At 39.6% G+C, this 72,089-nt stretch overlaps 1 protein-coding gene across 1 annotated transcript in view; it reads right to left on the bottom strand.

Moving 5' to 3' along the window:
• The window catches only part of FAM78A (family with sequence similarity 78 member A), a 344,683-nt gene extending 343,972 nt beyond the window's left edge, over nt 1-711 (bottom strand). Inside the window, exon 1 of the mRNA XM_044057928.1 lies at nt 3-711. Coding sequence (XP_043913863.1) covers nt 3-325 — 323 coding nt within the window. The 5' untranslated portion in view covers nt 326-711. The remainder of the gene's footprint in view (nt 1-2) is intronic.
• Between the last annotated feature and the right edge of the window lie 71,378 nt (nt 712-72,089).

A 72,089-nucleotide genomic window follows, 5' to 3' on the forward strand; every position in this document is an offset into this window, starting at 1 on the left:
ACTTTCCCTGTTCTCCGTACTGGTTATAGAACTCCATGTGGTTACATGCCTGAATCCATCCCACCACCCAAGTCTCTCTGCAGCTTATAGGGGGCACCAGAACCTGGGCTGATGCGCGGAAGTGAGGGGTCCGGTACCGGAGGACCACATTGGAGGTCTCATCAATGCTGGTAGGGCTGGTGTCTATTGACGCCTTGACTTCAGTCACCAGAATGTTTTCTCGAAACACTTTGGATTTGCATCCAATACTTTGAATACATCCCATTTCAGTCAGAGTTGAAGCAATGAAAAGACAATTGTAGCAGGTCTGTAAAAAATAATGCATTGAAACAAGAGCGTCGTTTCATTTATGTAAGTAATTGGTAATTCCTGGACATGCAGAAAGATGAAGGCAGCAGCAGCACTCAGCGTATGCAGACTCTGAGACGCACGCGCGGGAGATGTGCATGTGCGGCCGCGCGCGCCGCCGGGCGAGCCTCTTTTGCAACTTTTTGTAGCAGTACGAAAGTCTGGCTTCGAGCACTGAAGCTGCTAAATCAGGAATGAAGTCTCTCTACCCGTGGTGGATTATTTTATTGGCTGTGCATTTCAACAGCTTGTGTCTTACCGAACATACAGAGAACAAAACCAGCCGATGTGTGCAGGCAAGTTCTGGAGGAAAAAGCTAAAAATGGAAAAAAAGGAAATAAAATCAAATACGAAGTTGCAGCTGGCGAGGTGACATGAAACATATTTTTGCCACTCACACGGAAGTTTGCTGCTGCCTAAGCACGCTGTAATACTTATTGCCTTTGCAAGATGTTTTTTGTCTGTTTTAAAGGGTCCCTTTAGTAATTGTAGCATAGTGAGAAACAGTTTGGTGTGTGTGTGCGTGTGTGTGTACACTACACGTATGCGTAGTTCACGCCTTGTACCTTCTTTTTCCAAGTGTCAGCTACGTGCATATTTATTTATTTTTTATTTTATTTTTAGCGTTGCGCAGTGGACCTCAAACATCCATTTCAGCGACGCCGGATTTTATAAATTACAGAGTAAATGATAGAAGAATGGCATAAATTCAATACTATTAGGGTATAAGATTAACAACATGGATTAGATAGTAAATACGATATCAGCCATTCTGCATATTATTATTTATTTACATTTGTACTTAACCGGGTAGTGTCCGACTGGGTTGGAAGCCTGTCTTCAGCGGAGACCTCGAGTGGGGGGTGGGGGCTCCAGTACTGTTGCACTTTGTAAAAAGTACTAGTAGTTAGTTATGCATTGTTTTTACAAGGATACGTTTAGCAAATATTTACATGGTATACAAAGTATAAACCAGAAATTATACAAGGTGTACAGTTAAACAAGCGTACATATTAAAACATACAGAGAGTAAGTCAACAAGAAAATCTCACAGTAAAATAAGCAGTTCGTTTGGAGAAAGCAGTGAGGTTATAAGCAACTGCAGCAATATATTTGTAAATAGAAATGTGCAGTAAGGGGTAAGGAAACTAGCCAGGATCAGTACAGGGGCAGAGCCAGTTACTACTGAGATAATCTTTCAGGGTTGATTTGAATGAGGGCAAGGTAGAATTTTTTTTTGGATGTACAGGGGAAGATTATTCTAGGCCTTGGCTATTATCTAGGAATAGAGGGAATTGCCATAACTGTTGTGAGACTGGGTTACTTTTAGTATTAGTTTGTTGGATGACTTAAGGGGCCTACTGTTGATGTTAGGTTGGACTAGGTTTGATAGTGCAGGGCAGTCAGTGGGGTTATAAATGACTTTATGGGCAGTTGAAAGTTGGTTTAGTGCTAACAGGTAGCTGAGTTGTTGAAGTACTGAGCAGTGATGAGTTTTATGGGGTTGATTGGTTGCAAACTTAGCAATTTTATTGTAACAAGATTAAAGATTGTTAAGGCCTGCCCTGTGTAGGTTGGTGAAGATCTGTGAGCAGTAGAGGGTATGTAGCAGATGAGATCTTGCAGTGGCTAGTCTAGCTTGATGTGTAAGGAAAGGTTTGACGGTTTTTGTATTAGAACATTACCCCACCAGATGCACAGTAGCAAGGACCACCCAAAACCCCACCCACTACTCTGAGCATAACGTTTAAAGTGCTTTGAATAAACATCGGAAGACCATAATTGGAAAAATGAATATGCAAAGCATTGCAATTATTTCAATTAAAACCCTTTTCACCCTTATTTCCTGGTACCAGGATTGTTATCTCCTGGTACCAGGATTGTGACACAACAGCAGTCCCAATTTCCAGTGATCAAAAACTTTTATGTATTCTATTACCTATTCAAACAAACACAGAAAATGTAAGAAAAAGCAGAAGTAGCAAACAGATGACCAACTGCAACCAAGCCAGCATATATCAACTCTTTCAGTATTCTTCAAAAACAAAGTCCAAGTCATAGGTCTGAAGAAGACATTCCGTTGAAAGCGCTAACCTGTCTCAATAAATAGTTTATATTATTTCAACTTGGACTTTGTTTTTGAAGAATACTGAAAGAGTTGATATATGCTGGCTTGGTTGCAGTTGGTCATCTGTTTGCTACTTCTGCTTTATCTTACATTATTGACTGGCTTGTTTTATTGCAGAGTAGCATTTACTCCGTCGGTGCACTTATTGGATTATTCAAACACAGAAAATGCTGGATTTATAAAAAGCAGTACACTATTACACTTAAAATTACAATTCTTTAAAGGGTGAGAGATGCGAACGCATAATATGCTGCATGTATACAAACTATTACACTACTAAACAGACTTAAAATTACAGTTCTGTAAAGGTGCGGGGTGTGGGTGGCGACCTTTCTGGGAGGTCTTTCTTACTGCATTTATTTAATGTATTTATTGTCCCACTGCCCCAGATTATTGCTTGTTGCTTTATCTCCAGAAATATGTTTACAGAAAGGTGGGGGGTGCCCCCTCGCTAAAGCAATTACTGGATGCCGGGGTTATGGTACGGGTTTTGGCATTTCTTGAAGTAATTCACTGTTGCAGTTACCTGAAAATAGTGTTTTTCATCCTCCACAAATTCATTTCCTCCGCAGAAACCTTGTTGGGGTGATGTTCCAATACAAAACCGTGTTTCATACCAACTGTAGATTAGGAATTACATTTGCAAAGTGTGCCACTGTAAATTACTTCATGTTCATCTTGTGGGCAACAATGAATATTCACCATGTCAGTGGGTAATCTGCATGCCCTGTCAATCATGTAGGCCATGCCCATACCTGCAAGAAAATCGCGGTGGGGTAATGTTCTAATACAAAACCAGTTTGACCCTGTAGAGAGCTCCAAGTTTTGAGTGGACTTTTTTGGGGAGATGTGCTTGTCAAATTTTAACCTATCATCTACAGTAACTTCAAGCAGCTTGGAATGATTTGTGGGTTCAATTGTTGTACCATTTGAGGAGTGTATATAGAGAGGGAGGTCGTGAGCTGGGGTTGGATGAATTGTTAGTGAAGATCATTAGCTTGGTCTTATTAGGACTGAGGATGAATCTATGGCTGGTGAGGTAATTTTCGATGTCTTGGAAAGCTGTTTGCATTTTTTGTTGAAGTTCTTGGGGAGAACTGAGCTGAACAGATAAGAGAGGAATTGTCTGCATATTGGATGATAGTGGCATGTTGGGTGGCAGAATATAGGTTTTTGGTGAATATGACAAAAAGGAGGGGCCCAAGTATGGATCCTTGGGGTACTGCTGTGGTGACTGGTAATAGTGGGAAGAGGTGGTTCTCCCATTTTGTAACCTTTGTCAGTTAGTTAGCTAACTGTGGAACCATGTCAGGGATGAAGTATTAAAGTTATAAGTGACAAATTTGTTGAGTAGCAGCTGATGGGATACAGTATCAAAAGCTTTTGACATCTCCAGGAAAATAGATGAGAGTAGCTGTCCATCATTATTTAAGTGGTGAATAGTATCTGTAAAGGTTATTAAAGCTGTGTTAGTACCATGTTTCAGTTTAAACCGCACTGAGAGCTGGTTAGTAGGTTATTGGAAGTGAGATGATTCATGAGTTGTTGGTGAATACATTTCTCTAAGATTTTAGCTAAGGGAGAGAGGACGGCAATAGGATGGACTGTAGTGTGCAATATCTCTAGAGGGGCCACCCTTATGGAGGAGTATGATGTGGGAAATCCTCCAAAGGATGGGTATATATTGTTCTGAGATAAAGCGATTTATTAGTACGGATATGGGGTATGCGATGGATGGAGCAGCTAGTGTTAGAAATGTGTTGGGTGGACAGTCTGCTGTCAGACAGCAGGGTTTTTGTTTATTTTGGAGTTTCGTAGTGTAAGTAGTTGGAATGGGTTTAAAGGAGAAAGAGCTAGTGTTTTCAGTGGTTGGGGACTGAGAGTGGTAGGTTTTCTTTGCCATCTAAGAGTGAAGTGATAAAATTGATGAAGTGTGAGTTGAACTGTGGTGCTATGGGCTCAGCGGTATTCGTAGTGAGAGGAATAGTAGTGAAGGCTTTACCTGGCTTAAGAAGGTGGTCGATATTTTGCCTGAACTTTTGTGGGTTGTGCTGGTATTTTTGTTGGCAGGTTAGGAAGTAGTTTTGTTTATCATGTACGACTTTTTCCTTAGCTTGATTTCTCAGTTGCTGATACAAGGTGTAATCCGTTTTGTCTTTGATCACGTGGTATAGTGACCAGGCTCTAGCCCTTTGTTTCAGTATAGTCTTAGTCTTGTTACATAATCATGGTAGTTGTTTGGATTTGTGCCGTATTTTCCTGGAGGCGGTAAGGTTATCTAATATGGCCAGAAATTGGCTGTTGACGTATTCTACTGTATAATCTAGTTGTAGGTTTTTTAATAGAGAGCAATCACTGTGTTGTAGAAGTGTATTGAATGTATCAGGGGAAAAATTATTTTTGCTGCGGGTATATTTGAAAGGGATATTGGTTTGAATTTGTATTCTTTTTCTGACTAGAAATGTAGAGGCATGGTCACTTAGTGTGGCTGGTAGGAAGCCAGATTGGTACCCCAGGTTTGGCTTATCGGTCAATATCTAGTCCGGTAATGATTTTTATTGGAGTGTTTGTCGGTGCAGGTGGGATAGTTTATTGTTTGGGTGAAGTTGTATAAGTTAATAATGTTGGAGGAGCAGGTGAGCCCGTCAAGGTTGAAATCACCCATGATGAAGGTTTCATGGTTTAGAGAGAAGGATGACCAGGACAGGAGGGATTCTATACTAGAAAGGTTGTTGCCAGGAGGGAGGTAGATGGCAATGATAATAACTTTGTGAGAATTAATTTGGAAGTGTGTAGTTAGAGTTTCAGCAGTTGGAAAGTCAGGTGGATTACAATTTAGGTTTTCAAGTTTAACAGAGTCTTTAAACATAATAGCTACACCCCACCACATTTGTTTAGTCTATCCTGTCTTATAATATTGTTGTAATTTCAGAGTCCCTGATGTGGGGCTTTAACCAGGTTTCTATTATGACTGCAATGTCTGGTAAGTAGGTGGCCAAGGTAGCATGAAATTCAGAGATTTTATTTGCAAAACGTCTGAGATTGAAATTGATTAAAAGAAGATCTGAGTCACTGGTGACAGGTAAGAAACTATATGTAGTAGTATCAGTGTGGTGTTGGATTGATGAAGAACAGGAGTCGGGAGGGAACTGTTTGTTAGGAGGGGATGTTATGGTTAGGGCCTGGGTTAGGGTGAATATCACATTGGAGTTTTTAGTTTAGTTATTTTAGTTTAAGTCTTTTAAACATACAGCGATTAAAAAGGAAACTGAAAACGATAGTTGCATGCACTTTGGAATTAAGCTGGCACATTTGTTGGAACTTGGATAATGTGTAAAGATATGATGATTCATTGTGGTGATGCTGGTGTCTAGTGATGTGATATCAGACAGTTGTAAGTACCTGAAGTATTTGACCCTGTTCAAGTTTGAGTTTATTATTCGTGTGCCTGTGATCAAACACTGTCCCAATAAATAAATAAAGCACAATACATTGAGAAACAACAAACATTTCAACAATTACAGTTATGGAATTTGTTTGATAAATGAGAATAACTGTTTAACAGTTGCAGAGAGGTGATTGTGTAAAATCATCCAGTATTTGTGGAATTTATAGACCTATTGCATATTGGTTAAAATTGTGCAAATGATAACTAAAGGGATTCTGATTTTAAAAAGCTTCTCTGCTCAGCAATCTCACATGGTGCAGATGGATAAAGCTCTGACTATGACCCACATGGCCCAAATTCAGCTAGTCGCGTGGGCACTTGCTGGAGCTGGTAGGAGGTGAGGAAAGAATGATGATGGTGATGCTAAACTTGCTTGCTTGCCTTCTGCAAGTGAGGTTTTGTATGCAAAGGCATTTTATGTGGGTAGAGCTAAGTCACTCCTGTTTCATGGACATTGGATCAGAGAACAGCAGTTAGCTTGTGCAAGCAAGCAGGTCTGAGAGCAGGTCAATGTAAACTCCACGCCTCGCCAGTACGGTATGCCCGGCCAAACCACAATCGAAAAAAACACTAGAGGCCAGCAATTGCAGCTATAAACTATTTAATAGAAATTAACTATAATTCAGGCATGAAATGCCACTAAATACATAGTAATCCTGTTCAAACTGGTTTCGGCTTTACAGCCTTCCTCAGTGAAAAAGCATTTCTCTTACACAAAAAACTCATGAATATTTATACATACCACCAACCAATGGAAAGATGGTATAGTGCAACCCTAAGGCTGCTGTTTTAATCCTAATAATATATAATGTATATACATAAGTATCATCATCAAAGTTATGTAAACCACCATTGACCATATATATTAACATATATGGTGAATAATATATATGAAACATAAATCAAAATGAGCAAGACTATACATAAATAGTAACTCACAAATATAAAAATAAAAATGAGCTATAAATATTGTACTGTACTGGGGACATGCTGAGACAAACCATAAAGTCCCCAGTAACATAGAAATGAGTATGATATAATACCAATAATAAGTAATTCACAAAAACAGGAATGTAATACATAAAGTTGGTCTACAGAATATAATAATGTAATCTTGCAGAATATTGTAAACAAATGTGCTGTGGGCAGCACAAAATCCTGAATAATATAATTGGGATAATGAATATGTATCCTAATCTTGACGCACCATATACCTTCTAAATAGTGTATATGAATACAAGGACTATAACTGACTTCCACTAGATTTGAACACACAATTATTCTAATAAACTGGAATATGAACCCGTTTTGATAAAATAATATATATGAATAAACACCTGTACTGGCAATGATATGATGATAAACAAAAAAACAAAAAAAGGGGTTAATGATATGTAACTGGACAATGTAGCCTATGGTAATATAAAAGTGCATAGCTTGGGCTATTAATTTATTTAGATTCATAGTTCATAAACCAATGTAATCCCCACATCTATAGGCTGGTTCCAGTATTTACAGTCAATCCCAATTATAAATGGTCGTTAAGGCCAGTACTTCGGGGGAGGAATCCTCCTACACCGATAGTGAAAATGCCCAGTTCCAAGAGTCACCAATGTGAAAAAGGTCCAACTCTGCACACCCTTTAGAAGGGGAAAAAGGCGGCGGGGTGGCCACAAACATCGACATGGGAAGCAGAACAGATTCGGTAGAGGGATTGATAGAAACCCTCTTGAGACAATAGAACCCAAATACAAAAATGTGTTAAATTTGTCTGATGTAATTTTGACTAACGAACGACAGGAGTTTCTGAATAAAGGTTTGGGATTTGTACCAAGTTTTTTTTGTGATGAATGTAACATTGTGTCTGATGTTATGAATTTCTGTCGTAACCTTAATCTGAAAAATTTTTTTCAGATCAAACTTCACAAATATCTCAAAGATCTAATGATTTCAAATTTCATAAATCTCAATTCCAACCCCCAATGAACAAACATGTGTCCATTTTTCAACAATCTGTTTTAAGGGATTTACATTTCCCACATTTTGAATCACAAATCATAGGCCAGGACATCTCTTCATCTGAAAAAATGGCTTTAGCAGAATTAAGGAATAATCATAATATAGCAATACTACCGGCCGACAAAGGAGGGGTGGTTGTGATTTTGAACATGAGTTATTATCTTAAAGAAGGTTTGGAACAATTATCAGATACCAGATGTTATATGCACGTGTCAATAGATCCCACTACCAATTTCAAAAAAGAAATTGACACATTTTTGAATCTGGCGGAGGAAGAAGGCATTATTACTCAAAACACGGTTAAACATCTAACTGTGATGGACCCCCAAAAACAAATTCTGTACCTGCTTCCCAAAATACACAAATCTATTTTAAAACCACTTGGTAGACCAATTGTGTCAGGTATTGGTTCTCTCACAGAACCACTTTCTATGTTTTTGACACAACATCTTAAACCGTTATTAAAAGTGGTTAGGGCCAGATTACAGGACACCACTCAGTTTTTACAAATCATACAAGATACTCAACTTGAACCACATTGGCTTATGTGCACGTTGGATGTTAAATCATTATATACCAGCATACCCCATTGGGCAGGGTTACAGGCGCTACAATATTGGTTAGAACATTCTAACCTATATCTGCCAGGTCTTAACACACTGATCATTTGCATGGCTGAACATCTGCTTAATAAGAATGTTTTTTTACTTTCAAGGAGAATGCTATTGGCAACTTCAAGGTACTGCTATGGGGGCATCCTTTGCCCCCATATACGCCAATCTATTTATGACATACTTTGAAGAATGCTTGATATACAATTCACTTCATAATATATATATGGTGGAAATTGATATATGGCACAGATACCTAGATGATTGTTGGATGGTGTGGCGTGCTGATTCTACATATTTGAAGGAGTTTGTGGAATATCTCAATGGCAATATCTGGGGTATACAATTTACCATAACATACAATTCCAACACCATTGACTTTTTGGATGTAACAGCCTATAGGAATAATGACCACACATTGAGTACTAAAACCTATAGGAAATATCCACAATATAACACTTTACTCCATGCATCCAGTATGCATCCGCGCCACACCATCCGCAACATACCTAAATCCCAATTTCTGAGGATTAAACGTATCAGCTCTTCTAAGAGGGATTTTGAGGAAGCCAAATTGGATCTCCAAAACAGATTTTTGGAAAGGGGATATCACCGATTCGATATCATGTCAGCCAGCACATGGTCAGATAAGCAGGACAGAAACACGTTACTGGAGTATAAGAAATGCCAGCTGACAGAGCAGGAGTCTTCATTAAGGTTTGTTACTACATATGGTAGAAACCACAAAGTTATCAGAAGCATTCTTGATGCTAATTGGAACATACTATTAGCTAACGATCACCTCAGGAATCTTCTGGGCCCCAAATGCCAGTTTTTCTATAGACGGGGCAAAACCTTAGGAGCCTTGTTTTCACATTATAAGCACAAAGAAAGTGGGGGTGCCATCTATAAACAGATGACTATTTCTGGAGACCAACTTTTGGGCACTTTTCCATGTGGCCATTGTGCATCTTGTAATCAAGTAAGTAAATTAAAACAATTTACCAGTGCAAATACAAGTAGAGTGTATGACCTTAGAGTTTTTGGTAATTGCAGTAGCAGTTGGGTTATATATTTGGCAACATGTCAATGTTCAGCATTCTATGTAGGGCAAACATCATGCTCACTTAGAGTCAGGATGGGGGAATATAAAAGTGACATCAGGAACAACAAAGAGACTAATGCTATGTACCGACACATGCTTAAACACCATAATGCCAAATTCATGTTCATGATTATAGATAAAATCACTGGAGACAGGAGTAACCAACAGGGGTGGCACAGTATTTTGAACCACAAAGAGAAATATTGGATTATTCACCTTGGGGCTCTTTTTCCCCCTGGCCTTAATGACCATTTATAATTGGGATTGACTGTAAATATTGGAACCAGCCTACAGATGTGGGGATTACATTGGTTTATGAACTATGAATCTAAATAAATAGCCCAAGCTATGCACTTTTATATTACCATAGGCTACATTTTCCAGTTACATATCATTCACCCCTTTTTTTGTTTTTTCGTTTATCAACATATCATTTCCAGTATAGGTGTTTATTCATATATATTTTTTTTATAAAAACGGGTTCATATCCCAGTTTATTAGAATAATTGTGTGTTCAAATCTAGTGGAAGTTAGTTATAGTCCTTGTATTCATATACACTATTTAGAAGGTATATGGTGCATCAAGATTAGGATACATATTCATTATCCCAATTATATTATTCAGGATTTTGTGTTGCCCACAGCACATTTGTTTACAATATTCTGCAAGATTACATTATTATATTCTGTAGACCAACTTTATGTATTACATTCCTGTTTTTGTGAATTACTGATTATTGGTATTATATCACACTCATTTCTATGTTACTGGGGACTTCATGGTTTGTCTCAGCATGTCCCCAGTACAGTACAATATTTATAGCTCATTTTTATTTTTATATTTGTGAGTTACTATTTATGTATAGTCTTGCTCATTTTGATTTATGTTTCATGTATATTATTCACCATATATGTTTATATATATGGTCATTGAAGGTTTACATAACTTTGATGATGATACTTATGTATATATATTATATATTATTAGGATTAAAACAGCAGCCTTAGCGTTGGACTATACCATCTTTCCATTGGTTGGTGGTATGTATAAATATTCATGAGTTTTTTGTGTAAGAGAAATGCTTTTTCACTGAGGAAGGCTATAAAGCCGAAACCAGTTTGAACAGGATTACTATGTATTTAGTGGTATTTCATGCCTGAATTATAGTTAATTTCTATTAAATAGTTTATAGCTGCAATTGCTGGCCTCTGGTGTTTTTTTCTGAGAGCAGGTCAATCCTTGAACTCAGGGTAGAGGCACTCCAAGTAGCCCACCTAATTGCTGTACCTCAACCCAGTGATGACCCCTGTATGCTGAGGGTTGAACAGGTTCAGAGCAAGTTCATTTTTCACTGTCTGCAGCCGTGGTTGCTGTTCTTCAAAATCCTATGCTTTCCATATCTGGCATTTTGCCATTTCAGAGGAAGGACTGAAGAAACTTTGGAAGGGATACAATTGCTCTAGAGATTTTTTCTGGTTTTTAAGGTTAAATTCATAGATCAGTGAACCTCCACAGACAAAGTTATGTGACAAGAGGATAAACTCTGAAGTGTGCACAAAAATAAATAAGTAAAAGCCTCATGATTTAGAAGTGTGGCACTGCTCTGTGAGCATCAAGGCAGCCGCATGTAAATGTGGCAGATTGTGGGCATGAGCAATGGAACCTAGATCTGTCTGCTTTCCAGTACACTGCTGTGCAAGGACGCAATGGAACCCAGGCCTGTCTGCTTTCCAGTACACTGCTGTGCAAGGATTCTCATGCATTATACCAATTCATAAATATTTTTACTCGACTAGATCAGTGCAGAACAGTACAGAAAAGGTGGCTCACAGATAGAACCCACAGTGTGAAAGTAGCTGACTCCAAGTCAGACTGCCAACCAATCACAAGTGGAGTCCCACAGGGTTCGGTCCTGGGTCCTCTCCTGTTTGGTATTTACTTCTCTGAAGTCCAAGCCAACATGAAAGAACTCTGGCTGACAAAGTTCGCAGACAATTGCAAGTTGGGAGCCATTATTAACTCCCCAAGTGATGTTGATATCCTACAGAAAGGCATCACTGAGACTGACGACTGGTGTCAGAATCATGGCCTTAAGCTCAATGCCAAAAAAATATGTTGTCATCCCCTTTGAAAAAAACCCTTTTCCCATGAATTATCACATCGATGGTAGTTCACTGAACACATCAAGCGTTATAAGAGATCTGGGAACACAGGTTGACAGCAACCTCTCTTTTGACCACCACATTGCCACTGTGGTCAGGAAGTCCTTCTATGTGGCACATCTCATTACTAAGGGTTTTGTATCCAGAAAGAAAGAGGCCATTGTCTCCCTCTACTCTTCCCTCATTAGACCAATCATTGAATACCTCACTAAACACCTGCAGCAACTGGAGAGGCTGCAAAATTACCTCACAAAGAGGATCCTAGGCTTTAAACTGTTGTCTTATATGGACAGACTAAAAAACTCCAACTATTCTCTGTCTCATATTGCCTAGTTAGAGGTGATCTCTGCTTGACTTACAAAGCCATGTCTGACACAGCTCTGTTAGAAATGATACAGTTTCTTAATAACTGGCTTCCAACAGCACTAAATCTTCCTAAAGCCCTTTCCTTCGGTATAGAGAGGGCTCACCGGTCACTAGCAAAACCTGCTTCAACAACAGTTTCTCCTAACCTCAGATCCATCATTGTTAAATTTTTGAAGAAATCCCAATCCCTCCACACCACACCCTCCAGAGACCTGAACCTCATTACCACAATCAACAGAACATGCTGGAGGGACAGGTTCATAACCCAGAGACTGCACATGCTGTGAAATAGACTTCCCATACATGTCAAGCAGAGCACCTCACTGGCCCTCTTCAAGAGAAATCTTGATGAGTGGATGGGAAATAGAAAATTCACCCCGGGGATAACTCCGGTGGCTCTACACGACAGAGGCAGTGGGAACTAAGGTCGGGTGGCACGATGCCAGGGTAATCCTATGGGCTAGGCTTGTAAAGGCTCCAGGGCCATTAGCCTAGTACACACCTATGAACATATGGAAGTGTGAGGACTTTCACTATTATTGTAATAGAATGGCCACAGTGTACCGAAAGAGTGGAACTTTATTGTGAAGTTAATACTGAAGATGCAAAGAAGGCATCACTGCAATATAACACAGTAGTATGGGTTATTGCACAGTTTGATAGGCACTAAAGAAAGTAAAATCAAAATCAGTTGAACATATTGAACAGACATTGCAAAAATATTTAAGTATATAACATTAATGGCCATAGAGTTATAAAGGTTTTAAAAAAGAAAGATGGAAATTAAAAGATGGCTGTCTGTGTGGCCCTTCTGTGAAGACCAGGTGGGTAATTTTAAAAGGCAGTGGCTGACCTATTAAGACAGACTTGTCTGTCTGGTATATATGATGAAATAGCTACAAGGAGTCACTGGCTTTGAAACAGTGTGTTTCTTGCTCTTGAGACTGGAGTGCCTATAGTAAATCCATGAAATACACCAAAATAGTCACTATCAAAGCAAGATTTGCCATTAGATGAAGCACTGAAGATTGAAATGTCCATTCAAGCAGCTGCAAAGGATGCTAGGGCTGTAGCAACAAGTAGTTCACTGTAGTATTAATAATAATCATAATAATAATAATAATAGTAATAATAATAATAATAATAATAATGTTAATAATAATATTGCAACTAGGAAGCATATCTGAAACCGAACAAAATTTCACAAAATGCCAATGGGTAGAGACCATAGGAAATACTACAAGAGAGTAAACAATGAATGTGTATATAAATTAACAGGGTTGTCACATTTTCAGATGCCCAAAGTGGGACTTTTTATGTAACTGTGCAATTTTACCGTACAAACCATACCTGCAAACAATGCAAAGGCCTGGACTTCACTTTGTTGCCAAAATAAAATCTAATTTTTATAGAATTTGGGTTGTTTATGTTGTCATTCCATGTTAAGGTGTTTCAGATGCAAAATACCTGTTGGAGATGGTGTAGCAGAACTTATGTACATACAACTAAGGTGCAGATGGAGTACCATAATTTGTGAATGAAGAGCAAAGGTGGAGATGGAGTAGCAGAATTTGTACACGTACAGCAAAGGTGGAGATGGAGTAGCAGAATCTGTATATGTACAGCTAAGGTGAAGATGGAGTAGCAGAATCTGTATATGTACAGCTAAGGTGGAAATGGAGTAACAGAATTTGCGCACATAGAGCAAATGTGGAGATGGAGTAGCAGAATTTGTATACATATAGCTAAGGTGGAGATGGAGTAGCAGAATTTGTGCACATAGTGCAAGTGTGGAGATGGAGTAGCAGAATTTGTGAATACAGAGCAAAGGTGGAGATGGAGTAGCAGAATTTCTGCACATGGAACAAAAGTGGAGATGGAGTAACAGAGTTTGTATATGTACAGCTAAGTTGGTGATGGAGTAGCAGAATTTGTGCACATAGTGCAAGTGTGGAGATAGAGTAGCAGAATTTGTGAACACGGAGCAAAGGTGGAGATGGAGTAACAGAATTTCTGCACATGGAACAAAAGTGGAGATGGAGTAGCAGAGTTTGTATATGTACAGCTAAGGTGGAGATGGAGTAGTAGAATTTGTGCACATGGAAAAAAAGTGGAGATGGAGTAGCAGAGTTTGTATATGTACAGCTAAGGTGGAGATGGAGTAGCAGAGTTTGTATATATACAGCTAAGGTGGAGATGGAGTAGCAGAATTTTCATATGTTCAGCTAAGATGGAGATGGAGTAGCAGAATTTGTATATGTACAGCTAAGGTGGTGATGGAGTAGCAGAATCTGTATACGTACAGCTAAGTTGGAGATGGAGTAGCAGAATCTGTATATGTACAGCTAAGTTGGAGATGGAGTACCAGAATCTGTATATGTACAGTTAAGGTGGAGATGGAGTATCAGAATCTGTATATGTACAGTTAAGGTGGAGATGGAGTAACAGAATCTGTATATGTACAGCTAAGGTGGAGATGGAGTAGCAGAATTTGTGCACATAGAGCAAGTGTGGAGATAGAGTAGCAGAATTTATGAACAGAGAGCAAAGGTGGAGATGGATTAGCAGAAGTTGAGGACACAGAGCAAAAGTGGAGATAGAGTAGCAGAATTTGTATACGTAGAGCCAATGTGGAGATGGAGTAGCAGAATTTGTGCACATGGAGATAAGGTTGCGATGGATAAGTAGAATTTGTGCACATGGAGCAAAAGTGAAGATTGAGTAGCAGAATTTATATATGTACAGTTAAGGTGGAGATGGAGTAGCAGAATTTGTATATATACAGCAGAATGTGTGCACATAGAGCAAATAGGTTCATAGGTTGGTACTAGGCTAGGGCCTATACAAGCTTAGCCATCACAATTCTCTGGCTATTTCTTCCCACAGTATTTACTTCCTTGAACCCCTGTGTAGCAGGGTGACTGATGTGATCCCCCAGGGTGAATTTCCTATCTCCCATCCAATCATCAAGGTTCCTTTTGAAGAGGGCCAAAGAGGCACTCTGCTTGACATGTATGGGCAGTCAGTCTATTCCAGAGTCTGGGGAGTCTCTGGGTCAGGAATCTATCCCTCCAGCATGTTTTGTTCATTGTGATGACAAGGTTTAGATCCCTGGAGCATGTGTCTCTGAGAGATTGGGATTTCTTTAAGTGTAGCATGTCCAACAGCTCTGGGTTTGACATGACCTTGTATGTTAAGCAGAGATTGCCTCTGAGTAGACGATTTGTGACAGAGTATAGGTGGAGTTTTTTTTAGATGGTCAGCATAGGGCATCTGCTTTAGGCCTGCAATTTTTTAGTGAGGTATTTCTGCAGCTTTTCTTGTTGTTGCAGATGTCTTCAGAGGTACATACCAAACAGGGCATTGTATTCTATAATGGGTCTAATGAGGGATGAGTATAGTGGGACAATGACCTCCTTTTTTCTGGATGAAAAGCCCTTAGTGATGAGGTGTGCCACACAGAAGGATTTCATGACTGTTATGGCGATGTGGTTATTGAAGGTGAGACCACTGTCCACCTGTGTCCCTACGTCTCTTATCACACTTTCAATGTTTAGTGTATGGCCACCTATGTAGTAATTCACGGGTGCATGTTTTTTCCCAAAAGGGATAACTGTACATTTCTTGGCATTGAGCTTGAGCCCATGGATCTGGCACCAAGCATCTGTTTTTGTAAGGCCCTTTTGTAGAATATCCACATCATTTGGGGATTCAATAATGGCTCCCAGCTTTCAGTCATCTGTGAACTTTGTTAGCCAGAGTCCCTTAGTGTTGGCCAGTACTTCAGAGAAGTAGATGCCAAACAAGAGCAGTCCCAAGACCGAACCCTGAGGTACTCCACTCGTCACTTGTGTGGAGCTGGATTTGGAGTTGGCTACTTGTACAGTCTGGGTTCTGTCAGTAAGCCAGTTGGCAACCCATCGAGTGACATAGGGATTAGTGCCCAGCTTAGTAAGTTTATCTATGATTCCAGAGTGGATGGTGGTGTTGAAGCCTTGGCAAGGTCCTGATAAGCTGTGTGGACCACCTTACCCATGTCCACGGCTCTGGAGACTGATTCGAAGAAGTCAATCAGGTTTAGGAGACAAGATCGGCCATTCATGAACCCAAACTGTCTGGGATTTAGTGTTTGAAGGTTGCCAATGTTTTTGTTTACAAGTTCTATGATAATACGTTCCATGGCCTTGCTGATCAGGCTCATTAGACTGATGAGGCGGTAGTTCCCAGGATCCAAGCTGGATTCCCACTTGTGGACTGGGATAAATGTAGCTGTGCACCACTCAGTGGTTACGAAGCCTGAGGTGAGGCTATGATTAAACATGATACTTAGGTGAGGTGCCAGTTCATTTTGTAGTTCATGTAGTACACAGTCTGGGTTGTCATCTGGTCTCATGGATGCTGTATTCTTAGCTTTGGAGAGTGCATTTTTTACATATGTGGCCATTATTGCCAGAATTTGGCAGTCTTTCGGTATTGTGATGGGCCCTTTAGGGGGTGAGAGGGGGGTGAAGTTTGCACTGAATCGATCTGCCAGGATATTGGCAATATCCTTGGGATCAGTATAGTTAATGCCATTCTGTTGTAGCTCAGAGCAGGTCTGAGCATTGCCATTTAGATTCTTGACATAGCTATAGAATGCCTTGTGGTTGTCTTTTGGAATCTTTGGCAATTTTATTTTCATAACTAGCTTTGGAGGATTTTATGAGTGATCTCAGCTTCTTACTGAGACTGGTAAGGGAGTTTTTTTGCATCCTGGGATTTTCCTCTTTTCTGCAACTGTTTCTTCCTTTTGTTGTAAAGTTTGTTTATGGCAAGGGACCACCAGATTGGCTTCCTTTTTTTGGAGGAGTGCATCTTGGTTCTATTGGGGATGGCACGATTCATGCACGAGTGGATGTGCTCGTACAGTGCCTTAGTGTAGGATTCAGAAGCCGAACTTTCAGTTCCCGTCTACATGGGTGTCATGAAGTTTGTCACTTCTGACTTGAGTAGCATGAAGTTGGCTTTGGAGAAGTTTTTTACGGAGGTTTCCTTACTGGGGGTTGGGGTGAGATGTGGATGTCAAGGGTGATTAGCTTATGGTCAGATCTGACCAATGAGGGGTTGACCATAGGTGTGGAACATCGATTTTCCATGTTGGTAATGACCAGGTCTAGGATATTGGAGCCTCTGGTGGGACTAAGGATCCAGGGTGTTGGAATTTATGAATTCCAAGAACCGTTGGGCAAAGGTGTTGGTACATAAGTAGTTTTCCCAGTTAATAGCAGGGTAGTTGAAATCACCCAGTATTAGGGTGTTTGGTTGTATCGTAATATTTTCCAGTATGTTTAGAAAGGTGTAGTGAGAATCTTGGGGCATGGTGGGGGAACTGCAACAAGCTACAATTTGGATTGCAGTCCTACCTAGTGTTAGTTGTACCTGGAGAATTTCAGATGCATTGTGTTGGGCAACTAGCCTGGTGTTGTGAATATCCTTGGTGAATATGGACACTCCTCCACCTTTAGTGTTTTGGTCCTGGTTTGGTGGTCGAAAAGTGTGGTAAGAGTTGTAGCCTGGTATTGCAGGGGTGCTCTCTGGATCTTTGAACAAGGTCTCAGTTACTGCACAGATATCAGTGTTCTCCATTTTTAGGAGTGCCTCGAGAGAGTGCTGTGGGTTTAGAAGGGCTATGTGTTGCTTGAAGTGTAGTGCGGGTGTTAACCTTCTCTTCTTGACTGTCTAGCACAATCCTGGGTGGAGAGAGCTTTGCTTCCAGTTTGGCTATGTAAGTGCGTCTCTCGCAGGTTGTAGTGTTGGGTGGTAGGAGGAGAGAGTTGTCTGTGTACATGAGGCAATTGCTGCATTGCCCCAGTATGTTCAGATTCACCAGGTGGACAGGAGAAATCGCTGGAAGCTGACCCTTGGACATTTTGTAAAGTACAAGAGCTGTTTTCCCTTACCTTAGCAAGGTACTTTGCAATTACAGGCTGTTTAGTGCCTACGATTAATTTCTCCTTATTAACATATTTATCTCCTTATTAAATGTGGAGATGGAGTATCAGAATTTGTGCAGATGGAGATAAGGTGGAGATGGAGAAGAAGAATTTGAAAGGTGGTAAAATATCATCCAACAATGAATCCAGTAATATATAAAGTGAGAGAATCACATTCATATTTTCTTTACAAAACACAAAACTGTACAGCCATGGTGATTATAAAGTTCCCATCATCCCATTCAGATGTATTGTGCAGTACCATTACCATCATTTAGGGATAGTTTTGCATCACTGATGGTGGAAATGCCTTAAAAAGATTGACTTGGCATGCACAGATCTGCAAGTGGGAAGGGATTCAGTTCCACATTTTAACTAGTTCCTGTCCATTCTCATACAGGACTGCTTCACTCTAGCTCTCCTAAATTTGAAGTGATATCTGTGTCAGCTATTTATTTATTTTTTTGTGGATGATTTAAAATCATATAGTTCAGCAGATAACGATGTGAAACCACAGCTACAAATGGTTAAAACTTTCTCATGTAGTACAATAATTAAATTTGGTCTTCATAAATGTACAAAAGCAACAGTTATTAAGGGAAACTGCAGCACTAAGAAAATATCAATATAAAGAAACTTAAGCAATAGGGAGTGTATACATATTTGGGAATAGATGAAGGGCTGGCAATTAAATATGGACCAGTGAGACGAAAACCTGAGTAAGGAATACTTCAGAAGATAAAAATAATATTGACATCTAGGAATAAAGTATAAGACAAGAAAAAAAATTGGAAAGTCTATGCTGTATTAGATGTGTCATAGATATATACTATGCTGTAGTAAATGTATCATAGGTATACACTATGCTGTATTAGATGTATCATAGGTATACAGTACGCAGTATTAAATGTATCATAGGTATACACTACGCTGTGTTAGATGTATCATAGGTATAGACTACGCTGTTTTAGATGTATCATAGGTATACAGTACGCAGTATTAAATGTATCATAGGTATACACTAGGCTGTATTAGATGCATCATAGGTATACACTATGCTGTATTAGATGTATCATAGGTATACACTAGGCTGTATTAGATGCATCATAGGTATACACTAGGCTGTATTAGATGCATCATAGGTTCATAGGTCATAGTTTAGTACTAAGCTAACCGCCCTTGCGAGCCATTTTAAGCCTAGCCAATTATCCCTTGTGAGACTCAAACCCTGCACCTTGTGTTTGTAATGCAAACACCTTAGCCATTAAGCCACCCTCCCAACCTATATACACTATGCTGTATTAGATGTATCATAGGTATACACTAGGCTGTATTAGATGCATCATAGGTATACACTATGCTGTATTAAATGTATCATAGGTATACACTATGCTGTATTAGATGTCTCATAGGTATACAAAATGCTGTATTAGATGTATCAAAGGTATACAGTGCGCAGTATTAAATGTATCATAGGTATACACTACGCTGTATTAGATGTATCATAGGTATACACTATGCTGTATTAAATGTATCATAGGTATATACAATGTTGTATTAGATGTATCATAGGTATACACTTGCTGTATTAGATGTATCATAGGTATACACTTGCTGTATTAGATGTATCATAGGAATACACTATGCTGTATTAGATGTATCATAGGTATATGCTGCGCTGTATTAAATGTATCATAGGTATACGCTACGCTGTATTAAATGTATCATAGGTATACACTATGCTGTATTAGATGTATCATAGGTACACACTATGCTGTATTAGATGTATCATATTATATGTATCATAAATATAAACTATGCTGTATTAGATGTATCATAGGTATACACTATGGTGTATGAGATGTATCATAGGTATACACTACGCTGTATTAGATATATCATAGGTATACACTACGCTGTATTAAATGTATCATAAGTATATACTACGCTGTATTAAATGCATCATAGGTATTCACTACTCTGTATTAGATGTATCATAGGTATACAGTATGCTGTATTAAATGTATCATAGGTATACACTACGCTGTATTAGATGTATCATAGGTATACGCTACGCTGTATTAGATGTATTGTAGGTATACAGTATGCTGAATTAGATGTATCATAGGTATACACTATGCTGTATTAGATGTATCATAGGTATACACTAATACACTATGCTCTATTAGATGTATCATAGGTATACACTATGCTGTATTGAATGTATCATAGGTATACACTATGCTGTATGAGATGTATCATAGGTATATGCTATGCTGTATTAAATGTATCATAGGTATACACTACTCTGTATTAAATGTATCATAGTTATACACTATGCTGTATTAGATGTATCATAGGTACACACTATGCTGTATTAGATGTATCATATTATATGTATCATAAGTATAAACTATGCTGTATTAGATGTATCATAGGTATACACTATGCTGTATTAGATGTATCATAGGTATACACTATGGTGTATTAGATGTATCATAGGGATACACTATGGTGTATTAGATGTATCATAGGTATACACTATGCTGTATTAAATGCATAATAGGTATACACTATGCTGCATCAGATGTATCATAGGTATACACTATGCTGTATTAGATGTATCAGGTATACACTACGCTGTATTAGATGTATCATAGGTATATACTATGCTGTATTAGATGTATCATAGGTATACAGTATGCTGTATTAGATGTATAATAGGTATACACTACACTGTATTAGATGTATCATAGGTATACACTATGCTGTATTAGATGTATCATAGGTATATACTACGCTGTATTAGATGTTTCATAGGTATACACTAAGCTGTATTAGGTGTATCATAGGTATACACTACGCTGTATTAGATGTATCATAGGTATATACTATGCTGTATTAGATGTATCATAGGTATACAGTATGCTGTATTAGATGTATAATAGGTATACACTACACTGTATTAGATGTATCATAGGTATACACTATGCTGTATTAGATGTATCATAGGTATATACTACGCTGTATTAGATGTTTCATAGGTATACACTAAGCTGTATTAGGTGTATCATAGGTATACACTACGCTGTATTAGATGTATCATAGGTATATACTATGCTGTATTAGATGTATCATAGGTATACAGTATGCTGTATTAGATGTATAATAGGTATACACTACGCTGTATTAGATGTATCACTGGTATACACTATGCTGTATTAGATGTATCATAGGTATATACTATGCTGTATTAGATGCATCATAGGTATACACTAGGCTAATGGCCACTATGGCTTTCATAAGCCTTACAGTGCAACTTAAATGTGTCCATCGAGTTACTGTATTTTAGATATTTATATAAGGGCTGTATGTTAGTTAGGACATGATTTACAGCCTTCATCTGTCCATCAGAGACATGGGCACCAGACCAGGAGTGAATTTCCAATTTCCCATCCTCTAGTCCAAGTTATGCTTGAATAGAGTTAGGGAGGAACTCTTTTTCACATGAATGGGGAGCCTATTCCAGAGAATGGGAATTATCTGAGGTACATATCTGTCTCTCCAATATGTCCTATTTATGTCACAAGCAAAAATTAGTTCCTTAGATCTAGTAATTCTGATGCTGTTTGTTTTGTGGATATGTAAAAGGTATATCATAGGTTCATAGGTGTGTACTAGGCTAATGGTCCTGGAGCCTTTACAAGCCTAGCTGATAGAAGTGCCCTGGCATCATTTCGCCTGACAGTAGTTCTCAGTGCCTCTATCAAGTACAGCCACTGGAGTGATCTCTTGGGGGGACCTTTCTATTTCCCATCCACTCATCAAGATTTTTCTTGAAGAGGGCCAGTGAGGTGCTCTGCTTGTCATGTATGGAAAGTCTATTCCAGAGTATGGGCAGTCTCTGGGTTATGAACCTGTCCCTCCACCATGTCCTGTTGATTGTGGTAATGATGTTGAGGTCTGTGGAGCATGTGGTGTGGAGGGATTGGTATTTCTTTACATGTAGCATTTCTAACTGAGCTGAGTCAGGCATGGCTTTTTAAGTCAAGCAGTGATCGCCTCTAAGTAGATGATATGACTCAGAGAATAGCTGGAGTTTTTTGAGTCTGTCCATATAGGACATGTGTTTAAGGCCTAGGATCCACTTCGTGAGGTACTTTTGTGGCCTTTCCAGCTGTTGCATGTGTCTAGGGAGGTACACGCCAAATGGGGCATTATACTCGATGATTGGTCTAATTAGGGAAGAGTAGAGATAGATGACGACCTCCTTCTTCCTGGATGCAAAACCCTTGGTAATGAGATGTGCTACATAGAAGGACTTTCTGACCACAATGGCAATGTGGTGGTTGAAGGAGAGGTTGCTGTCAATCTGTGTCCCCAGATCTCTTATAACGCCTTCAGTGTTCATTGGGCTTCCACTGATGTGGTAAATAGTGGTAACTGAGTTTTTCCCAAAAGGGATGACGATGCATTTTTTGGCATTAAGCTTAAGGCCATGGTTTTGACACCAGTCATTGGTGTCAGTGAGGCCTTTCTGTAGGATGTCTACATCACTTGGTGAGTTAATAATGGCTCCCAGCATGCAGTCATCTGCGAATTTGGTCAGCCAGAGTCCCTCTGTGTTGGCCTGGACCTCTGAGAAGTAGATGCCAAACTGGAGAGGACCCAGGACTGATCCCTGTGTGACTCCACTTGTGACTGGTCAGCAGTCTGACTTGGAGTCCGCTTTCACACTATGGGTTCTGTCTGTGAACCAATTTGCAACCCACCTAGTGGTATAAGGGCTGATGCTTAGTTTAGTGAGTTTATCAATAATTCCTGAGTGGGGAGTGGTATCAAAGGCCTTGGCCAGATCGAGGTAGGCTGTAGTTTGCCTTGCCCTCATCTACATCTCTGGTGACTGATTCCATGAAGTCAACCAGGTTGAGCAGGCATGATCTACATTTCACAAAACCAAATTGTGTGGGATCTAGAGTTTGGAGGTTCCCTGTATCCTTGTTAATTAGGTCCATGATGATGCGTTCCATAGCCTTACATATAAGACTCGTCAGGCTATTGGGGCGATAATTCCCAGAATCTGTAGTTACTCCTCCTTTATGGAGTGCGATGATTGTAGCAGTGTGCCATTCGGTAGGGACAAAGCCAGAGGTGAGGCTGTGATTGTACAGGGCACACAGATGTGGTGCCAGTTCACTTTGTAGTTCATGTAGAACACATCCAGGGATATTGTTGGGTCCCATGGAAGCTGTATTCTTGGCCTTGGACAATGCAGCTTTAACCTGTGCTGCAGTAATGCAGGGTGCCTGACATTCCTCTAGTATTATGATTGGTCCTTTGGGGTGGCAGAGAGGGGTAAAGTTGGCACTGAATCTGTTGGCCAGTATGTTGGAAATACCTGTTGGCTCAGTATAGGAGGTACCCTTGTGCAGTAACTCAGAGCAAATCTGGGTATTGCCGCAAAGATTCTTGATATAATTATAGAAGGCATTCTGGTTGTTTTTAGTGTCTGCCACAATTCTGCCTTCATAGCTGGCTTTATTGATTTTGATGAAGGATCTGAACTTTTTGTTGAGGCTAATACAGTTTTTTTTCCAGTCTTGGGACTTTACCTTTTCCTGCAGCAGTTTCTTTCTTTCTTCTGTGGTAGAGTTTATTAATGGCAGGGGACCACCAGATTGGTTTTCTTTTTTTGGAGGAGAGCGTCTTGGTTCTGTTGGGTATGGCTAGTTGCATGCATTTATATACGTGTTCGTACAGTGCATTGGTGTATGATTCGGCAGCCATGCAGCTATTTTCCATTGACATGGGTGCCGTGAAGTTAGCCATCTGTGGTTTTAGGAGCTCAGAGTCAGCTTTGGAGAAGTTTTTCATGGTGTTACCTTTGTGGGGAGTGTGTGTGAGAAGTGGATTTCCATGATGATTAGTTTGTGGTCGTATCTAACTAGGGATTAATTGACTATTGGTATAGAACAACGGTTGCCCATGTTACTGATAATCAGCTCAAGGATGTTGCTTCCTCTAGTGGGGGTAAGAATGAGCTGGTCCAGGGCATTGGAATTGATGACTTCCACGAAACGTTGGGCCAATGTATTGGTGCATGAGTAGTTTTCCCAGTTGATGGAGGGGTAGTTGAAGTCACCTAGTATGACAATGTTGGGTTGGGCCATAATAGTTTACGAGGTGCTTAGGAACATGGAGTGAGAGTCTTAGGACATGGTTAGGGACCTATAGCAGGCTACGACCTGACTCGCCATCTTACCTGAAGTATCTCAGATGCGTTATGCTGGGATACTAGTCTGAAGGTGTGCATATCCTTTATGAATATGGAGACACCACCACCTTTGGAGCTTCGGTCCATGTTCTTGAGCCAAAAGGTGTGGAATGAGTTATAGCCTGATGGTGCAGGGGTGCTTTCTGTTGCTTTAAACCAGGTCTCCATTACAGCCCAAATGCTGATGTTCTTTATTTTGAGGTGTGCTTTGAGCAAGTGCATCTTGAGATTTAGACTTCTAGCATTGAGCAGAATGACCCTCAGATTGCATTTATTTATAGATGTTACAGTGGTAATTTGGTCTTTGGAATATCGCCTAAAAAGGCACTATAGGGATGGCAAGAGCCATAGCCAGTATCCGGAAACCCAGATGTGACAGATGCAGGCCATCTCTGGCAAAGCATTGAGGTCTGTCAATCATGTCTTCCCAAGCAGACAGATACTGGATCCCCTTAGAATGACACCAGAAACTTAGCCAATTGTTGAAGTCAGTAATTTTCTGCTTGTACTACGGTATCATTCTGGGCGACGATAGGATGCTGCTCAGAGCTAGGGTCATACCTGCCTGGGCTACATAATCCAAGAGCTCCTCCATGTCTCTTTTCATTTAGTCCAGAGAAATGCGTCTCAGGTCATTCACACTCCTCACGTGGACAGTGACAGAGTCATACTTGTACGTGTTGTGGAGTGACCTGAGTGCGTGTGTTATTTGTCAGATTCTGGGACCTGACAGACCACTGACTGTTACCTTCGCCTTATTCAAACTAGTGAGTGGAACATCAGTGTTCCTCACTATTGAGTCACCTATGATTAGTGTATTGGCAAGCTGTTTTGCCTTAGGGGCTTAGGTCACTGTATAGGTGAGCTATGTGCCTTGTGGTTTGTGCTGTGTTGTGGTGGTCAAGTGCATTTCTGCCTTGGAGGTCTCTGCTGTTTGGGTAGAATTATATTGAGAGCCTCCGCAAAGGTGGGTGTGTGATTTGTGTTTTTATGTGAGAGCTGTGACGGTGGGTGTTCTGGTGGGCTATGTGTCACATGTGGTGTGGTGTAGATGTTGACCAGCTATTCCGGTCGTGGCTTGAGAGTGCATGGCACTCCCACATGGCATCAGAGTGGGATCTAAGGATTTGTTATATGCCAGACAGCTATCACCTCTCAGTAGTTTGAAGGAGATCGAGTATAGAGATAGGGCTTTGAGGCGATCGACACAGGACATTGTGTTTATAGCCTGTATTCTTTTTGTAAGGAATCTTTGTGGATATTTTAGTTGCTGCATGTGTCTGGTCAGGTAGATACCAAAGGGAACACTATACTCAATGACAGGTCTGATGATGGCTGAATAAAGTGGCGCTATGACTTCCCTGGACCTAGTTACCATGCCCATACTTACAAGTTGAGTGACACAGAATGATTTCCTTACTACTTTGGACACATGTTCGAAAGCCAGGTTGCTGTCTAATTGTGTTCCTAATTTTCAGGCTACCGGCTTAACTCTTAGTGGTGTTTTATCAATGACTTAGTTTCCTGGGGTGTCCAAATTCCTAAAAGGTATTATTATGTATTTCTTTACATTGAGTTTTAAGCTATGGCTTTGACAACAGTCATTTATCTGTGTTAGACCCTCTTGTAAGATGTTTGTCTCTGGGGGGATTTCTGTGACTGCTCCTAGTTTGCGATCATCTATTAAATGGGTCAGCTAAAGGCCTTTGCTGTTGGCCTTGACTTATTAGAAGTAGATGCCAAAGAGGAACAAGCCTAGCACAGAATCCTGAGGGTCTCTGCTGGTGATTGGCCTCTTTGTGGAGGTGGTCTCACCAGTCCTAACTTCCTGGGCCCTGTCTGTGAGCCAGGTGGTTATTCAGCATGTTATATAGGGGTTTATGCCTAATTCCATAAGCTTGTTAACAATGCCTAAGTTGGGTATTGTATTAAATGCCTTAGCCAGGGCAAGGTAGGTAGTATGATCCATTGTATCCTTATCCACTGCCTTGTTGTTGTTGTTGTTGTTGTGTCTTTCGGCTTTTCCTGGTTAGGGGTCGCCACAGTGGAGCTCCGGTCCGCTAATGATTGGTAGTTGATTTTTACGTGCCGAGTTACCAGCCCTGATGCACAACCTTCAACGAAGGTACGCCCATTCATGCATGTCTCCACGCAGAAGACGCTCTTGCAGAGAATCGAACCAGACAGCGTCTTACTATGAGGCGACAATGCTACCGCAGCACCACCACCGCGTTGACCTTCTCAAATAAGTCCTCTAGCTTTAGTAGGCATGACTTTCCACTGACAAAATCAAACTGGGTTGAATCTTGTGTCTGAATTACCTAAACCTTTATTGATAATTTCCACGATAACTAATTCCATGGCTTTGTGACTAAGACTCGTCAGACTTGTGGGTCTGTAGTTTTTGGGATCTGCTGATGGTCTGCCCTTATGAAGAGGGATGATTCTTGCAGTCTTCCATTCTTGTGGTGCAAAACCTCTTCTGAGACTATAATTAAGTAGTGATTCCAGTGGCCTTGATAGGTCATACTTTAGGCTATTCAGGACACGTCATGGCATATTATCAGGGCCCACTAAGGCTGCATTCTTGACCTTAGTGAGTGCAGCCATTACTTATTCCCTGTTATAGTTGTAAGGGTAATGTTTGAAAGTATTTCTTGGTAGGGTGGCTGGGGGGAGTGGGGGTAAAGTTGGCACTGAATTTGTCAGCCAGTAGATTCACTATAATGCCTGGCTCAGTGAACATGGCACCATTAACCATTAGTTATGTACCCTGGCTCAGTGAACGTGGCACCTTTAACCATCAGTTATGTACCCTGGCTCAGTGAACGTAGTACCTTTAACTATCAGTTATGTACCCTGGTTCAGTGAACGTAGCACCTTTAACCATCAGTTATGTACCCTGGCTCAGTGAACATGGCACCATTAACCATCAGTTATGTACCCTGGCTCAGTGAACGTGGCACCTTTAACCATCAGTTATGTGCCCTGGCTCAGTGAACGTAGTACCTTTAACTATCAGTTATGTACCCTGGCTCAGTGAACGTGGCACCTTTAACCATCAGTTATGTACCCTGGTTCAGTGAACGTGACACCTTTAACCATCAGTTATGTACCCTGGCTCAGTGAATGTGGCACCTTTAACTATCAGTTATGTACCCTGGCTCAGTGAACAGGGCACCTTTGACCATCAGTTATGCACCCTGGCTCAGTGAACGTGGCACCTTTAGCCATCAGTTATGTACTTCCTTTGAGGTTTTTGACATAGTTGAAGAAGGCTTTATGATTGTCTATTTTCTTGGAGACTATCTTGACCTTGGAATTGGTTTATTGAATTAAATTAAACCCTATAAGTTGCCTGTTTTATTGATGAGAGAGTTCAGATCTTTATGAGAGTTACAATTCCTGATTTTAGTCAGGAAGTATTTTCCTTTTGCTGTATAACTGTTTAATTTAGGATTCCACAAGGGTGGTTTGTTTTTAGAGTTGGTATTGGAGTTACTTTTGGTAGGTACAGCAGCCTTTATGCAGCCATTGACAAGGTTGTACACAGTTTTTATGAACAATTCTGCATAGGTTGTTGTATTCTCTGGGTTTGGAAGGGCATTGACTTTTGACAAACTATCACTTACAAAAGGTAGCTCGCTATGGAAAATTTCCTAACTGTTAAAGAGTTTATTGGAGTTACTAAACTGAAGGATACAGCTTTGTGATCAGACCTTACAAGGGAGGGCATGACACTCAGGGGAGGGGGGGGGTGTAGTTTTCTCCCATATTTGTGAGTCTCAGGTCCAATGTGTTTGAACATCTAGTTAACATATGCACTCTCTGGTCAATAGTGTTTGTATTTACAAAGTTCAGGAATCTGTGTACCTCCAAAGCTGAGCCTGTATAGGATTTCCAGTCTATAGATGGGTAGTTAAAGTACCCATGAGTATGGTGTTTGGCTGAATGGTGAGTGTCTCCGGTAGTTTTAAGTATGAGCTGTGCGTTTTGTGGGACATGTTGGGTGACCTACAGCTGGCTATGATAAGGTATGGGATTTTGTTTGTGGTAATTTGCACTTGGAGAAGCTTGAGCATGTCATCCTGTTTAACTAACCTAGATGTGTGCTTGTTATTTATATAGATTGAGACACCCCCACCTTTAGTCCCTGTTTGTGCAGTTGCTGGCCTAAATGTGTGGAAGGCACTGAAACCTTGTACTGTTGTGGTACTTTCTGCAGCTTTAAACCACAACTTGGTAACTGCACAGATGTCCACATTCTCCTCTTTACCCCCACCACTCGTACCTCCCCATTACATTTCACCATCCTGTCTAACAACAATACTGTTATCTCTCCAGACTCAACAACTAAACTGCTAGGCATAACCATTGATAACAATCTCTTTTTTGATCAACACATCAACAACACCATCAAATCTGTAAACAGAAAGATAGGATCCTTATACCGGATCAAACCATTTCTCACCCCTTCTGCTAGAGCTACTATCGCCCACTCCCATCTTATATCCACTCTCTTCTATGCCTCTCCTATCTTTACTAACCTCAAGAAATCTAACCTAAACAAACTAGCAACTTGTTATAATAACATTGCCCGCTTCGCCACTGGCAACCCCTTCAGAACCCATCACTGCCTTAATTTGAAACATCTGGGCTGGCTAGAATTACAAAACTGTCTTACACTCACACAACTTATTATTGCCCACAAAATTTTGTACCAACCTGATAACACCCCTATTCTATCACAGCTTTTACCCCCTTATAACAATCTTACCTCCCTTTGTTCCTCTTCTAAACTCTTGACCAAACCCATAAAAGCTCACAACCTAGCTGGTGACTCTTTATTCACTAATACCGTAGGCCGAATATGGAATTTACTACCCAGGGATATAACTCAAATCTCATCCCTACCCATCTTCAAACAACAAATCAAACTTTACTTCCAAAATCACTGGCTTTGCTCATGTAGTACACCTGACTAACTTTTCTTGCCCCCCTTCTGACCTTTAACCCTACCTGGTGCCTACTACCTTCCTTTTCCTCTTCCATTCCCTCAAAGTCACTCTTTGCTCTGACCCATTTCTCTAATTCTCTCCCATATCCTCTTGCTTGTCATTCTTTTCTCTCATTTATTGACTTCTATCTCTTCCCTCTCTTCTTATGTTACTTTTCTTTTCCACCTTTTTCTTCACCCTCTTGCATATTTTTTTCTTATTATAGTAGTAGCCTTATGGCATAGCCTGTTTGAAATTAGTAAAATGCCTGGATACTGTCCTATCTCTAGTTAGGACTTCTAATATAATGTGCCTTAATTTTTGTTATTTTAAATTTTATCTCAAAGTTTGTATTACCAATTTAATATGTTTTATTACTAATTGTCTTATTTTTCCTTTGTGCTTATCATTAATATGTATCATTATGTTCTATGTGGAGCTTTTCTCCCCGGGCCTCTACTGAAAATGGAAATATATCCAGCTAGACTAGCCCGGTCAACAAATGTAAAATAAAATAAATAAAATAAATAAATAGTGTGAAGGGAATTGACCTTCTTGTTTAAGCTCCTGGCATTGAGCAGTAACACCGTGAGGTTTCATTGGGTTGGTTTTGCTATGTCAGAAGGTCAGTTTGGAATTCCCTAAAAAGGCTCAATGGAGAAGGATGAAGTTTTAGCTAATATCTGGAAGCCTAGAGAGGACAGGTGCTGACCATTCTTGGCATAGAAATGTGGTTTGTTAATCGCACTCATGCTGACAAATATTGTATTCCCTAGAATGATACCAAAAATTAAATCAGTTATTAAAGTCATTCATCTTGTGTTTATATTTTGGCATCATCCTTGGTGTAGGTAGAATGCTGCTCAATGTTAGACACATACCAGCCTGAGACATATAGTCTGAAAGAGATGTATATAGTTTAGGGAGGTACATCTCCAGTCATTTATACCTACATGTATTATGACTGAATCGTACTGCTACCTGTGGCATAGTGACTTGAGTGTGTGCATAACTTAGTTTACCCTGGCTCTAGACAGGCAACTAATGTTTTTTATCTCTTTGTTCAGCCTGTTGAGTGGGGCATTAGTGTGTCATACAATGGAGTCCCCTATGACTTGAGTCCTGGATAGTGTATTGGCTTGGCTTTTGGACTTTGTATTTGGGTCCCACTGAATGTGGCTATATGTGAGGTGTTTGGTGTTGCTTTTGATTAGTGCTTTGTGTTTCCTGAGGATAAACTTCGCAGTTAGAAATTTTAGGATGTCTTTCAGTTCTGGGCAGATTGCATTTAAGTTCCTCAGCATAATTTGGTGTATCTGTGTGGTGCATATTATGTGTGATGGGTGTAGTGTCTGTGAATTTGAAATTTTTGTTTATATTATGTGTGGCTATATGCAAGAGTTGTTCCTTCAGTGATATTATGTATGTACATCTCCCACATACTGTATCTATTTTTTTAAAGATTCAAAGATTCTGAGAAACTTTATTGTCATTTAGGAAACACAAGTGCTACCTTAGCAAAATTTTGAGTGTCAACTCTTTTACAGGAGAAAACAAACACAAAAAGAGAAGACGTGATACCAATTAAAGGAAAAAAAAACAATAACTATATTACAAAAAGTAAAAGTCTAGGTAGCTGATGCACATGCTTGTAAACTATTTATATACACTGGACAACACTGAATACTAGATGATTCACACATGAAAAAAAGAGAAGTCACTATACACAGAGATGAGCTAGGGTGATACTGCACATAAGGAAGTGAATGGAATTGCACTTGAATGAGAGCATTTTAATTTTACTATGCAGTAAATAGAATTAGTGTATGGAAAAAAAACGAATGAGCGTAACAGTCTGTTGTAGTTTTGATACATCCAGATTTATGTCTGCATTAATGAGTGTTATTGCAGTTGGATAAAAACTGTTCATGAATGCGGAGGTCCTGCAGCAGATATTTCGTAACCACCTACGAGAAGCAAGTTTAGTGAAGCAACCATATGCTGGATAAGAGGTCTCTCTTAGTATTTTGTGGGACCTCTGTTTACATCGCCTTTCAAAGAGTGGCTGTAATGTAGGAAGGCTAGTTCCCATGATCCTTTCTGCTCCTTCTTGTTATTCTTTGCAGCTTCTTCCTTTCGGCCATTGTGCTGTTACCGAACAATGCAGTGCAGTTGCTGGTTATAATGCTCTCAATGGCTCCTCTGTAGAAGTTATTTAGAGCATTCGTAGAAAGCTTTGCTTTTTTAAGCCTTCTTATGAAGTGTAGTCACTGGTGGGCATTTTTAATTAGCTGGCCTGTGTTTGTACTCCAAGAAAGATCCTGTGGTATATGTACCCCCCAGAAACTTTGTAGTCCGGACTCTCCCCCACTTCTTCAATGTTGACCTTGAGGGACAGGTGCATGGCAAAGATTTTTCTGAAGTCAGTAATAATTTCTTTTGTTTTATTGACATTCAGGTCCAAATTGTTGTTATTGCACCATTCAGTCAGGGAGGTGACCTCATTCCTGTACCCACTCTCATCATCACCACCTATGAGTCCCACCACTGTGATGTCATCTGCATTGACCTCATTCCTGTACCCACTCTCATCATCACCACCTATGAGTCCCACCACTGTGATGTCATCTGCATTGACCTCATTCCTGTACCCACTCTCATCATCACCACCTATGAGTCCCACCACTGTGATGTCATCTGCATTGACCTCATTCCTGTACCCACTCTCATCATCACCACCTATGAGTCCCACCACTGTGGTATCATCTGCGAATTTCATGATGTGGTTGTTGCTAGCTTTCGCAGGCAGTCATGGGTAAGGATTGTGAACAGTAGAGGACTCAGCACACAGCCATGGGGTACACTGGTGTTGATTGTAATGCCCCCTGAAGTGTTGTTGCCAGCACAGGTCTTTTGTGGTCTTCCAGTCAGGAAATCGAGGAACCAGTTGCACAGCCCTTTATTTATGTCAAGGTTGATTAGCTTTTCAATAAGTTGCATTGGAATCGAAGTATTGAATACTGACCTGAAATCTATGAACAGCCTGGCGTAGTTGTTCTTCTCTTCAAGATGCTCCAATGTGAGGTAAATTGCCACCAAAATGGCATCAGTAGTTGATCTGTTTGCCTGTTAGGCAAACTGCAGCGGGTCAAAGGATCGGGGTAGTACTGTAGTCAATGCCTTTTAACCAGTCTTTTGAAGTATTTCATTACATTTTATGTAAGGGCCACTGGCCTGTAATCATTTAGGCAGGTGGGGTTGGCTTTTTGGGCAGAGGGATTATGTGGTAACTTTAAAGCATGCTGGTACTTTTTCCTGGACAAGTGAGGTATTGAAGATGTCCATCAGGACTGTGCTGAGTTGGTCAGCACAAACTTTCAATACTTTCCCCAGGATGTTATCAGGGCCAGCAGCCTTCCTGGGGTTCACATTCCTCACTTGGTTCCTTACATCCACAGCACTGAAGTTCAGTACTGCCTCCTTTTGGTAATTGAGAAGCTTTACAGCCTTCAGGTTGTTTTTCCTCTCTTTAAACCTGCCATAAAAATCTGTTTAGTGACTGAGTTAGAGGGTGCAGTTTTGTTGGAAGTTTTTTATAAAATTGGTTTTCTAGATGTTTGCACCTATAGAGGGCACTTCTAACCAGTGCCGCACAATGAGCATCTCCATGCAAAAGCAACAGTTTACACAGGAGCTGAAATGCAGTAAAGTAACTACTGAGCCCTCTGGTGGCCAGTAAAATGGCTGCACTTAGAATCCTACTATGTGTTTCCCAACTCAGCTAGACCAGGCAAACACCTACTGCCACTAGATGTGTAATCACAGTCATAATGATGTAAAAACACACTAAAAGATTGCCACAAGTATAATGCTATCACAAACAGACTTCACTAGCTAGATAGCCCTTTCAGAAGGCAGTTTCAAAGCAAACAATCCAACAGCAACAACCATGTGAGGATATGCCCTTTTTCATGTAAAATAACAGTTCAATTGTACAAATAATTTAACAAAAGAGTTGCAATTTGCTTAAGTCAGTGAAAGAAGTGCAATTTCTGTTAGTATTTGTTTACTTCATAGGTTCATAGGTTCATAGGTTCATACTAGGCTATCTGCCCGAGGGCATTTACAAGCCTAGCCCTTCGTTTTGTGGCTTACGCCACCCCTTTAGTATGGGGAACTATACCCATTATTTTGCTGTGCCTCTGTCGAGCAGTGACACTGAGGTAATCCCTGGGGTATATCTGCGATCTCCCATCCATTGGTCAAGATTTCTCTTGAACAAGGCCAGCTAGGTGCTCTGCCTCACATGTACCGGGATTTTGTTCCACAGCATAGGGAGTCTTTGGGTGATGAATCTATCCCTCCAGCACGTCCTATTAATAGCCGTGTCAAGGTTTAAGTCTCCCGCCCTTGTGGCTCTGATGGATCTAGATTTTTTGAGGTGAAGCATATTCATCAAATCTGGGTTTGACATGGCCTTGTATGTTAGGCAAAGGTAACCTCTGAGCAAGCGGGACGCTCCTGAATAGAGCTGGAGTTCTTTCAGTCGGGCAGCATAGGACAGATTTTTGAGACCCTTTATCCTTTTGGTGAGGAACTTTGTGGCCTCTCCAGCTGCTGCAAGTGTCGGGTCAGATACATTCGAATGGGGCATTGTACTCAATCATTGGTCTGATGAGTGATGAGTAAAGGGAGACTATGACCTCCCTTGATCTAGATGAGAATCCCTTCATGATAAGGTGGGCAATGTAGAAGGTCTTCCTAACTACTTTAGCTACATGGGTGTCGAATGACAGACTACTATCAACCTGGGTCCCCAGGTCCCTGATAACTTCTTCTGTGCTCAGTGGATTGCCACCTATTTGGTAGCTAGGGGTAACCTTGTTTTTCCCGAAGGGTATGACTATGCATTTTTGGCATTTAACTTTAGGCGTGGCTCTGGCACCAGTTATCCGTTTCTGTGAGACCCTTCTGAAGGATATCTGTGTCAGATGTGTTTTCTACTATGGCGCCCAGTTTGCAGTCATCTGCAAACTTTGTCAGCCATAACCCTCCTGTGTTTGCTTGTACTGGAAAAGTAGATGCCAAACAAGAGTGGGCCCAGGACTGAGCCCTGTGGGACACCACTTGTGACAGGCTTTGAGTCTGACATGGCGCCAGCAGCTCTGACCCTGTGGGTTCTGTCACTCAGCCAGTTTGCAACCCATCTTGTGATGTATGGGTTGACATTTAAGCTGATGAGTTTTTCAATGATACCTGAATGGGGTATTGTATCGAAGGCCTTAGCCAGATCGAGGTAGGCTGTATGGACTGCCTTTCCCTCATCAATGGCTTTGGTGACTGTTTTGAAAAAGTCAACCAAGTTTAAAAGGCATGATCTGCCTTTGACAAAGCCAAACTGGGTTGGATCCAAAGTCTGCAAATTCCCTATGTCTTTATTTATGAGGTCCATTATGATCCTCTCCATGGCTTTGCAGATAAGGCTTGTCAAGCTAATGGGCCGGTAATTTCCAGGGTCAGTGGAGGCACCGCCTTTGTGAAGTGGTACCACAGTTGCAGTGCGCCACTCCCTGGGTACGTATCCAGAGGTAAGACTTTGATTAAACAGCTGTCTTTGCTGTACTGTGTGCCAAGCTTGTTTAATAGAACCTGTTCCCATTAACAGGTTTAACATGCCATGAGGCTTTGTAACTTCAGAGTTAGTTATATTAGTTTAGGGGTGAGATGTGGAACCCTTGCGTGTGGGTTTCGGGTGGTTTCTAATGGGAGCACTTTTGCCTAATGCACTGTTCAAACTGTAGCCTGAAAAAAAGACAGCTCATTTAGATGATACATTTATTTATTTTATTTTTATTTATTTCCAGTTTGATTACCGGGGAAGTCCACTGGGCCAGAACGTACCCATTTTCAGTGGAGGCCCGGGGAGAAAAGCTCCAAAAGCAAAGCAAATACAATCTAAGTTACATAGTGTAAAAGATAGTAATAAAATATATACATTTGGAATAACATTACATTGAATACAGTTAGTACAAAAGCAAATACACGCAGTATACTTCAAAAAAACATCATTCAGGAAGGTAGATACAATAGATTTAGAAGTTTCCTTCAAGTAGCAGGTTTGACTGTATGAGAAGAAGGTCTAAGGTTACATGCTATTTACAATATTTACATATGAGGAGTAGAGAGAGAGAAAGTACATAAACTGAGAGTAGAATATAGTTTGATCAAGCAGTGATCGAGAGAGAAAAAGAGAAGAAAAGAAGATAGTATTAGGGTAGAGTAAAGAGAAAGGATGTAGAGGGTTCAAGGGGAATTTATGTAGATTTATGTAGGATGTAAGCAGGTGCACTTATGTTTAGAGGATAAGTAAGAGAAAAGTTGGATTTTGAAGGCTTCAGTGTTAGATGTTGTTCTAAGAGAAGAAGGAGAGAGTTCCATTTCCTGCCAAGAGAGTAGGAGAGAAGGAGCTGGCCAGCAGGGCGATTGGGTTTGTGGATGGTGATTAAATTTTGGTGTTCAGATCTAAGAGATCTGTTTGGGGTGTATGGCGGAAGGATGTTTGCTAGGGCTGGGCATTTTTCAGGGTAGAATATTAATTTGTGAGCAGTGGTTAGTTGGAGGTAGTCTAGGTAGTTAGGGAGTTCTAGCCAGTTCAGAGTTTGTAGGGAAAGACAATGGTGAGAAGAGGTTTTAGATTTGGTAGCAAATTTAGAGATTTTATTATAGCAGTTTTCGAGTTTAGTGGAGATGGAAGAAGACAGGTTAGTAAGGAGAGGGGCTCCATATAGTAGAGATGGTAGAAGATAGGTAATTGCTAAGGAATGCCTAGCAGAGTTTATACATCTTTTTCCAAATTTTTTTGCAGGAGGGTGAATTAGCCAGATACTTCATCGTTTGCTAGTTGTTTGTTGTTTAATCTGCAGTTGAGAGTTGCTTTTGCTGTGCTTTTACATTAACAGATTTCAGGGTCAGACATCTTGTGGCAGAAGTTATTTACCTGGGCTGTCTGACTTACGAAGCACCAGAGGTAGCTCAAAGTGTGGCTTTTTACTGGCTAGATGGCATAGGAGTCAGTTTACAAACTTTTTTCTCTACTATAAATCATGCAACTTGCAAGGCTCTTTGTTGACTTACAGAGAACACTGTGACACTTTTCCACTGTTTCAAGTGCATCCAGAGCCATCCAAGCTAAGATAAGAATATTTTCTTAATTAATTGCACTTGTTTTATAAAGTGATCATTACTATTTTTTGAGGATTTTTAAAGCATTTATTTAATTTTGTTGCAAATCAGTAATTTCTTTGTTTGTTGGCTTTTCTAGTCCGTGTATCTCCAAATCTGTTTGCAGAAGGGTGAATCAGCCAGGTTTGGTAGTTGTTTAATCTGCCTTGAGAGATGCTTTTGCTATGTTTTTACATTAAAAAATTCCAGGATCAGACATCTTGTGGCAGAAGGTATTTATATGGGATGTCTGACTTAGGAAGCAGTGCAGGATGCTCAGTTTGCAAGCTTTTTTCTCTATGTGGAGCTGCCCACCTGGCTGAGGCAATAAGCAGGGCCCTGTATTGCAATAGCAAATGCCTAGACAGTAAAATCTACCTATAAAGTTAGGATTAGATATGAAACCTGGTAAACAGTTTGGGATTGTGCAGAAATAAGCTTAGCACAGCTAGCTTGTGCATTGGATAGCACTACCATTTCCTAGCATTATGTAACATCCTGCCCTTAACGTCAGGATCTACCCTAAGAGACCCCTGTTAAAACCCAGTTCTAAACAACCAACCCTATTAGAGGGTCAGACAACATGGATATGCAATTTCCAAATGTCTCTGTAGTCACCTTAGTAGATTTGGGCATCCTAAGGCAATGTAGTAGTTGCCTCAAATTCTCAGACAACCAGCTAATCATTAAAGAAAATACAACTTCCTTGGAGGCAAAAATCTTACATACAAATCAGGTTAAAAACCACAAACACTTTAAAACAAGAGAAAAGCAACACGGCAGCTAGGACAGACTCCTCAGTTTATTCTTAGTGCTTTTGTCTTATGCAATGACAAGACTTCATGAGATTAATGGCAAAAGCAAACACCACCCTTAAATACCCTGATGCAAGCACATGACAATAACTACAACCTCACCATTTAAAGAAAAATACACATTATAAAAACAATAATAAATATACATATAATAATCCAAATGGCAAGCATAAATATATATATATATATATATATTTATCTACACTGTGCTTTTAACTTAAAAGAAAACAGCCAATGGATGCAATTTCATTCAACCCAGGCCATCCAACGGCTTATAAACGCAGAATCCAATAGAGTTCCCTCCTCTCAAGATATAACTGCCAAGGGCCAACCGTAGGATTCACCCTCACTTGCTGTATAACTATAAATTTAAAATGATGCCCAGAATATTCCAACATGTGTTTAAATAAAGCATTAGTAATTTTTTTCTCCCTAATTTCATAGGTATGTTCATAAATATGATATTTTAGTTTATGTTCGGTTTTCCGTATATATAAAATGTGGGTCAGCACTGACATAATGCCCCATAAACTACCCCGGGGCTATTCCAGTTAAATCTGCCTTTGATTTTCATTTGATAGCCATTGATGTCAAATAGTTGCCCAGTATTAATATATGGACAAAATTTACAACACCCACACTTAGTCATAAGGCTTGTCTTATTCTGAGGTGCCTAAAAGAAATCTTCCAAATCTCAAAGACCTCTAAAGCCACCTAATGGCAACACTGCTCCTCAGCAATCACTAAAGCACACACCAAAAGCAACACTAAACATCTTACACAAGCCTACACCTAATGGTCCCCCAAGAGCAAAGCCCATAAGGCATGCATGAACTTCACCCACTATTCATGTCATTGGGGACTGCATTGTGTGACACTCAGATGCACACTCACCAGGTTGGACAAGGAGAAGATAACAGTTACCTATCTGGAGCCAGGATCTGCAATATTACATGCACACACACTCAAGTTACTGCACCCCAGGTACCACTATGATTCTATCATAGTCCTTGTGGGTGCAAATGACCTGAGACATACCTCACTGGACTGCATGAAAAGAGATATACTGGATCTGTCAGAATAAGCGTCACAGATAGGTATGTGCCTTACACTGAGCAGCATTGTAGTGTCACTAAGGATGATGCGTCAGTATGCATATGAAATGGCTGATACTGAGCAGTATTGTAGCGTCACTAAGGATGATGCCTCAGTATGCATATGAAATGGCTGATACTGAGCAGCATTTTAGTGTCACTAAGGATGATGCCTCAGTATGCATATGAAACAGCTGATACTGAGCAGCATTGTAGCCTCACTAAGGATGATGCCTCAGTATGCTTATGAAATGGCTGATACTGAGCAGCATTGCAGTGTCACTAAGGATGATGCCTCAGTATGCATATGAAATGGCTGATACTGAGCAGTATTGTAGCATCGCTAAGGATGATGCCTCAGTATGCATATGAAACGGCTGATACTGAGCAGCATTGTAGCCTCACTAAGGATGATGCCTCAGTATGCATATATAATGGCTGATACTGAGCAACATTGTAGCCTCACTAAGGATGATGCCTCAGTATGCTTATGAAATGGCTGATACTGAGCAGCCATGCAGTGTCACTAAGGATGATGCCTCAGTATGCATATGAAATGGCTGATACTGAGCAGTATTGTAGCATCGCTAAGGATGATGCCTCAGTATGCATATGAAATGGCTGATACTGAGCAGCATTGTAGCCTCACTAAGGATGATGCCTCAGTATGCATATGAAATGGCTGATACTGAGCAGCATTGCAGCGTCACTAAGGATGATGCCTCAGTATGCATATGAAATGGCTGATACTGAGCAGTATTGTAACGTCACTAAGGATGATGCCTCAGTATGCATATGAAATGGCTGATACTGAGCAGCATTGTAGCGTCACTAAGGATGATGCCTCAGTATGCATATGAAATGGCTGATACTGAGCAGCATTGTAGCCTCACTAAGGATGATGCCTCAGTATGCTTATGAAATGGCTGATACTGAGCAGCATTGCAGTGTCACTAAGGATGATGCCTCAGTATGCATATGAACTGGCTGATACTGAGCAGCATTGTAGCATCACAAAGGATGATGCCTCAGTATGCATATGAAATGGCTGATACTGAGCAGCATTGTAGCGTCACTAAGGATGATGCCTCAGTATGCATATGAAATGGCTGATACTGAGCAGTATTGCAGCGTCACTAAGGATGATGCCTCAGTATGCATATGAAATGGCTGATACTGAGCAGCATTGATAGCGTCACTAAGGATGATTCCTCAGTATGCATATGAAATGGCTGATACTGAGCAGCATTGTAGCGTCACTAAGGATGATGCCTCAGTATGCATATGAAATGGCTGATACTGAGCAGCATTGTAGCGTCACTAAGGATGATGCCTCAGTATGCATATGAAATGGCTGATACTGTACAGCATTGTAGCATCACTAAGGATGATGCCTCAGTATGCATATGAAATGGCTGATACTGAGCAGCATTGCAGAGTCACTAAGGATGATGCCTCAGTGGGTCTATATTATAACATGGAAGTCTAATAACTTTGAATGTTATTATATCGAACCCAGTAGAGCGAACACTGGAAATAGCAAAGCTGCAGAACACCAAATACTTTCCTAGGGAAAGTATTCAATGGGCCATTTCTGCAGCTTCACTATTTCCTCAACTGTGGAGCGAAGGTTACAGACCGAGTTAAGGTAAGTGTGCGAACGAAGGTGAGTGTGTGACTGGGCATGGGTTAGGTTAGTTAGGGTTAGGGTGCGGGTCAGGTAAGTGTGTGATTGTGTGGACGTGAGGGTTAGGGTGGGGTAGGTGAGTTAGGGTTAGGGATCGGGTAGGGTGAGTGTGCAATAGTTAGGGACCTTAGGGTTAGGGTTTATTTAAGGTAAGTGGATAGCTAGTGGTGTATGTCTGATTTAGTGTAGGGTGGCTACCAACCACAGGTTTTTCAGGGGCCCAGTCCAAAGAACAGGAACTGGAGAGCTTAGCATCTCCACTAGTGCCTTCTGGTCACCATGTTAATGTTAATGACTCCTGCGTTAATGTAAGCACCGCAACACCAGTGGACTCTGTTCGAAAAGCAGGTACCTATACAGTGCTTTTTAACCACCAAAAAGACTTTTCATTACACAATTATTCTACTTTATGTATAAATGAAACTACAGCTGACTTATTGTCTAAAGGAATGTCTTTTGTACCTGGTAAGAGATGTAATGTTGTAGACATTATGTTAAGTCTGAAACTTTATCTAAGAAAGTTGAATTTGACCTTACTACATGGTACTACCTCCCAAACTAATGTCAGTGAACGCAGCATTTTTAAGATCAGTTCTACCTACAACCCCCCTTTGCACCCGAAACTAGCAATGTATGAAAACGTTTGTGAACTAGATCTGTATAATTTAAATAAGAACAAATACAGGCCAGCTCAAACACTTCACAATATGAGCCAAAGTGAACATGATTGTTTATTGGAACTGCAAGAACATGACGTCAGGGTTATGAAACCTGACAAAGGGGGAGGGGTTATAATCATGGACTTTTCCACATACAGTGACAAAATGTTGGTTATGTTAGACACAGGAAATTACACGGAAGTGTCCCTTAATGAATTAAATGCAGCATATAGGAAAATCTACAGCCAACTCACTGACATATTTCTAGAAAGGAGAATCGACCTTTCCTTACATAACTATCTTAACATCATTACGCCAAGGATACCAGTGTTCTTTGGTATTCCCAAGATCCACAAGAACCTATCAGATCCACCTATGAGGCCCTTAGTGGATGGAAGACACTCCATTACCACTGCTTGCGCCCAATTTTTAGACCATGAGCTGAAGAAAATATTGCATAATGAAAGCCAAATTTGTAAAGACTCCTGGGCTTTTTTAGAACAAGTGAACAAGACCAGGTATGATGCAAGTGACATCATGGTCACTATAGATGTAAAAGACCTGCACACGGTCATCCCACAAGAAATTGGTCTCGAGTGGTTGGGTGACGTACTGTTGTTATACAAAGTTAACCAGGAGAAAATTAATCTAATTTTGGAATTATTAGAAATTATTTTAAGAAACAACTATTTCTCCTTTAATGGCAGGTACTTTTTGCAGACCATAGGAGAGGCAATGGGTTCAGCTTGTGGTGGGGCATTCGCAAATATGGTAATGGCATATTGGGAAAGAAATTATGTATTTCAATCTCAGTACTATCCTAAGGTCAAACTGTATTATAGATACCAAGATGATATCAGCTTGATATGGAATGGGTCACTGGATGTTTTGGAAGAGTTTTTCAGATACCTTAACACCACCACCACTACATTCCTGCAGTTCACTTGGGTGATTAACCTGGATCATATGAATTACCTTGATGTCCACTTATACAAAGACACACATAATGAAAAGTATGCTACTAGGATCCACAGGAAAAAGACCTACTGAAATGTGTTCCTGCATTATACTAGCTCCCTCCCCAAGCATTAAAAGAGGTCGGTAGTTAAAGGGCAATTAGTCCGAGCAGCCAGTATGATCTCCAGAGAAGAAGATTTTCTTATTGAATGCAACAACTTAAAAACTATGTTCTTGAGGAGGGAGTACCCAGTAGACTTGTTTAATGAGCTTATGCAGGAAGTGATAGGTAAAAGAAGAGTAGGGCATTTTAAGCCTATAGTTGGGGAAAACACACTAGACAACAGCCCCTCCGAAACTGAAGAGGGGAGACCTGAGTTGGAAAAAAGTTCTTTTTATAGATCTATGGTGCTTACATTCAACTCTGACTCATACCACTTGATGTCCAGTTTTTATAAGAACTGGGACATTTTAATGGATGACTTGTACATCAGGGCACAAATAGGAGAAAGACCTATAGTTACATACAGAAGGGGCTCAAACTTATAAGACCTTCTTAGGAAAGGTTCTAACTACACTAGAACAGGACGTGTAAGGATGTACAAATGTAAGTCTTGTAACTGGTGCCACAAGGTGAAATCAGGCAGTAAATTTACAGTGAATGGCATAGATCATTATGTAAAAGGTAAATATAACTGTCACTCCAAGGCAGTGGTCTACATGGCTACATGTGACCAATGCCTAGCATTTTATGTAGGCAAAACAGAAAGGAAATTTAACGCCAGAATTTATGAACACAACTATGCCATAAGAAAGAATAATATTAATAATGCTTTAGCGAGGCATATTCAGGACAATACTGGCCACAATTTCACATTTAAGGCAATAGACCATGTAGACATCAGTGACAAAAAGCCTTGGGGACTTCAGTTAGAGTTAAAGGAGTTAAGGTGGCAAATCTTACTACAGGCAGATAGATGACCAGGGATAAATGACAGGACATCCATCTCTCCTGTATTGAAATTAAAAGCCCTAGAAAGGAACAAAATATCTCAAAACATTTGTTAAGCATAAGCACTTTTGTATGTATTTGGTTTTGGTAAACATTTTAGCATTATGTGAATATTTAACATGAGATTTTAAAAATGACTTTGGTTTTAGTTTTATCCTGTTTAGAATCATTCATCACACAAGTATGAGACTAATAATTTACCTTTTAATTACAAGTTTTAGTTGTATTTAAGATGCAACAGTTTCAACTGTAACACAGTCATCAAGGGGTTAATTAATGTTCTGTCTCAGTGTTGCTTAGCTAACTGCCTCTCTTTGCTTACATTTTAATGGTGTCTGATGAAGTTAACATTTGTTTAATGAAAGCGCACACATTTTATTTGTTTTTCTTGTGGATTTTTATCATTAAATACACCTTTGGTTTATCATCACCTGAGTGATTTGTGCCTGTGAAAATCTGCCTCCCAGCATTTTTATTTATTTAGTGTAGGGTTTTGTGAAGTGTACGTGTGTGTGATTATTTATTTTGGTGTGCTTGTGTTGTGTGTATGTTTGTCGGAACAGCGAATTTTTTCCCTGGGAAAAAATTTGCTATTCTGACTGCTCGGTTTCCTGGTGATTTGATTGAATGGGTTCGATATTATAATATTCAAAGTTGTAAGACTTCGATGTTATAATATAGACCTGCCTCAGTATGCATATGAAATGGCTGATACTGAGCAGCATTGTAGTGTCACTAAGGATGATGCCTCAATATGCATATGAAATGGCTGATACTGAGCAGCATTGTAGCGTCACTAAGGATGATGCCTCAGTATGCATATGAAATGGCTGATACTGAGCAGCATTGTAGCGTCACTAAGGATGATGCATCAGTATACATATGAAATGGCTGATACTGAGCAGCATTGTAGCGACACTAAGGATGATGCCTCAGTATGCATATGAAATGGCTGATACTGAGCAGCTTTGCAGCGTCACTAAGGATGATGCCTCAGTATGTATATGAAATGGCTGATACTGAGCAGTATTGTAGCGTCACTAAGGATGATGTGTCAGTATGCATATGAAATGGCCAATACTGAGCAGCATTGTAGTGTCACTAAGGATGATATGTCAGTATGCATATGAAACTGCTGATACTGAGCAGCATTGTAGCGTCACAAAGGATGATGCCTCAGTATGCATATGAAATGGCTGATACTGAGCAGCATTGTAGCGTCACTAATTATGATGCCTCAGTATGCATATGAAACGGCTGATACTGAGCAGCATTGCAGCGTCACTAAGGATGATGCCTCAGTATGCATATGAAATGGCTGATACTGAGCAGCATTGTAGCATCACTAAGGATGATGCCTCAGTATGCATATGAAATGGTGATACTGAGCAGCATTGTAGTGTCACTAAGGATGATGCCTCAGTATGCATATGAAATGGCTGATACTGAGAAGCGTTGTAGCGCCACTAAGGATGATGCCTCAGTATGCATATAAAATGGCTGATACTGAGCAGCATTGCAGCGTCACTAAGGATGATGCCTCAGTATGCATATGAAATGGCTGATACTGAGCAGCATTGCAGCGTCACTAAGGATGATGCCTCAGTATACATATGAAATGGCTGATACTGAGCAGCATTGCAGCGTCACTAAGGATGATGCCTCAGTATGCATATGAAATGGCTGATACTGAGCAGCATTGCAACGTCACTAAGGATGATGCCTCAGTACACATATGAAACGGCTGATACTGAGCTGCATTGCAGCGTCACTAAGGATGATGCCTCAGTATGCATATGAAATGACTGATACTGAGCAGCATTGTAGCGTCACTAAGGATGATGCCTCAGTATGCATATGAAATGGCTGATACTGAACAGCATTGTAGCGTCACTAAGGATGATGCCTCAGTATGCATATGAAATGGCTGATACTGAGCAGCATTGTAGCGTCACTAAGGATGATGCCTCAGTATGCATATGAAATGGCTGATACTGAGCAGCATTGTAGCGTCACTAAGGATGATGCGTCAGTATGCATATGAAATGGCTGATACTGAGCAGCATTGTAGCATCACTAAGGATGATGCGTCAGTATGCATATGAAATGGCTGATAGCAGCATTGTAGCGTCACTAAGGATGATGTGTCACTATGCATATGAAATGGCTGATACTGAGCAGCATTGTAGCGTCACTAAGGACGATGCATCAGTATACATATGAAATGGCTGATACTGAGCAGCGTTGCAGCGTCACTAAGGATGATGCCTCAGTATGCATATTAAATGGCTGATTTTAACAATTAGCTTAGTTTGTTGTGTCACTCCAAGGGGATCCAGTATCTGTCAGCATGATAGAACATGGTCAAAAGACCACATTGCTTTGTCAAGGATAGATTACACCTTTCCCCCCTAGGCTTTTGGCTATTGGGTAAAATTTTACCCAACACTTAGAGCCATTTTTAGGCAATGCCAAAAAGGCAAAACTATCAACGTAGCCGAGAAGTCTTCAAGCAACCTTAAGGTGTTCTTGCTGAATGCTCAGAGCCTAATCAAAATGTATGTATTTATGTATTTATCTTTGTTGACCAGGAAAGTCCGACTGGGCATAGCCCATTTTCACCAGAAGCCTGGGGAGAAAAACCCCAGCATGGTACATTTATATTAGCAAATGAATTTCAGACAGTTTTCAAAACAAAAAACAACAGTTAAATTTCTCATGAAACAGGAAACATAATTACAAGACAGGTATATACAGTAAAGTATTTACATCAGCAATTATAAGTCAGTACAGTTGTTTCAGCTGTAAAATCTTCCAGAAGCAAATGGATTGATACTGCGAAAGGGAATATCATTATAAAGAAGTTTAGTGTTATTTAATTTCAGTAAAGAAAGGTTTGCAAGGAGTTCAGGATACGTAATGAAGTTAGTTATAAAACTATGTAGGGAGAGTTTAGTATTGTATAGGTTTGTAAACAGTTCAAGAGGTGAAATGGACTAAGTTATAAAATTATGTTGGAGTGGATGGAAGGCGGTATTACTGCATAGGAGGACAGTGGTAGTAGCATATGACTGAGAGAGCAGGTATAGGATTGGTTCTATTCTGTTCCATACTGGTGTTTCTGGAAGGTTTATAGCTTAGGTGTGCAGGGGATGCATGAGAGGGGTAGACCGGTGGGTGGGGACAGCTAGAAAATGTTTAAGGTGAGAAGTGTTGTTTAAGGGGGGAGTGGTGAGAAGAGATGCACTAACTGAAGTGCAGGAGGGAAAGTTGTTAGGGGTGCAATGATTCAAACAGAGGAGGACAAAAAGTTTGTGATAAGGAACAAGAAGTTTGTGCTTTTACTAAAGGTCTCGACCTGGTGATGAACATCAGCATGACCAGGACTGGGTAAGGTATTTTTTGAGCTGGATTTTATAGCTTGGAAGTTTGTTAATCATTTTTACTTGTATAGGGGTGGTGTTCCACAGAATGGAGATGTAAGTGGAATCTAGTGAGTCCACCAATGAATTACTTGCTTTAGTAGAGCTTATTAGGTATTTATTGCCAGAACAGAGGTCTCTTGTGGGGGTATAGGGCAATAGTACTTTTTTTTTAATGAAGGGGATTGTTCAGGAAAATATATTAGTTTGTATGCTATAACTAGCTGATAGTATGTTAAGTAGTTCTTAAGGTCTAACCAGTTTAGCTGCTTTAAGGCTTGGCAGTAGTGAACTCGGTGTGCAGTGTTGGTAGCAAATTTAGCTACTTTATTATAACAGGAGACTAGTCTGGATTTTTTGTAGTGCTTAGGTTTGTAAGGACAGGAGAGACATATAATAGGGTTGGAAGCAAGTAGGATGAGGCTGCGGTTCTTCTTGCTGGGTCTGTAAGGTATTGTTTTGCCTTGTAAGAGGAGTTAAGTTTATGGTGGGTCTTTTCAGTTGTTTGAAGAATATGCTGATCAAATTTAAGAATGTCATCTACTACGATGCCCAGTAAATTAGTCTGTGGTACTACCTCAATTTTAGTATTATTTGCAGATGTAACCAAAAAACATTGTTTTTGATGGAGATAATGTTTTGGGGTGAAGAGCATCAGTTTTGTTTTATTGGAATTAAGGAGCAGGTTTGAATTTTTCAGCCAGGTTTTGATTGAACTGAAAGAAATTTCAACTTCCTTGCCATCCTCAACCACCATGCCCCAAACAGACTAACTAGAACTAAAACCAAACATGCTTCATGGCTCTCTAAAGAAACCAAACATTAAATCAATGTTAGAAACAAACATTGGGAGAAATGGAGGAAAATAAAAAAACCCTATAGACCAACAAACATTTAGACAACTAAGAAATGAAACTAAGAAAACTATAATATCTGACAAAAAAAACTACTACCTCCAATCCCAACAAGCTAGTCAAAACAAGCCACAGAAATTTTGGTCTAGTATCAACCAACTACTCCATCCTGGGCAATCCAGTACTACAAACCCTCAAAACACTGGACGCAAAACACCAATGAATATAGCTAATGCTTTTAATACCTTTTTTACTGATGCTATACAAACACTAGCTAGTCAACTATTACCTTCCAATGAATCAACCTCACCCCCTACTTTTCATTTTCAACCCATCCCAACATCATATATTCTAACCCTTCTACAGAAACTGAAACCATGCTCCCCCTCAGCAGACCAACTACCTGCTGAATTCCTACAACAATCCACCAAAGCTGTTGCCTATCCCATTTCTATCCTGATCAATAGAGCTATTACTGAAAGTTATATCCCCAGTTTATGGAAAATTTCCCATATTATCCCCCTCCACAAAGGAGGACAATCCACTGAACTCTCCAATTACCACTCCATTGCCCTCCTCTCACCTCTGGCAAAGATCATGGAAAAATGCATTCATAGACAATTACTTGACCATCTAACACAAAATAACTTACTATACTCGCCAACTGTCAACATGGTTTTAGACCTTCACATAGCACTACTACTGCCCTTCTTTTCTTCACAGATTGTATATAAAAAAAACGCAATCTAAACAAACTCTCTTCAGCCCTATTTAATGACCTGTCTAAAGCTTTTGACATGGTAAATCACCAAATTCTCATCATACTGAAATCCCTGTCTCTTGATACATGCTCAATAAAGTGGTTCCAGTCCTACCTTGATAAAAGACAACAGACCGTACTTTGGCACAAGTCTCTCTCTACTCACCTGCCCATCAACCTCGGTGTCCCTCAAGGGTCCATCCTTGGACCTCTACTTTTTTCCATATTCATCAATGACCTTCACCTAGCCATCCCCCAAGCTACATGCATACAATATGCGGATGACTCTACACTGGTATGCTCAGCCCCCTCCTCTTCTGAACTTCTCTCTTACCAAACAAGTATTTAACACAGTTGAGCAATGGTTCACATATAGATGCCTTCTCCTAAACCCCAAAAAGACTAAACTCCTCCTTTTCTCTCCTACTAAGAAATCCCCCCATTGGATTTCTCAGTTAACTCTACCGATAAAACTATTATATCCCCTGAACCAACCACCAAACTATTAGGTGTCACCATTGACAATAATCTGAACTTTGATATCCATATTAACAATACTATAAAAACTGTCACCAAAAAGCTAGGCTCTCTCTATAGGATAAAATCCTTTCTCCTACCTTCAGCTCGAACCACAATAGCACACACTCATCTAATATCTTCTCTTCTTTATGCCTCACCTATTTTTACTAACCTATCTAAAAATAATCTTAGCAAATTGGAAATGTCCTACAATAACATTGCCAGATTTGCAACAGGCAACCCATTTAGAACCCATCACTGCCTTAATTTAAAGCAGCTAAGATGGCTTGAGCTACAAAATCTCATTAAATTCCATCAGCTAACTATAGCCCACAACACTCTTTACAAACCTTCCAAAACACATATTCTTTCCACACTAATCACTCCCTATAAAAACCTGGAATCCTTAAGGTCTTCTCAGAAACTTCTAGTACATACCACTAAAACAAACAACAAGGCTGGTGACTCTCTTTTTTCTAATATAGTCGGAAAAGCCTGGAATCTCCTTCCAGATGAACTCTCCACACTTCCCTCACTATCCTGTTTCAAAAACAAATTGAAAGTGTTCCTCAAAACTCACTGGTTATGCCCATGCTCTAAACCTGACTAGTCTATGTGTCTCTAAATACTTTGCTCTTCCTACCCCATCTACTCATTAAAAGCAACTCCTTCCTTATTAAACTATTTTACTATCTCTAGAATACCTTGATTGTATTTGCATCCTTTGCTATGCCTGTATTCTGCACTGTAAATTTTACTGTGATAACTTGTAATAGGTACTGTTAATAGGATTTATTTGTCTCATGTATCCTTAGATGTTATTGTGTTAATTTCATTATCCTAGCTAGGAGCTTAACTCCCCAGGTCTCTACTGAAAATGGACATGTATCCAGTTAGACTAGTCCGGTCAACAAATGTAAAATACAATAAAAATAAAATAAAATAAAAAATTTGACTGATTTCTTGTAGTCTGGCTATTATGGGGGATTGTACATATTAAAGTTGAATCACCTGGATAGTGTACTATATTTGCTTGGTGTATGGCAGTGTGAGACCTGTTTATAAGATATTAAAAAGAAGGGGTCCTGGTATAGAGACTTGAAGGACACCTATGGTAACTGGGAGAAAAGAGAATTCCTGTTGTCATCTGACTGCTTGCCGCCTTCCAGATAGACAACTAAGGAACCATTCAAGGGAGGATAGATAGAGAGACCTATAGAAGAGAGTTCAGCAAGTGAATGCTAGTGTGATACAGTGTCAAAAGCTTTGGATAAGTCTAAGGAGCACAGTTGACACTAGATTACCATTGCTACCATGCTGGTTTATCACTAGGTTACAATTGTTACCATGCTGGTTTATCACTAGGTTATCACTGTTACCATGCTGGTTTATCACTAGGCTACCATTGTTGCCATGCTGGTTTATCACTAGGTTGCCACTGTTACCATGCTGGTTTATCGCTGGGTTATCACTGTTACATCATGTTGGTTTATCACTAGGTTACCACTGTTACCATGTTGGTTTATCAATAGGTTACCACTGTTATCATCTTGGTTTACCACTAGGTTACCATTGTTACCATGTTGGTTTATCACTAGGTTACCATTCTTACCATGTTGATTTATCACTAACTAGGTTACCACTGTTACCATGTTGGTTTATCATTAGGTTACCACTGTTAACATGTTGGTTTATCACTAGGTTACCATTGCTACCATGCTGGTTTATCACTAGGTTACCATTGTTACCATGCTGGTGTATAGTGTTGGTGAAGTGAAGGAGGGAAATGGTTGCGCTTTGGTGGAAAAACTCCACACCCTTCAAGCCCTCCTCACTCTGGAAAATGTAGGCATCTGTGCAGTGTCCAAGACTTGGTGTAAAGCCATAGAAAGTACTCCAGAAATGCAAGGCCACAGTGCCATCCACATATATAGACCAACAACTGCACAGACTTGGCCAAAGGTGGAGATGCTTTGATCTATGTTAGCAAGAAACATACCTCCAGGCTGGTTAAACAGGATGATACCATGGAGTTCATCCACGGGCAAGCCACCATAGGTAAGGTCCCTCACTATATCATGGCTAGCTACAGGTCACCTTTTATACCCCTAGAGTCTCGTGACTCTTACCTAAACCTACTAGAGGTGCTTGCCATCCAACCAAACACCCTATTCATACGTGATTTTAACTACCCCTCTATAGACTGGGAAATGTGCACTGCTTCAAACTCACAAGCACAATACTTCCTGGGATTTATTAACACAAACACCCTGGAACAGATAGTAAATACTCCAGCTAGAGGATCAAACATATTGGATGTGGTACTCACCAACATGGGACAGCATTGCACCCTCCCCTGTGTCACATCCCCACTAGTGAGGTCAGATCACAAAGCTGTCTCATTTAAAGTAAAAATCAACCCAGAAAATCCAGCTAAACCAGTAACAGTTAGGAACTATTCAGAGGCAACCTACGTCATATTAAGTGACAATTTGTCAAAATTCAAGGCTCCCCCCAATCCAGGGACCACAGCTAGCTATGCAGAATTATTCACAAAGTCACTATACAAATGTGAATGGCTGCATAGAGGCTGCTGTACCTATCAGAAATAAACCCAAAAGAAGCACTAAAAAGAAACACCCCTGTAGGAACCCTCAACTAAACAAGGTACATTACAACAGCCCTTAAACAACTCAACTGGCCAGAGCTTCCCCATGTCCTCCTATACAACCAGCTCACACTAACCTATAGGATTGTAAACTACCCCGAGAAAACCCCTGCATTACAAAACTTAATATATTCTTACTCCAGTACTAGAGTTCTGCTCTCTAACAACAAACCTCTTCTTGAAGTCACTAAATCCAACAATTCTGCAGGAGCCTCCCTCTACTCAAACTATATTGCTATGAAATGGAACTCTCTGCCCACTAACATAACAGCTGCAACATCCTTATCTCTGTTCAAGAAATCTCTAGAAACACCCCATTACACTAAATGGGACTGCCACTGGGACACCCCAGGCTAATCCTGCTCCTTATCTCTGTTTAAGAAATCTCTAGAAACACCCCTCTACACTAAATGGGCCTGCCACTGACACCCCAGGCTAAGCCTACTCCTTATCTCTGTTTAAGAAATGTCTAAAAACACCCCTCTACACTAAATGGGCCTGCCACTGGGACACCCCAGGCTAATCCTACTCCTTATCTCTGTTTAAGAAATCTGTAGAAACACCCCTCTACAATAAATGGGCCTGCCACTGTGACACCCCAGGCTAATCCTACTCCTTATCTCTGTTTAAGAAATCTCTAGAAACACACCTCTACACTAAATGGGCCTGCCACTGACACCCCAGGCTAATCCTACTCCTTATCTCTGTTTAAGAAATCTCTAGAAACACACCTCTACACTAAATGGGCCTGCCACTGGGACACCCCAGGCTAATCCTACTCCTTATCTCTGTTTAAGAAATCTCTAAAAACAACCCTCTACACTAAATGGGCCTGCCACTGACACCCCAGGCTAATCCTACTCCTTATCTCTGTTTAAGAAATCTCTAGAAACACACCTCTACACTAAATGGGCCTGCCACTGACACCCCAGGCTAATCCTACTCCTTATCTCTGTTTAAGAAATCTCTAGAAACACACATCTACACTAAATGGGCCTGCCACTGGGACACCCCAGGCTAATCCTACTCCTTATCTCTGTTTAAGAAATCTCTAGAAACACACCTCTACACTAAATGGGCCTGCCACTGTGACACCCCAGGCTAATCCTACTCCTTATCTCTGTTCAAGAAATCTCTAGAAACACACCTCTACACTAAATGGGCCTGCCACTGTGACACCCCAGGCTAATCCTACTCCTTATCTCTGTTTAAGAAATCTCTAGAAACACACCTCTACACTAAATGGGCCTGCCACTGAGACACCCCAGGCTAATCCTACTCCTTATCTCTGTTTAAGAAATCTCTAGAAACACCCCTCTACACTAAATGGGCCTGCCACTGGGACACCCCAGGCTAATCCTACTCCTTATCTCTGTTCAAGAAATCTCTAGAAACACCCCTCTACACTAAATGGGCCTGCCACTGACACCCCAGGCTAATCCTACTCCTTATCTCTGTTTAAGAAATCTCTAGAAACACACCTCTACACTAAATGGGCCTGCCACTGGGACACCCCAGGCTAATCCTACTCCTTATCTCTGTTTAAGAAATCTCTAGAAACACACCTCTACACTAAATGGGCCTGCCACTGGGACACCCCAAGCTAATCCTACTCCTTATCTCTGTTTAAGAAATCTCTAGAAACACACCTCTACACTAAATGGGCCTGCCACTGGGACACCCCAGGCTAATCCTACTCCTTATCTCTGTTTAAGAAATCTCTAGAAACACACCTCTACACTAAATGGGCCTGCCACTGGGACACCCCAGGCTAATCCTACTCCTTATCTCTGTTCAAGAAATCTCTAGAAACACCCCTCTACACTAAATGGGCCTGCCACTGGGACACCCCAGGCTAATCCTACTCCTTATCTCTGTTTAAGAAATCTCTAGAAACACACCTCTACACTAAATGGGCCTGCCACTGTGACACCCCAGGCTAATCCTACTCCTTACCTCTTTTTAAGAAATCTCTAGAAACACCCCTCTACACTAAATGGGCCTGCCACTGACACCCCAGGCTAATCCTACTCCTTATCTCTGTTTAAGAAATCTCTAAAAACACACCTCTACACTAAATGGGCCTGCCACTGACACCCCAGGCTAATCCTACTCCTTATCTCTGTTCAAGAAATCTCTAGAAACACACCTCTACACTAAATGGGCCTGCCACTGGGACACCCCAGGCTAATCCTACTCCTTATCTCTGTTTAAGAAATCTCTAGAAACACACCTCTACACTAAATGGGCCTGCCACTGGGACACCCCAGGCTAATCCTACTCCTTATCTCTGTTCAAGAAATCTCTAGAAACACACCTCTACACTAAATAGGCCTGCCACTGGGACACCCCAGGCTAATCCTACTCCTTATCTCTGTTTAAGAAATCTCTAGAAACACACCTCTACATAAATGGGCCTGCCACTGGGACACCCCAGGCTAATCCTACTCTTTATCTCTGTTTAAGAAATCTCTAGAAACACACCTCTACACTAAATGGGCCTGCCACTGGGACACCCCAGGCTAATCCTACTCCTTATCTCTGTTTAAGAAATCTCTAGAAACACACCTCTACACTAAATGGGCCTGCCACTGGGACACCCCAAGCTAATCCTACTCCTTATCTCTGTTTAAGAAATCTCTAGAAACACACCTCTACACTAAATGGGCCTGCCACTGGGACACCCCAGGCTAATCCTACTCCTTATCTCTGTTTAAGAAATCTCTAGAAACACACCTCTACACTAAATGGGCCTGCCACTGGGACACCCCAGGCTAATCCTACTCCTTATCTCTGTTCAAGAAATCTCTAGAAACACACCTCTACACTAAATAGGCCTGCCACTGGGACACCCCAGGCTAATCCTACTCCAGCCTGTTCTGGCTCATCCCTAGACCAAGTCCTCTTCCCTTATTATCAGATTATGACCTTTTGATTCCTTCTGCTATCTCTTATTAAGTCACTCTCTGTTTTTTCCACACCTCTCCTCCTGTCAAGTTACAAATTGCTTGCATACACCACAGTATTATATCATTTTAGTGTTTTTACTGATGTACTGTTTGAAGTTTATACCATAGAATTATATCATTCTGAGTTTTTACTCAGTAAAACTGAGTATAAACTGTAGTACTGTGTGTATGATTTTACTGTTCTACTGTCTATTCGAGAATCATAGCTTTATTTTTAACACTCTGTTCACATGTAATTTCATGGAATCTTTTGTCATTGTTGTGTTATTAACCTTTGTTATAATTGGAGCTTTTCTCCCTGGGCCTCTGCTGAAAAAGGACTTGTGTCCAGTCGGACTTTCCCGGTTACCAAATGTAAAATAAATAAATAAGAAAATGCATGGATCCATCCCAGTTTGACTTTGTTAAGGGAAGGTAATGCTTACTTAATTTGACAGACGTCTTTGAGAGGATTACCAAGGCAATGGACAAGGGAAAAACAGTGGATATTGTGTATCTTGACCTGGCTAAGGCATTTGATGCAATTCCCACCTCAGGCATTGTTGGCAAGTTCTCAGTGCTAGGGGTAAACCTTTACATAACTTGCTAGGTTGCTGGCTGTCTCACAAACAGGACCCAAAAAGTCAGGATCAGTGAGAACACCTCCACCAAGACACTGGTCACCAGTGGAGTACACCAATGCTGGGCCTGCTCCTATTTGGGATCTAATTCTCATAAGTCAAAGCTAATGTCAAAGGGCCTGTTGCTCACCAGGTTTGCATTTGACTGTAAACTGGGAGCTGTTATAGATTTCCCCCAAGACACAAATATTTTGCAAGTGAGTTTAACGCAGACAAATGACTGGTGCTAAAGCCATGACCCAAAACTCAATGCCAAAAAGTACATTATAATGCCCTTTCGGAACCTGTCAATGGAAGTTAATTACTCCATTGATAAAACACCCCTAAGAGTCGACCCAGTAGTAAGGGATCTGTGAGCATATGTAGACAGCTCTCTGGCCTTAGACCAACATGTAGCTAAGATAATTAAATTATTGTGTGTTGTCAAGGGTATGGCATCCAGGTTTAAGGAAGTTATAGTACCACTCTGCTTGGTCCTTATTGGACTTCTCATTGAATATAATACCCCCTTTGTCATGTCTCTAACCAGGCAGTTCCAACAGTTAGAATTCCTACAAAGGTTTCTCACCAGAAGAATTGAGAGCATGAATACCCTGTCCTACACTGATCTCTTAAAAGTTCTGTCTCTGTATTCAGTATGCTACAGGTTGCTGGGACAGGATCTTTGCCTGGCTTACAGGGCTTCCTTAGCCTCAGCTCCAATAGATCGGTTGCACATATGCAAAATAAACAGCACTAGAAACACTAGATCCAGGGATCCCCAATGGATCTGTTGCACATGTACAAAACAAAAAGCACCAGACACACTAGATCCAGGGATGTGAACTTTGTTTGTGACATAAACAGAACATGCTGGAGAGACAGATATGGGTTTCAACAGATCCCTGCACTATGGAATAGGCTCCCTATCCATGTAAAACAGAGTTCATCCCTGACCCTGTTCAAAACAAAACCTTGACAATTGGATGGGAATTCATAAATTTACCCCTTGTCTGCCCCCCATGTCCCTTATGGACAAAGGCCATCAATAAGAAAAGCATTATCCTAACACCTCTGTACAAATCCTTAGTTTCTTGCCTACTAACATGCCTACTGCATGATACTTGGGACCCAGATGGTTTGGGGTGCACCACTAGGCTTGTAAGGAACATCGTGGTCGGTAACTACCTATGAAACTATGATGCTATGAAAGCATTGTGACAGGATGGATTTTCATGGAAGGGACACAGAACTGTGAGCATGTCTTTTCTTATGCCCAAAGGTATGTGATGTCTCAAAAGGTGCAAGTGTGTATTTTGATCCTACTTTGCCTATCAGGAACACAATTTATTGCATAATAAAGATATGTTAAGCGCTTTCACCTACCACAATGTGGGCTTCTTCAGAACATAGTAATTGTAATCACTACAGCTTATATTTAAAAGTTGGCACCAAAACTTTTTTCCTTTAAAGCTGTATACACATACAATTCAGCGTACCAATATAACCATTTGTATATGTGTTTTCCTCCATGTTATAGCCTTATTCTTTTTCTGACATTGCATCATTCTAGTAGAAATAACAAATAGTAATTTAAGGTAGGGAGCTGGGCAGAGAAATGGGACCTGAATGGCTGGGGCAGGAATGGTGGGGCATGTTGTATATCTGACCACTTGGTTTGTGTACTGTTGGGGGTAACAGACCTCTTTTTTTGTTTGTTTGCCCTTCACCTGAAGAGCTGTAGGGGGGCTTGGCACATGGATTGCTCAGTGTCTGCAAGAAGCATGGAAGCTTCTTGCACGTTTTGCAGAAGTCCTTTCTTTTTGCTCTTCACTTGTAGAGCTGAGGGGTGGGGGCTACTTTGTGAGACCATCACTGGTTGCTGGTTGGGCCACCTGTGCTTCTACTCTACATAATAAATATGTAGTGCTACAATGTTACAACAGGATGTAGAGGAGCCTTTCTTATGCATAATAAATATGTAGTGCTACAATGTTACAACAGGATGTAGAGGAGCCTTTCTTATGCATAATAAATATGTAGTGCTACAATGTTACAGCAGGATGTAGAGGAGCCTTTCTTATGCATAATAAATACGTAGTGCTACAATGTTAAAACAGGATGTAGAGGAGCCTTTCTTATGCATAATAAATATGTAGTGCTACAATGTTACAACAGGATGTAGAGGAGCCTTTCTTATGCATAATAAATATGTAGTGCTACAATGTTACAACAGGATGTAGAGGAGCCTTTCTTATGCATAATAAATATGTAGTGCTACAATGTTACAACAGGATGTAGAGGAGCCTTTCTTATGCATAATAAATATGTAGTGCTACAACATTACAACAGGATGTAGAGGAGCCTTTCTTATGCATAATAAATATGTAGTGCTACAATGTTACAACAGGATGTAGAGGAGCCTTTCTTATGCATAATAAATATGTAGTGCTACAATGTTACAACAGGATGTAGAGGAGCCTTTCTTATGCATAATAAATATGTAGTGCTACAATGTTAAAACAGGATGTAGAGGAGCCTTTCTTATGCATAATAAATATGTAGTGCTACAACGTTACAACAGGATGTAGAGGAGCCTTTCTTATGCATAATAAATATGTAGTGCTACAATGTTACAACAGGATGTAGAGGAGCCTTTCTTATGCATAATAAATATGTAGTGCTACAATGTTACAACAGGATGTAGAGGAGCCTTTTATATGCATAATAAATATGTAGTGCTACAATGTTACAGCAGGATGTAGAGGAGCCTTTCTTATGCATAATAAATATGTAGTGCTACAACGTTACAACAGGATGTAGAGGAGCCTTTCTTATGCATAATAAATATGTAGTGCTACAATGTTACAACAGGATGTAGAGGAGCCTTTCTTATGCATAATAAATATGTAGTGCTACAATGTTACAACAGGATGTAGAGGAGCCTTTCTTATGCATAATAAATATGTAGTGCTACAATGTTACAACAGGATGTAGAGGAGCCTTTCTTATGCATAATAAATATGTAGTGCTACAATGTTAAAACAGGATGTAGAGGAGCCTTTCTTATGCATAATAAATATGTAGTGCTACAATGTTACAACAGAATGTAGAGGAGCCTTTCGTATGCATAATAACTATGTAGTGCTACAATGTTACAACAGGATGTAGAGGAGCCTTTCTTATGCATAATAAATATGTAGTGCTACAATGTTAAAACAGGATGTAGAGGAGCCTTTCTTATGCATAATAAATATGTAGTGCTACAATGTTACAACAGGATGTAGAGGAACCTTTCTTATTCATAATAAATATGTAGTGCTACAATGTTACAACAGGATGTAGAGGAGCCTTTCTTATGCATAATAAATATGTAGTGCTACAATGTTAAAACAGGATGTAGAGGAGCCTTTCTTATGCATAATAAGTATGTAGTGCTACAATGTTAAAACAGGATGTAGAGGAGCCTTTCTTATGCATAATAAATATGTAGTGCTACAACGTTACAACAGGATGTAGAGGAGCCTTTCTTATGCATAATAAATATGTAGTGCTACAATGTTACAACAGGATGTAGAGGAGCCTTTCTTATGCATAATAAATATGTAGTGCTACAATGTTACAACAGGATGTAGAGGAGCCTTTCGTATGCATAATAAATATGTAGTGCTACAATGTTACAACAGGAGGTAGAGGAGCCTTTCTTATGCATAATAAATATGTAGTGCTACAATGTTACAACAGGATGTAGAGGAGCCTTTCTTATGCATAATAAATATATAGTGCTACAATGTTACAACAGGATGTAGAGGAGCCTTTCTTATGCATAATAAATATGTAGTGCTACAATGTTACAACAGGATGTAGAGGAGCCTTTCTTATGCATAATAAATATGTAGTGCTACAATGTTAAAACAGGATGTAGAGGAGCCTTTCTTATGCATAATAAATATGTAGTGCTACAATGTTACAATAGAATGTAGAGGAGCCTTTCGTATGCATAATAAATATGTAGTGCTACAATGTTACAAAAGGATGTAGAGGAGCCTTTCTTATGCATAATAAATATGTAGTGCTACAATGTTACAACAGGATGTAGAGGAGCCTTTCTTATGCATAATAAATATGTAGTGCTACAATGTTACAAAAGGATGTAGAGGAGCCTTTCTTATGCATAATAAATATGTAGTGCTACAATGTTAAAACAGGATGTAGAGGAGCCTTTCTTATGCATAATAAATATGTAGTGCTACAATGTTACAAAAGGATGTAGAGGAGCCTTTCTTATGCATAATAAATATGTAGTGCTACAATGTTACAACAGGATGTAGAGGAGCCTTTCTTATGCATAATAAATATGTAGTGCTACAATGTTAAAACAGGATGTAGAGGAGCCTTTCTTATGCATAATAAATATGTAGTGCTACAATGTTACAAAAGGATGTAGAGGAGCCTTTCTTATGCATAATAAATATGTAGTGCTACAATGTTACAAAAGGATGTAGAGGAGCCTTTCTTATGCATAATAAATATGTAGTGCTACAATGTTACAACAGAATGTAGAGGAGCCTTTCGTATGCATAATAAATATGTAGTGCTACAATGTTACAACAGGATGTAGAGGAGCCTTTCTTATGCATAATAAATATGTAGTGCTATAATGTTACAACAGAATGTAGAGGAGCCTTTCGTATGCATAATAAATATGTAGTGCTACAATGTTACAAAAGGATGTAGAGGAGCCTTTCTTATGCATAATAAATATGTAGTGCTACAATGTTACAACAGAATGTAGAGGAGCCTTTCGTATGCATAATAAATATGTAGTGCTACAATGTTACAAAAGGATGTAGAGGAGCCTTTCTTATGCATAATAAATATGTAGTGCTACAATGTTACAACAGAATGTAGAGGAGCCTTTCGTATGCATAATAAATATGTAGTGCTACAATGTTACAACAGGATGTAGAGGAGCCTTTCTTATGCATAATAAATATGTAGTGCTACAATGTTACAACAGGATGTAGAGGAGCCTTTCTTATGCATAATAAATATGTAGTGCTACAGTGTTACAACAGGATGTAGAGGAGCCTTTCTTATGCATAATAAATATGTAGTGCTACAGTGTTACAACAGGATGTAGAGGAGCCTTTCTTATGCATAATAAATATGTAGTGCTACAATGTTACAACAGGATGTAGAGGAGCCTTTCTTATGCATAATAAATATGTAGTGCTACAATGTTACAACAGGATGTAGAGGAGCCTTTCTTTTGCATAATAAATATGTAGTGCTACAATGTTACAACAGGATGTAAGAGAGTCTTTCTTATGCATAATAAATATGTAGTGCTACAATGTTACAACAGGATGTAGAGGAGCCTTTCTTATGCATAATAAATATGTAGTGCTACAATGTTACAACAGGATGTAGAGGAGCCTTTCTTATGCATAATAAATATGTAGTGCTACAATGTTAAAACAGGATGTAGAGGAGCCTTTCTTATGCATAATAAGTATGTAGTGCTACAATGTTACAACAGGATGTAGAGGAGCCTTTCTTATGCATAATAAATATGTAGTGCTACAATGTTACAAAAGGATGTAGAGGAGCCTTTCTTATGCATAATAAATATCTAGTGCTACAATGTTACAACAGGATGTAGAGGAGCCTTTCTTATGCATAATAAATATATAGTGCTACAACATTACTACAGGATGTAGAGGAGCCTTTCTTATGCATAATAAATATGTAGTGCTACAACATTACAACAGGATGTATGGGAGCCTTTCTTATGCATAATCAATATGTAGTGCTACAATGTTACAACAGGATGTAGAGGAGCCTTTCTTATGCATAATAAATATGTAGTGCTACAACGTTACAACAGGATGTAGAGGAGCCTTTCTTATGCATAATAAATATGTAGTGCTACAATGTTACAACAAGATGTAGAGGCACCTTTCTTATGCATAATAAATATGTAGTGCTACAACATTACAACAGGATGTATAGGAGCCTTTCTTATGCATAATAAATATGTAGTGCTACAATGCTACAACAGGATGTAGAGGAGCCTTTCTTATGCATAATAAATATGTAGTGCTACAATGTTACAACAGGATGTAGAGGAGCCTTTCTTATGCATAATAAATATGTAGTGCTACAATGTTACAACAGGATGTAGAGGAGCCTTTCTTATGCATAATAAATATGTAGTGCTACAATGTTACAACAGGATGTAGAGGAGCCTTTCTTATGCATAATAAATATGTAGTGCTACAATGTTACAAAAGGATGTAGAGGAGCCTTTCTTATGCATAATAAATATGTAGTGCTACAATGTTACAGCAGGATGTAGAGGAGCCTTTCTTATGCATAATAAATATGTAGTGCTACAATGTTACAACAGGATGTAGAGGAGCCTTTCTTATGCATAATAAATATGTAGTGCTACAGTGTTACAACAGGATGTAGAGGAGCCTTTCTTATGCATAATAAATATGTAGTGCTACAATGTTACAACAGGATGTAGAGGAGCCTTTCTTATGCATAATAAATATGTAGTGCTACAATGTTAAAACAGGATGTAGAGGAGCCTTTCTTATGCATAATAAATATGTAGTGCTACAATGTTACAACAGGATGTAGAGGAGCCTTTCTTATGCATAATAAATATGTAGTGCTACAATGTTACAACAGGATGTAGAGGAGCCTTTCTTATGCATAATAAATATGTAGTGTTACAATGTTAAAACAGGATGTAGAGGAGCCTTTCGTATGCATAATAAATATGTAGTGCTACAATGTTACAACAGGATGTAGAGGAGCCTTTCGTATGCATAATAAATATTTAGTGTTACAATGTTACAAAAGGATGTAGAAAAGCCTTTCTTATGCATAATAAATATGTAGTGCTACTATGTTAAAACAGGATTTAGAGGAGCCTTTCTTATGCATAATAAATATGTAGTGCTACAATGTTACAACAGGATGTAGAGGAGGCTTTCTTATGCATAATAAATATGTAGTGCTACAATGTTACAACAGGATGTAGAGGAGGCTTTCTTATGCATAATAAATATGTAGTGCTACAATGTTACAACAGGATGTAGAGGAGCCTTTCTTATGCATAATAAATATGTAGTGCTACAATGTTACAACAGGATGTAGAGGAGCCTTTCTTATGCATAATAAATATGTAGTGCTACAATGTTAAAACAGGATGTAGAGGAGCCTTTCTTATGCATAATAAATATGTAGTGCTACAATGTTACAACAGGATGTAGAGGAGCCTTTCTTATGCATAATAAATATGTAGTGCTACAATGTTACAACAGGATGTAGAGGAGCCTTTCTTATGCATAATAAATATGTAGTGCTACAATGTTACAACAGGATGTAGAGGAGCCTTTCTTATGCATAATAAATATGTAGTGGTACAACATTACAACAGGATGTAGAGGAGCCTTTCTTATGCATAATAAATATGTAGTGCTACAATGTTACAACAGGATGTAGAGGAGCCTTTCTTATGCATAATAAATATGTAGTGGTACAACATTACAACAGGATGTAGAGGAGCCTTTCTTATGCATAATAAATATGTAGTGCTACAATGTTACAACAGGATGTAGAGGAGCCTTTCTTATGCATAATAAATATGTAGTGCTACAATGTTACAACAGGATGTAGAGGAGCCTTTCTTATGCATAATAAATATGTAGTGCTACAATGTTACAACAGGATGTAGAGGAGCCTTTCTTATGCATAATAAATATGTAGTGCTACAATGTTACAACAGGATGTAGAGGAGCCTTTCTTATGCCTAATAAATATGTAGTGTTACAATGTTACAACAGGATGTACAGTAAGGAGGGGATAATATTAAAGAAGAATTACTCACTTCAGTAGGGACTTGAGTTAGATAAAGGAAGTTGAAATTAGTACACTTAGAAACTTCAAAGAATGAGAAAATATAAATGTCTCCATTGTGGTGATAAGTGATACTATAAGAAATGAAGTTTAATATTATAATGTAGATAGTGTAAAGATGTAAATGCATATATTCTGTGTTTGCAGGTTTTGAGGTTGGAATCACAGACACAAAAAGATCTAATTAAAGCCTTTTGAGGCGCAGATTATATGGACAGTAGTTAACTACAGCTGTCTAGGAGTCATACTGCTGTTGAAAGAAGGAAGTTTGAAACTTCTTGGTATGAATGTGCTTATTCCAGGCAGGGTAGTAGTTCCACGTGTGAGAAGTCCAGGAGGTTATGTAGACTTATTGTATTATATCCTTACATGATCGTAAGAAAAAGGATAGAGATTTTTGAAGAAATTTAAAAAATATGTGATGGTGAATATGGGTATATTAATAGTAGGAAATTTTAACTGTACCTCAAGGAAAAGTTGAGAAGATAATGCAGGATGTAAAAATATGTAGGGATGCAATGGGATTGGGTGTGCTAAAGTTAGGCGGATAAATGGAGTTTACTCATAGAAGAGCAGATTAATATAATGTATATTGATTATATATTATTGTCATAAGGGTTGTCTGGCGTAAAAGAAGGAAAAAGGAAGTGAACTTTTCTAATCAAATGGTGGTATATTCAAGAATTGAGGAAGAGGAAAATTATATTAAGAAGACAGAGGGATTAAGAAATTGACAAGGAATGCAACCCGCACAGATATAAAATAAGCAGGTTGTTGGGGGAGGAGGCTTAGGAAAGTATGAGGCCAGTTTGTAGAAATTGGACAGAGTTGTGGGTAATTTTGGGGTCTATATTAGCAAGTTGACAGGGCAAATCAGTGAATGCCCTAACATTGACACATATTAAACAAAACTGCAATATCTCGAATGGCCAGAACAGGGATTTTTTTTCCCAGGGAAAAAAAATCGCTGGGCCAACAACAAAAAAAAAATCAAAAGACAAAATAAAGTGGAGGACTTTGCCCCCATACCCCCCTATGTGAAGGGCTGTGCCTCCTACACCCCCTTACTTAAATATACCAACTCTGAGATTGCACTACAGTGGAGGAAATGTCAAATTCCTGACAATTGCCCAGCGATTTTTCCCTAGGAAAAAAAATCACTGTTCCGGCTGTTCGAGATTTAGGCATTTCATTTAATATGTGTCAACGTAAGGGCGTTCGCTGTTTTACCCTGTCGACATGCTAATATAGAGCCTAATATTTAAGTGAAAATATGGAAAGGTGTTTATGTTGGTAAAAATGGAGGTAACAAAATTAAGAAAAAAGACAAAAGGCAAAAAGTTTATGAGTATGAAGAATTTTTTGATGGGTGAAGAGAAAATTAGAGTACCGAAAGAAATAGAGAGAGAGATAGAAGAGATAGAAGGAAAAGATAAAGAACTTGATTTATAAGGAGAGGTAGCTGGGTTAAGGAAAAGGGGATGAGCTGATAACTTTATTAGGTAAAAGCAGGAAATAAGGAGGAAGAATGGAAAGGGTGAGGAATGAGGTGGGAGAAATAGCTAAGAGTCGGGAAGGTAAATTAGAAATAATGGAGAAGTACGTGGAAAAATGTATGAGTGAGAAAAGGGAAGGAATAGCATGCGATGATAGGAAGCTAAAATAACAGTAGGAGAAAATAAAGGACTGAAGACTCTGATAAACAGTGGAAGTATTAGATATTAAATGTAGTCAAAAACATGGCTCTGTGGGCTCAGGTGGCTTAGGGTATGAATTTTTATTAACAATTATGGAAACAGGAAAATCATTTCTCTGAGAATGTATTAAATGAATAAGTAAGAGAGGGTGGAAAGTGAAGAGGGAGACAGAGAAAAATATTAAGAAGTGTCAACATAACTTAAGGAAATACGGGCTATAAAATTATTATTATGACGATTATACAAGTGACGGTATCTTAGGTGAATGTATAGGTAGTACACAGCAGAACATATGGCACTATGGAAAAATAAGGTACGTATGCTGTAGGTAACAAGTTATGAATTCTATGGTGAGAGAAGGGGTAAAGGTATTAAGTGTGTGATGTATAGAAAGCATCTGAGAGTGTAATGCATAAGGACACAAGAGAGGTATTAAGGATTTAGAAGTGGAGAGAGAAAGCAGTAAAATGTTTAAACCAGTATATGAATATTAATAGAAAAGGGTGACAGTAAATGGATGGCTGCAAAAAAGATGTAAATGCAGAAGGAAATGTAGAATGGTTGTCCTATAAGCTTGGTGTTATTTACTTTAGTGATGAATGTTGTGCAGTCAACAGTAATAGGAAAGTAAATGAAGCAAACCGGGCGATAGTGGAAGGAGTAAGGATGGTTTGGTGGTTATCATAAAGAATAAAAGATGAGTGAAGGAAATTATTTCCATACTAGAAGATATGTTAAGATACGTTGGATTAAAGGTAAGTAAAGAGAAAAGCGTGGACTTGCTCGTGTGACATAATATGTGGGATACAGTCAATAGTCCAGATATAAATGTGTTATGTGTGAAGTTTGGGCAGCGGGAAGTGAGAATAAAGCAATGGGAAGGGAATTTGGAAGAAGTTAGAAGCAGTAATGTGATGTGGAAAGCTTTTAACATGCCTTTTAACAAAAGGAGCATATAAATGTTCATCATATTGATCACCTCTGCAGTAGTCTAAGCTATATGGGTAATGTCCTGCTAAGGATATAACAACTGGCTAACTTCTGAAGCTTATGGCATCTTGCAGGTACCCAAACCATTCGGCAGTTTCAGCTGAACTGCATAAAAAGACAGGATTGGGCACCAAGCCCTTCATTCCTTTCCTGCTGCCAAAGACAGCACTCCTCTGCAGGCTTGCGAGGATTGACAGTCGGCTTGTGCTCCTCTAGTGCTGGGCTGATAAGTCAACTTTGAACAAAAGCCTTCCACATTTAATATTTATTGTTTATTTTTACTTTCCTAGTTAAGAAAGTTGTTTTTAATATAAGTTTGTGTTTAACAAGCTGGAGCATACTTTTTTCCTGTCAGTTTAAAAAACATTAAAACCATTTTAAAACTAGTTTTTCTCTGGAAAAATGTATTTATTTCATTTTTTAGGTCTGAAGAGTGTTTTTTTACTGGATGTTTATAACTATGAACATATTAATATAGTTTGTTTTCTTTTATATAATTGGATGTTTGCCTTTGTCTTAAGTGATCATTCAATAAAGTTGTTAAAAAGAACGTACTTTTTTACTTTATCTTTGCTGGGAAAAAAGTAACTTTTTTTAGGACTTTGAAATTTTATTGACTTGCGCTGGTTGGTTTCCCTGGAAAAGAGACACCATTTTCAACTTGACCTTGGAACAAACTAGTAGTACCAGGATCGGTCCTTTTTTCAGCCACAAAAAGCAAAAGTTAAGCAAACAGCCTTTGCCACCACAACAAGCTAGCAGCTTGCCTCAGCCACCATTTGCTGTACTCAGACATTTACTCTAGATACCTGTGGTGTAGCACCTACAGCCACTATAGACCAGAGGTTAGCCACGTCCTCTGGGGCTGTTGAGGTCCCCTTAGTGAGCAAGGGAGAGACACTCTTCTTGGTCCTGGGAGAAGGAACAGAGAAGGTCTCCCTATTGTGTCAGAATACTGTGCCCATCCCTGGGGGAGCTGCTGTCATCCAACAACCCTGCTGGACCTGTTTTTCCTGTCACAAAGAAACAGAAAACTAAACATGTATCTGCCCCTGTTCAAATTTCTGTGGACAAGGGGGAGGGGGCTCAGTTTACTCAGTTTGGCTCAAGATCTAATTCAGGGTACTGATCCTTTTTATAAGGTAGTTTCTGGTAAAAGAAGGGATTCTTCTTTTCCTGGACAGATTCACGATTCTCACACTAGACAAGAATATGAAGGGACAGCTGCAGGGTTTTCTCCTCAGATTTCTAATTGAAACTCAGAGGAGAGCATAGTAGCAGATTGTCAAACCAAAAAACAAATAGTGATACTATGGTACCAGATGAAAAATTAAAAACTTAAAGCAAAACCAATACACCTAGCTTATTATAAGACTACAAAGAGTTTTTCAAATATTTTTAGTACTTTCGTACTGAAAGTATTTTTAGTGTTTTGGATAAAGTACCTAGCACTTTAAAAGTTGGCAGTTAAAATATATTGTAGAAGTTAAGAAGCTGAAATAAAAATTAATTTTAAATTCCAGTATTTTCTCAGGTTTGAATGAAACTGAATATTAAATGTTATTAGCTAAAAGATAAAATGATTATAATGTTTATTTTGATTTTTAGGTTACATTGGTTGTATATAGTACATGATGTCAGCAAGTCATGTGATCATAAGTCAATATTTAAATTGTGCTTTAATGTCTCCTGTATCTTCTGATGAAGTTCAAAATTTTCAGTGAATGAAAACACTAAAATATTTGATAAATTTTATGTGGTCTTATAATAAACCAGGTGTGTTGGTTTTGTTTATGGTATCTGATTATCCCTGTGAAGGAGTCTCTTTTTCTAGGACTGCTTCCAGAATGTGCCAGTGTTTTCAGTGGGAGAACATGGAGGTTTCTTAGTCCCTCAAAAAAATACTATGAGCTGTTACAAATGGAATTTCCAGAACTCTCTCCAATCTCTCATGTGCTGTCAGCATTGGAAGATGTGTGTGTCACTGCCTGCAATTTTCCTGATAATCAGTCTTCTGTCCCTGAATAAGAAGATAGATTGTATAAGGTTCACCAGTCCTTTAAGTTTTTATACATTTATCTGAAACTTGGTCTAGCAGCTATGGCTTTAGTTAAAACTAATACTGCTAAATATTTTATTAAATCCAATCCTACACTTTCTGACAAGGATGGAAAAATAATTGATAAGCATGGGAAAAGTATATGCTTCTGCGACTCTGATTTACAGCATTTTGAAATGTCAGGCTCATATGTTAAAGTTTATTCTCACTAATTGAGAAAGTATAAGAAATATTTTGTCTACAAGTTCTTCTTGTGAGGAAAAATCTGTTTGAATTGTTTGATAGCCTCCATTTCACAGGTCACAACTCATTGTTTAAAGTGTGTATACGGCCCTTACTGGGCTATGGCCTCTGGTGCTGTATTGAGAACGTTTGCCTGGCTGCATTCTCAAAACCTCCCAGAAGATGTAAAAAATGAGCTTTTAAATTCCCCCAAAGGTTATCAAAAATGTGATGAGAGGAGAAAGCCAATTAAAGGAATCTCTCAGATTTTTCTGGAGTTCCGCTGTGGCGACCCCTAACTAGGAAAAGCCGAAAGAAGAAGAACAACAACTTTTCCAAAATTCCAAGAGATTCTCTACCCTCTTGCCCATATTTGGCAAGAAACAAAATATTCAAATGTTTAAGAAGCAATGACAAAGGAGTTCCTAAAAGAAAGCAAGCCCCCCCCCCAAAAAAAAACAAAACAAAACAAAACAAAGGGCAGTCAAACAAGGCATACTGTTTAAGGGAACATGCCCCCAACCCTGGAAGCCCTCAATCCATTCCAGAAAGTCTGACTCTCCATTTCTCTCTTTTGCAACAGTTTCAGATAAATGAGTTCTGAATATTATTCATCGAAGTTACAGATGGCAGTTGAAGGAAATTCCTCCTTTCCTGGGGAGTCATTCCTCATCCACCAGATCAAACTCCTCTTTGTACCCCTGACCTTTAACATAGAGAGAATAAGAGCCAGTAACTCCTTGCCAGTTAGGGAAAGTTTTTTTTATTGAAGGACATTTTTGATGTCAAAGAAAGAAAGTGCCTGGAGACTAGTTCTATATCTTTCTTTCCTAAACCAATTTGTGATAGTGCTCAAGTTCAAAACGCTGCGACTACACAGCATGGTTAACCCTTCTTCCTCGTTTAAGTTTTCTAGTTACACTAGATTTAAAAGATGGTTATTAGCACATCCCTATTCAATTAAGACTTCAGATGTTACTTAAGGTTTTGTGTGTCTGGATCACAGAATCAGTTCTCTGCCTTACCCTTTGGGCTATCCACTGCACCAAGTGTTAATAAAGTGTCTAGCTGTAGTTATAGCTCATTACTGGCTACAGATTATCCATGTGTTTCCATATTTAGACAACTCGCTTATCTTTGGAGAGTCTTTTTCAAAGAGTCAAGAATCTGTCACTTGGGAGAGAGATCTCCTACACATACTGTGATTCCAAAAGAACATTTAAAATTATTTTTTGACTCATTCACACAGGATTGTGTTCCTGGAGTGTCGATGGTATTTGAAGTCTCTTTGGTTCCAGCACCAACAGCCATTATCTTTTCAAATTCCAGTTGTGGGATTTATCAAAAGATAAATTACTTGGTGGAGACAATGAATATCCCTAAATCCAAGTCTCCCCTTTCCCCTGCCACTTCAAAATAGTCAGTTACCACAGATGATGCAGACTTGGGGAGCAGTATCAGGATGGGTAAATGTCCAAGGCATTTAGGACAACAGGGACAGATGCAAGCACATACATTTATTTATTTTTATTTATTTGCCATTTGTTAACTGGGCTAGTCTGGCTGGGCAGTTGCTCTTTTTCCGCAAAGACCCGAGGAGAAAAGCTCCAGATACAAAGATTACAATTAGTTACAAAAGAGAAATGCAGACATAAACAAAACCATACAATGAGAATATTATTTGTCTTAAACATTCTTAAGAAGGTACAATTAATAATCTTACAATCACATGTAATTGATATAGTTGCATGGTAATAAATAGGAGAAGAGGAAAGGAAGGACTAATAAGTAGGGAAGTCCTACTTATAGTGTGGAGTCTCATCAGGGAATAGTGGGGAAGGGGCAAGGTAAGAGGATGAAAGATATAGGTGGGCATTGTCTGATACAGTAAATAGTGATTGACAAAGAGGTACATTGTTACTGAAATAGAAGTAGAAACATAAAAACAGGAGTCAAAGATTCAGGAAATGGAGACAGTGGTTTGGGGGGAGAAGAAAGGCTGGGGAGGAATTACCTCAAGTAGGGTCTTTACAGGGGCTGGTCCAGGAGTTGGGTAGGTAGTCCTTTAGGGCTAGTTTGAAACTGGGTGAATTTTTGTGAGATCTGATATGGAGAGGGAGCTTGTTCCAAGATGTGGAGACTGCATGACTGTAAATGCTTTTTCCTATGGATTTACTAGGCTTGGAAATTTGGAAAAGGTGTTGGTTAGAGCTATGAAGCTCCCAATTAGGGACATAGGGGGAGATGAGAGTTGCTAGTGAAGGACAGGCTAGGGGTTGTTGTAAGATGGAGTGTGTCAAGCGAAGCTGAGGCAGAAGGAGTTGGTTATGGATCTCTAGCCAGTGTAGTTTTTTTAAGGAGAGGCAGTGGTGAGAGTGATAGGGGAGACTTCTGTCAAACCTAGCAATTTTATTTTATGTTCGTTCTAGTTTGTTTAAAAGATTTTTTTGGAGGTTAGTAAATATAGGGGTGGCATATAGTAAAGTAGGTTGGAGGTAGGCTTGAGCAAGGGATACTTTGGATTCTTGTGTAAGGAATTTTTTATTTCTGTATAGCAATCCTAGTTTCTGGTGGGTCCTTTTGATGCAGTTGTTGATGTGGGTGTCAGATTTTAGTTCGTCATCTATGAGTATACCGAGAAATTTAGTGTGTGACTTGGCTAGAATAGTTATATTGTTTAGGGATGAGATAGAGAAGGAATATTTGAGGTGTTGGAGGGGTTTGGGAAGGAAAAGTAGAAGTTTAGTTTTATTGGGGTTAAATAGGAGTTGATTAGTAGTGAGACATCTTTCAACAGAGTGTAATGTGTCTTATGTGAGGTTATGTAGGTGTGATAGATTGTCAGAGGCATTGATGATTGTAGAGTCATCTGCATATTGTATGAGTTTAGAGTGGGGGCAGGAATGGAAGAGATCATTAGTAAAATATTAAATAGTAGGGGACCCAAGATGGAGCCTTGGGGGACTCCAGTAAGAATGGGAAGGAATGGAGAAGTAGCTGACATCCATTTAACAAACTGAGCTCTATTTGATAGGTATGAAGACAACCAGTTAAGGGTGGAGGTAGAGAGCTTAAAGGAAGCACATTTAGAGAGCAGGAGGTTATGGGAAACAGTGTCAAAAGCCTTAGAGATGTCAAAGAAGAAGTAACATACTAGTTTGTTGTTATTGAGAGAAGTGGAGATGGAGTTAGTAAAGGATAGTAGAGCGGTAGTACTACTATGATGAGGGCAAAAGCCGTGTTGGGTAGGGCTGAGGAGATTTTCCTGAATGAGGTGTGCAATGAACTGTTTGTGGATGCACTTTTCTAGGATCTTCGAGATAGGGGATATAATAATAGCAATAGGCCTGAAATTTGAGGGGTCGGTGGAGTTACCGCATTTATGCAGGGGTATAATATAGTACTTTTTCCATTTTGAGCAATGGGGGTGGGGGGTGCGCAGAGATATGTCATAGCTGATCAGGACTAATTAGCTATCTAAGTTCAAGAAAATTGGAATAAGGGCAGGGAAATATAAAATATAAGCTAAAATCAAATCTGTTGCTGGGAAAGTCCACTGCTGGAGCAAGGCTCAAAGAGGATGGGTGGTCTTCCTGGGTTGGCGAGGGATGTCTGAGCCTTTTTGGTGATGCAAGAGACCTGTATTATAAATATAGATAGAGGAAAACAGATGCTTGTTCTAATCAAAGCACTCAACTCTCTGAGTTACCTTTGGTCACATGGACCTCTTCACATTGCTGCATATAATACTACAGCCATGTATTATATGAACAAGCAAGGAGGAACCAGGTCATAACCCCTATGCAGACTAACTATGTTAGCTTTGGGGTATAGCTTTACAGCACAGTCTCACTAACAGATATCTTACAATTTGTCAGAGCAAAACTGTGCAATAAACAAGCTGAGCAGGACAAAGGCAGACCCTAACAAATGGAAACTAGATCAGGGATTCTTCCATGATTTGATCCATATGTGAAGAGTTCCTCAAGTAGACTTCTTTCCCTGGTATTTGGTGCCTGCATCTGTAGGAGCAGCAGATGGAGAAGGATGTATTTGAAGAAGGAGCCTTCTGTAGGATCTCATGGAAGTAGAGTTAGAATTGTACAGCAAAGGCTTAAGCAGGAAACAGTGGAAACTCCAATACAGGTAATATTGCAACATGATGAGCCAATGACGTCTCAGATGGAGTTTAACAGACGAAGCAGGATGCATCTGAGGAAGGTATGTCACAGGGTCAGGGTCTACAATCTTGTGTTGAAGACTCACATGAAGGTCCAGTTAGAATCACACAGCAAAGCAAAGAGCAGGAAACAGAGAGCTAGGAAGATACTCGCAGTCCAGAGGAAAATAATCTAAGAGAAGATGAATATCTTCTGCATTTTATAATTGTAAAAACTGTACATTTTCTTCTACTTGTACAATGAGAAACTATTATGTTACTTTATGTATGTATGTATTTTTTGTTTTCTGTACTTAAATCTATAATAACTGTGTGGCTTTTCTGGCCTGGCAACCAATA

This window comes from Protopterus annectens, chromosome 16.part0 (genome assembly GCF_019279795.1).
Source record: "Protopterus annectens isolate FY-2018-M chromosome 16.part0, PAN1.0, whole genome shotgun sequence".
In the NCBI taxonomy this organism is placed as follows: Eukaryota; Metazoa; Chordata; order Ceratodontiformes; family Protopteridae; genus Protopterus; species Protopterus annectens.